Source organism: Bombina bombina, chromosome 10, assembly GCF_027579735.1.
Source record: "Bombina bombina isolate aBomBom1 chromosome 10, aBomBom1.pri, whole genome shotgun sequence".
In the NCBI taxonomy this organism is placed as follows: Eukaryota; Metazoa; Chordata; class Amphibia; order Anura; family Bombinatoridae; genus Bombina; species Bombina bombina.
Genome location: NC_069508.1, coordinates 46929035 through 46999615, shown reverse-complemented (window position 1 = coordinate 46999615; position 70581 = coordinate 46929035). Strand labels below are relative to the sequence as shown.

General features: G+C 36.5%; 1 protein-coding gene across 1 annotated transcript; it reads left to right on the top strand.

The window, feature by feature from the left end:
- The first annotated feature begins 9965 nt into the window (after positions 1-9965).
- GCLM (glutamate-cysteine ligase modifier subunit) lies at positions 9966-44414 on the top strand. Its single transcript, XM_053694038.1, has 7 exons — positions 9966-10664; positions 16208-16273; positions 21470-21554; positions 23538-23594; positions 32361-32563; positions 37487-37601; positions 39207-44414. Exons 1-7 carry the CDS (start codon positions 10539-10541, stop codon positions 39377-39379), a joined length of 825 nt encoding a protein of 274 aa, XP_053550013.1. The 5' UTR covers positions 9966-10538; the 3' UTR covers positions 39380-44414.
- The last annotated feature ends 26167 nt before the right edge of the window (positions 44415-70581 follow it).

Sequence of the window (70581 nt, the reverse complement as noted above, 5' to 3'; positions counted from 1 at the left end):
TTCTGACTTCCATGTCAATTTAATTTTATAATTTTATTTGTTGCTGCCATCTAGTGGTCATTCCAAATATATGCAGTTCATATATGTTTTCTAATAGAGGGTATGTTGTTGTTGTGTTTTTAAAGGGACATGAAACCCAATTTTTTTTTCATGATTTAGATAGAACATGCCATTTTAAACAACATTCTAATTTACTGGTTTTTAACCCTAGAATAACTAGCTCGGGAGGTACCAGTTTTCCCTGCTGGTTGAAATTTCACAATCAAAGGAGCCCCCACTCTACCCAAAAGGAAAAGTAGGAATTAGGTAAACCCCATAGAAGCACTCTCAAAGAATGTATAGGTGAAGGGTTTGGTTCTACTTCCTTATAATGTCTGAGGGATTTCCATATCTGTAAATTATTCAAAACTATCTCAATAGTTATCTCAAGTTCAGACCAGCAATATTTGGTTATCCAAAGGAGACCAATAAGATATAGGCCTTCCTAATCAACTAGCTGCCAACCAGAGGAGCTCCAACAGTTTTGTGAGTCTGGTGAACAGCTTCAAAATACAAAGAAATATTGGGAAGGGCTAAGCCCATCCCCCACCAGTGCTGCAACATTTTTTGTGAAATATTTGCTTTTTTATTTTGCCAGAGGTCATTTGAAGAGAGTGACTGGAATGTATCAAGGCTATCACCAGAGGTATTAAGAGGAAGAGAATGAAGTATAATATTTTCATCAAAATCAACATCCTACCCAGCCATGAAATTTGAATAAGATCTCAGGTTATGAGGAGGTCCCTGACATTCGTCAGGAGCCTATCATAGTCCCCACAGAAAAACAAAAAAATCCCTGGTTGCCAGCAGGGCAAATGATCCCCATTGTTCATGGTTGTGGTGGTAATTAGTACCAGAATATTAAGCCTAAAAAGGGTTGTCCACTTTTTAAAATTATTTTATTATAAGACAAATAATATAGGTATGAAAAAGTAACAATTACCTACAAGCTACAAAAGTATAAAACAAGTCTCAACAAATACCAAAAGCTACAACATCCAGTCCAAATTATACAGGGCAACTTTATCTTAAACAAACCCAGATTAAGCAATACTAACTAAACATAGTGAACCAGAGAATCTATCCCAAGGAAAATGCACAAGAATGCTAATCTACTCAGCCAGTTTAGTCCTCCAGTGCTCTCTCTCTCATCAGTTGCTTCCAGGAGGTGAGGAAGATAAAAAAAAAGTGTGTATACTAATGGGTTTATAATGGGTTCGGAGCTTGATGCCCTGTGTTTCTGGCGAGCCTTCTAAAGACCGCTCCTTCATAACCTGTCTGCCTGCTCTGAGGCGGCGGACAGAAATCAACCAGATTGAATACGATCAGGTTGATTGACACCCTCTGCTAGTGGCCGATTGGCCGCAAATCTGCAGGGGGCGGTATTGCACCAGAGGTTGCAATGATAAATGCCGACAGTGTATGCTGTCTGCATTTATCGATGTGCGGCGGACATGGTTCACTATAGCGGATCATGTCCGTCCGCACAATGATAAATGGACCCCTATTTGTTGACTCCCATTGTATAGTTAATTTACTTAAGGTGTGTCCTACCATACACTGACCAAAGGTCCTTCTTAGACAAAGACTAGTCCTTCTTAGACAAAGACTAGGCCAAAGCCTAGTCTATATTTTAAATCACAGTATAATTTAAGAATTAACTACTTTAAAATTCTAGGGATAAATTATCTGGTTTTATGACACCAAAATGGTGATCTCCAACATACCAGGGGAAAAAGCTACCTCTCATTTGTCAAGCTCCTTCCTTTGGAGGCAAATATCTAAGCAAACACTATTACATATTAGATGCCACTCAACACCATATTACAAATACTGAAATCATTTACTTGTAAACTGCCATATGGCAGACGGGTTATTTCACAGGGCTTTGCCAAATAAAGTTTGTCATACATTGTTGCAATACCGTGCAGCTATTGTCAAGTTGTAACAATTGTCAGTCCAGCTGTGGAACCAGATAGTGATTCAAATACACACGCACTGTGCACACTGGATGAGGCCCAGAACGTGACTTTACAGGAATGAAGCAGGGTCAGACTAGGCAGGTCAGCAACAGTACGGTCCAAAAACAAACTTGAAGGGAGAAGCAAAAGAATATTCAAATTCAGGCCCGGGTCATCAACAGTCAGTGTTCATCAGGACAAAATCAGCAGGCAAAAAGGAAAGTAAAAAATCAGGCAGAGGTCAAATCCAAAAATCTAACAAACAAACAGTTCAAGCACAACCAGGAAACAGTGTCCAACAATCGGGCAAATATGTCTGTGACCTGCTTCAATAAATAGCGCCATATGGCAGGAAAAACTATGTCATAGACACAAGTGACGCAAAAAATGGTGTAAAATAGACACGGCAGAGAATGGCAGCAAAAAATGCCACAAATGGTTACTAAGCAACAACGACAAAGGTAAACAAAAGCCTCCCTTGGTTAACATTACCCCATCCTCAAAATAGGCCACACAGGGTTTGGTAAGATGAGTATGATGAAAAAAGCACAACAGATCAGGGGCATGCAAATCTCACCCAAGAGAAATTGGCAACAAAGTACCCTTTAGTCCACTAAATATTGAACTCCTCTAACACATCAACGGGAGTCAATGATTTGAGAGAAATTGTATACAGATTGGACATTTACAAATACAGAAGAAGGATGATGAGGAGCCAAAAAAAACAACAACTATGTACAATGGTCTTTGCTTTTCAGGAGGGAAATTAAAAAGGTAGTCTGAGGAGTTGAGGTGGAGAATAACGGGTCATTTCTGAAGTGTAGTTTACATTAGGTTTAGAAACCAGCAACAGTATTCAAAACTTCCTTCAAATTTGCCCGGGAGTGGTAACTCTTCAACTGAGAGATAGTAGTTACAGGTGAGGGATCGGAGGCCACAGTAGAATTTTGTAGGGCAACTTGTATAAAGGCGGAAAACATTTCTGTAAGTCGGTCATCATTGTCTATTTCAAGTTTAAATAAACTAATCTTTGTGAAATATATTTACAATATCCTTCCACTGTATTCATTCTCACAGGCATTTAATGTGATCTCTGTTGGTGAAAAGGCAAATATCTCTACATACTCTTCAAGTCTAATAAGTAATAGCTGGTTTATTTTATTTTATTGAGGCCTTGTGGGGTGGTCCACTGTATCTCCAAAGAACATTGGGGACAGGACACCTACTGTATGTCTGGTGGCATCTAAAGCAACAAATGCTCAAACAGACAGAACAATCCTAGACCCTTTATTTATTTATTGGACAGTAATAATGGCTCTAGTGTGCAGCAGGCTTCAGTCATGTGAAGCAGCACAGACCTCAGTGGTTAGTCCACATACAAAAGTAAAGATAATGCCTAAGTTAGGGTACCTAAAAATAGACTCTGACACCCACTTAGCCTCAGGGAAGGCTAAGGAAAGGAGAGGGAACATAGCTGTTCTTTTAGATTTGCTGCACAAACCACCCCACCCATTTCACACTTTCCCCAGTTCCCACCCTGCTCTCATCCCTTCTTTCCTTTTAATCTCCCAGCATTCTGCATATAAAGGGTTGTAATTGCTTGGTGTTTTGCAGAAGTTATTTAAAGGGACACTGAACCCAAATTTATTTTTTTCTTTTGTGATTCAGATAGAGGATGCAATTTTAAGCAACTTTCTAATGTACTCCTATTATCAATTTTTCTTCGTTCTCTTGCTATCTTTCTTTGAAAAAGAAGGCATCTAAGCTTTTTTTTAGGTTCAGGACTCTGGACAGCAATTTTTTATTGGTGGATGAATGTATCCACCAATCAGCAAGGACAACCCAGGATGTTCACTAAAAATGGGCCGGCATCTAAACTTATATTTTTGCATTTCAAATAAAGATACCAAGAGAATGAAGAAAATTTGATAATAGGAGTAAATTAGAAAGATGCTTAAAATTTCATGCTCTATCTGAATTACGAAAGAAAAATTTTGGTTTCAGTGTCCCTTTAACACCATGTTTGTCGGCATATGTTCAAGGAAATTAAACATTAATCGCTTCTGTGTGTGTTCTGAGCAATCAAGAGGTTACATCACTACTGTGAAACACACTCCCAGCTGTGATTTAACCCCATAATTTATTTTTGTTTTCCAGGCAATCAATGGTTAAATCACTAGTGGGTATGAATTATGAGCAATCACAGGGGTTAAATCACCTCTGCATTGTGTTAACTTGTAGACAACCTTTTGAGTTTTGGATGATCAAGCAGTTTACTCACAATGTCATATTTTCTGGCAATCACAGGGGTTAAATCACTACTGCAATTGTGTTATTGTGCAGTGATTTCTCAACCATGGTTGCAAACAACTGGTAAAATAACTGTTATGTTTCTTTTACTCTAAATCAATATCTCCTACCTAGGTATTCTTTTCAACAAAGCATACTAAGAGAACTAAGCAAATTAGATCATAGAAGTAAACTGGAAAGTTAGTAAAAATTACATGCTATATCTGAATTATGAAAGAATTTTTTGGGGGTTTCATGTCCCTTTAAAGTGATGGTAAATCAGAGCATTTAAAAAACACTAGGATTTACCATCAGTTATAATAAACAGAACTTACATTCATCAGTTTGTACAAAAATAAATAAATAATGCTGTACCCTATCTGTGCCGCAACCTCCTCACTTTTTTCAATGAGCGCTCTTTTTCAATGAGGTGACGTTTACACCTCTAAACCAATAGCAGTGCTAGTCATATGACAGTGTTCTGTATGCTAGCACAGCTATTGGTTTAGAGGCGGAAACGTCATTGAGAAACGAGCACTGTGCTGAGGATGGCTGGGGCCCAGAAAAGGTAAGTTTAGCACCTTTTTACAAACTGATGACTGAAAGTCCTGTTTATTTTTAGTAATGGTAAATCCTGGTGTTTTTTAAACACTTGCATTTACCATTACTTTAATTAGTCTGCACAGTGAGGACCTAATATCCGTAACCTCATCAGTTTTGCTAGTCTTTTATAGGTTTGACATCGATCCCAAGTGTGGTTCAATTATAATCAAGCTCATTTACACATCCTTTCTAATGACTCTCCTTTAGGCTATGGAAAGTCCAAATGTGACCTTTGCAGAGTTAGGAAGGATAATAACAGCTTTTACTATGCATATTATTCTACCAAATTACCTCCTCATAGCAATTATATGCAATTGTATGTTCTCATCTAAAAATATGCTTAGTTAGCAGACATCCCAACCTGCAAAAACCCATTTCAGGTAGGTGGCTTCTCCCGCTACTGCGCCGCCACCCCCCTCCCCTCTCAGTTATATATTGGACACCTTGAAACCCTAAATAAGATAGAGACATATCATTAAAGTAGCTTCCCACTAAAGTCACATTAAAAAAAGTAGCTTTATTGCACCACCATATACGACAAACCTAATTTCCAGTGATCGTACGCTTGTTGAATACTTAACTATTTTAAAATACGAAGTTTAATTATGTGCAGTAAATAAGGTAGTATTTGTGTTTTATTTTATTAAAATCAGTGGGGGCTTTTTGGTTACTGATGCAGGCTTTGAGGGTTCTATAACGTCCCAGCAACTAAAGGCATTCCTTAAAGAAGCACTTTTCTGGATTTTTGGGCCACATTGGATCTTGGGACTTGGAGTTTCAGGGAGATTGCATTCAATTTGCTGGCATCAGGGAGTTGCTATAACAATCAGGGAGACTCCCTGAACTTCAGGGAGAGTTAGGATGTCGTTAGGGTCCATAGACGGCCCATTTTACTTTTGGAACCGATATCACACAACACCTTTATCCTGCTAGCAGTGTCAGGGGTTCAAAAGTAACCTAATTAATCTTGCAGAAGGATCTCTATTTCAAGGGGAGAGATAATGGTTTTCTTTTTTTTTCATATTTGCTAATAATATTTTGACAGGTTTTTTTTTATATAATATATTGTTTTTCAGTGAAAGGGACACTGAACCCCAAAAATTTATTTTGTGATTCAGATAGAGCATGCAATTTTAAGCAACTTTCTAATTTACTCCTATTATCAATTTTTCTTCGTTCTCTTGCTATCTTTATATGAAAAAGAAGGCATCTAAACTTTTTTTATTGGTTCAGTACTCTGGACAGCAGTTTTTGATTGGTGGATGAATATATCCACCAATCAGCAAGGACAACCTAGGTTGTTCACCAAAAATGGGCCGGCATCTAAACTTACACTCTTGCATTTCAAATAAAGATAACAAGAGAATAAAGAACCTTTGATAATAGGAATAAATTAGAAAGTTGCTTAAAATGTCATGCTCTATCTGAATCACAAAATAAAAAAAATGTGGGTTCAGTGTCCCTTTAATATGGCTTTGCTAGTCTACTGATTAGGATGCCCTTTATTGATATATTTGACTTACCATTCTGTATTGTTATAAGAACTTGCTCTTCTCTCTTATATGTGTTCTATTTGCAAAAAAAAACCCAATAAAATCTTATTTTAAAAAATAACTCTTTTGTGTTACTATATTTCCAAAAATAATGTGTGTTTTGCTATATTATTTCTCTAGTCACAGCAGCGAGTTATCGAAAGGATACGCTGTAGGGGGCGCTCTTATCAATTCTATCTCGCATAAATTATACATTTATTATACAAAAAAAATTACAAACAGGTAAATAATATAGAAAAAAAAGTGTAATTTTAAAAAGTGTCCTTAACCCCTTAACGACTGAGGACGTGCAGGGTACGTCCTCAGAAAAAAGGCAGTTAATGCCTGAGAACGTACCCTGCACGTCCTCAGTGTGGAAAGCAGCTGGAAGCGATCCTGCTCGCTTCCAGCTGCTTTCCGGTTATTGCAGTGATGCCTCGATATGGAGGCATCCTGCAATAACCCTGCATGGCCATCCGATGCAGAGAGAGCCACTCTGTGGCCCTCTCTGCACCGGACATCGGTGGCCGGTAACGTTGGTGGGTGGGAGCTGACTTGGGAGGCGGGTGGGCGGCCATCGATGGGCCGTATAAGGTGGAGGGGGGCGGGATCGGGGCCGGAGCTGCGGGGGGCGCGCACGGGCGCGCGCGCGTGCACAGAGGGTGGCGGGCGGGCGCGTGCACGGGGCGGGAGCGGGTGGGAACCGCTATACTACAGAAAATTAGATTGTAACTGTGGGGGAAAAGGGACACATTAAAAAACAAATAAACTTTAGTAAAAGGGATCTTGGAGGGGTGGGGGGAGCTACACTACAGAAAAAGGGATTTTTGTTAAAAAAAAAGCACATTTTTGTTCTAAACTGGGTACTGGCAGACAGCTGCCAGTACCCAAGATGGCGCCCATTAAGGCAGAGGGGGAGGGTTAGAGAGCTGTTTGGTGGGGGATCTGTGAGGTTGGGGGCTAAGGGGGGATCCTACACAGCAGCATATGTAAATATGCTAAAAAACTCAAAAAAGCCCAAATATACCTTTTATTTTAGTACTGGCAGAGTTTCTGCCAGTACTTAAGATGGCGGGGACAATTGTGGGGTGGGGGAGGGAAGAGAGCTATTTGGGAGGCATCAGGGGGTCTGATGTTTCAGGTGGGAGGCTGAGCTCTACACTAAAGCTAAAATTAACCCTGCAAGTTCCCTACAAGCTACATAATTAACCCCTTCACTGCTAGACATAATACACGCGTGATGCGCAGCAGCATTTAGCGGCCTTCTAATTACCAAAAAGCATCGCCAAAGCCATATATGTCTGCTATTTCTGAACAAAGGGGATCCCAGAGAAACATTTACAACCATTTGTGCCATAATTGCATAAGCTGTTTGTAAATGATTTCAGTGAGAAACCTAAAATTGTGAAAAAGTTAACGTTTTTTTTTTTATTTGATTGCATTTGGCGGTGAAATGGTGGCATGAAATATACCAAAATGGGCCTAGATCAATAGTTGGGGTTGTCTACTACACTACACTAAAGCTAAAATTACCCCAAAATGCTCCCTACATGCTCCCTAATTAACCCCTTCATTGCTGGGCATAATACACGTGTGGTGCGCAGTGGCATTTAGCGGCCTTCTAATTACCAAAAAGCAATGCTAAAGCCATATATGTCTGCTATTTCTGAACAAAGGGGATCCCAGAGAAGAATTTACAACCATTTATGCCATAATTGCACAAGCGGTTTGCAAATAATTTCAGTGAGAAACCAAAAGTTTGTAAAAAATTTGTAAAAAAGTGAACGATTTTTTGTATTTGATCGCATTTGGCGGTGAAATGGTGGTATGAAATATACCAAAATGGGCCTAGATCAATACTTTGGGTTGTCTACTAAAAAAAAATATATACATGTCAAGGGATATTCAGAGATTCCTGAAAGATATTAGTGTTCTAATGTAACTAGCACTAATTTTGAAAAAAAATGGTTTGGAAATAGCAAAGTGCTACTTGTATTTATGGCCCTATAAGTTACAAAAAAAGCAAAGAACATGTAAACATTTGGTATTTCTAAACTCAGGATAAAATTTTGAAACTATTTAGCATGGGTGTTTTTTGGTGGTTGTAGATATGTAACAGATTTTGGGGGTCAAAGTTAGAAAAAATGTGTTTTTTTCGATTTTTTCCTCATATTTTATATTTTTTTTTATAGTAAATGATAAGATATGATGAAAATAATGGTATCTTTAGAAAGTCCATTTAATGGCGAGAAAAACGGTATATAATATGTGTGGGTACAGTAAATGAGTAAGAGGGAAATTACAGCTAAACACAAACACAGCAGAAATGTAAAAATAGCCTTGGTCCCAAACAGACAGAAAATGGAAAAGTGCTGTGGTCATTAAGGGGTTAAGGGAACGACTAATAAAAATACACACCGCGCCTGGTATACTTTACGAATAAATACAGGTATACCTCACTTTACAGCGCTTCACTTTACAGGGCTTCGCTAATACAGCGCTTTGTGGAGCTGAAGTTCAACCTCCAAGGATTTTGAAACAGTACTGTAATCATCGTGAGATTGCGAGAAAAGTGACTGGCACCATTTTATTATGCGTAGTTCACTCTGTTTACAGCATTACAGCTCAATCTGTGTCTCAGTGCTATAGTCTGGCAAATTTTACTACAGTGATTGTCACTATTTTACAGGTACAGTATTTATTGAATACTAACTGAATGCTGTGCTAGTGTTAAACTAAACATAGCACTATTGCACCCCTAATATAAGTTAGTTCAAACATGATTTCAAGTCTTTAAACACACTGGCAAGTGAAAAGAAAGCTAAAACCGCCTTGTTTCACTTTAAGGCGGTTTTCACTTTACAGCGAGGCTCCGGTCCCTAACCCGCTGCATAGTTGCCAACAGTCCCTGATTTCCAGGGACAGTCCCTGGATTTTGTTTTTATGTCCCTGGATTTTTTTTGTCCCTGGAAATGTCCCTGAAAATGCTCTCTCTTTTGCCCAACATTTGTTGTTTGTATCTATATATATATATATATATATATATATATATATATATATATATATATATATATATATATATATATATATATATATATATATATATATATATATATATATATATATATATATATATATATATATATATATACAGATAGATAGATGATAAATAGATATAGTGTATTATTTAAATATAATTCATTCCTAATGGAATATTGTTATTATTATTAAATGAGTTCACATATTATTTGTCTTTCTAATTGTGATGGTGTGTTGTAATAATTACCATATGTCCAGAATGTGTTCCAGAGACTGGGTAGGTGTAAGAGCTTGGAGCTGTAATCTGTATAATAAACTATGGATAAGTCTAAATTATACTATTACTTTCAAATGGGTGTGTGTTTTGATTGCAAAACTGAGTGGGCGGAGCAGTTGAACAGTAGGTCGTCAATACTCCAGTAACCCGCTTGCTTGCTCTGCTGCAGTGTCCCTGGAATTTTTTTTTGAAATGTTGGCAACTATGCCGCTGTATGAGCGGGGTATACCTGTAACCGCATATCTGACAGGAAATAGTGCATGTGCTGTTGGGACTGGTTTAAATTAAATAGAGGGTCACACGCTTGGGAGGTCTAGTGCTGTTTTCACATGACGCAATAACTGTGCCTGATTGATAGTACCTGGCAGGAAATCATTGTAGCCAGGTGGAATTTTGTCATTCAGCGACTATTTAATTTTCTTTGGCAGTCAGTGGGTTAAAGACTTAAAGGGACAACTGTGATTTCCATAAACCAGTAAGGACAGTGACATTAACCAAACGCAACATATTGCACAATAACCACCGTGTATTGTATCTGTCACTACTGAGGTCTGGCCCTACACGTGTAACACGGTGCTTAGAGCTTCCGGGCACCAGGGGGCGCTGGTCCAGCCAGGCTCCATAATAAACCGTGAGTCCGTCAGTGCACAGCACATGTTGCGGTGTCCGTGTGCGGAGCCGGTGAGTCACTGTTACACAGCACTTTGGTTTGATTTTCGCCAAGTCATCGTGCGGTGTTTATAGGGAGGCTTCTGCGGCTCGGAGCTCAGTGAGAAGCGAGGAAGCAAGCGCTACGCCATGGGCACTGACAGCACGGCAGCCCGTACACTGCTGGACAGGGCGGACACGCTTAACCTGCAGACCGGTAATCTGCTCAACTGGGGCCGCTTAAAGAGCAAGTGTCCGCTCAACCCCAGCGAGGAGGTAATATATATTTATTGGAGTGGGACTGTGAACTGGGCACATCTCATTAAAGGGACACGTAAGGGCACAAAGCACATTAGAGGGATACAGGACAGTAGAGGGGCATATGGCTTACAGGACAATAGAGGGACACAGGACAGTAGAGGGGCACAACTAGGCTTACAGGACAGTAGAGGGGCACAGGGCATATGGCACAGGTCTTATAGGGCAGTAGTAGGCACAGGGCATATGGCACAGGTCTTACAGGACAGTAGCAGGCACAGGGCATATGGCACAGGTTTTACAGGACAGTAGCAGGCACAGGGTATATGGCACAGGTCTTACAGGACAGTAGAGAGACACGGCTTACAGGACAGTAGCAGGCACAGGGCATATGGCACAGGTTTTACAGGACAGTAGCAGGCACAGGGCATATGGCACAGGTCTTACAGGACAGTAGCAGGCACAGGGCATATGGCACAGGTTTTACAGGACAGTAGCAGGCACAGGGCATATGGCACAGGTTTTACAGGACAGTAGCAGGTACAGGGCATATGGCACAGGTCTTACAGGACAGTAGCAGGCACAGGGTATATGGCACAGGTCTTACAGGACAGTAGAGAGACACGGCTTACAGGACAGTAGCAGGCACAGGGCATATGGCACAGGTCTTACAGGACAGTAGAGGGGCACAAGGCATATACAGTAGATTAGAGGGGCACAGGGCTCATAGCACATTAGAGGGGCACACAGCATGTGTGGAAGTCATGTGATTAAATAATGCAGCACTGTGATCTGTGTTTCACCAAATGACAAACTCTTATCCAGCTATTGTTGGCATGGTCAGCAGTGAAACACTCAGCTAATAGGTGGACAGACACTAGGCTGTGTAGGTGCTCGGGGGCCGGGCACTAGGCTGTGTAGGTGCTCGGGGGCCGGGCACTAGGCTGTGTAGGTGCTCGGGGGCCGGGCACTAGGCTGTGTAGGTGCTCGGGGGCCGGGCACTAGGCTGTGTAGGTGCTCGGGGGCCGGGCACTAGGCTGTGTGGGTGCTCAGGGGCCGGGCACTAGGCTGTGTGGGTGCTCAGGGGCCGAGCATTGGGCTGACTGGGTCATCAGGGGCCGGGCACTCACATATAGCGGAGACACATTGTTTTTGTACTTTTCCATATACTGTACTAGGGAAAGGAAAACGGATTCCTTTAGGACACTAAAAGTGTAAAACTATATTTAAACGTATACCCTTGATAGTGTATTATCCAATTCACACAATTGGTGCACATGCCACTTGTTTTCTGCACACCACACACAGATCATGCATATATGTTCATAGACTACTTAACTCCTGCTGAGATGTGTATGTTAGTGACACTCAAGGCAGAAGTGAAAGCACATTTGCTTTAGTAATCTAAATGAGTCATGCAGTTTTAATATTGTGTAATCTTTGCATATGCAGGAAGGGAATATCATGATGACACATCTAAAATACAGTATATGTAATTATTGCCCTGAGCTTCAATGAGTGGCTTTTTTAGGGGTTTGTTTCAGTTCTGCAATTTGAGAAAGATGCTATATGTTTTGTCTGTATTTGTATTCATTAAAGGGATTGTCAAGTCAAAATAAAACTTAAAGGGACAGTCTATACCAGAATTGTTGTTGTTTAAAAAGTTTATCCGTTCCCCAGTTTTGCATAACTTACACGGTTTTATTAATACACGTCTTACCTCCTGTAATTACCTTGTATCTAAGCCTCTGCAGACTGCCCCCTTATTTCAGTTCTTTTGACACTTGCATTTTAGCCACTCAGTGCTAACTCCTATGTAACTTCACGTTCGCAAGCTCAATGTCATCTATATGACACACATGCACTAACACCCTCTAGTGGGCAAAATGCTTTCAGATTAGAGGTGGCCTTCAAGGTCTAAGAAATTAGCATATGAGCCTACCTAGGTTTATCTTTCAACTAAGAATGCCAAAAGAACAAAGCAAAATTGGTTATCAAAGTAAATTGGAAAGTTGTTCAAAATTACATGCCCTATCTGAATCACAAATGTTTATTTTGGATTTGACTCCCTTTTTAAGCTTGTAGTTTAGTTATTGATGGAACAGATGCATACTCTGCATTAACCGTTACATATCAATACTTTTTATAGGCATCAGGGAACGGGGGTTTTTTAGCGGGAGAATTAATTTTTCTGAAACCTCAATAAAACATAATTTATGTAAGAACTTACCTGATAAATTCAAAGTTTCCCAAACCTCAAATGCCTATAAATACACCTCATACCTCAGTTTAATGTATAACCAAGTTAGTGAGGTGTATAAGGAGTAAAAGCATAAAAAAAGAGGAACAGGATAATGTGCTTTTATACAAAATAAATCATAACCCCCCAAAAATGTGGGGGTCATGTGGACTCTCGCCACCATGAAATAAATGAATTTATCAGGTAAGTTCTTACATAAATTTTCTTTCATATAGGTGGCGAGAGTCCACAAGCTAGTTACTGATGGGATATAATACCCAAGATTTGGAAGTCCACGAGTAACTATAGAGGAAGGGATACAATCAAAACAGCTATTTCCGCTGAGAAATTAAATCCAAAAAATAATTATATTTTCTTAAAAATTCAAAAAACCTAAATCATAGGCACTAGAATCAAACTGAGACAGCTGCATGAAGAACCTTTCTACCAAAAGCTGCTTCCGAAAAACATAAAAATGGTAAAATGTAGTAAATGTATGCAAAGACCAAGTGGCTGCTTTGCAGATTTGATCAACTGAAGCTTCATTCTTGAAAGCTCAAGATGTGGCAACTGATCTTGTAGAATAAGCAGTTTCTCTCTGAGGTGGAGACTACCCCGTCTCCAAATAAGCTTTGTGAATCAGAAGTTTCAAAAAAGATACAAAAGAAATGGCAGAGGCTTTCTGTCCTTTTCTGGAACCAGACAAAAATAACATAAACTAAAAGTCTTTCTAAAATCTTTAGTAGCCTCAACATATTTCAAAGCTCTTACAACATCCAAAGAATGTAAAGACCTTTCAAGAGTATTCTTAGGATTAGGACACAAGGAAGGAACAATAAATTCCCTATTAATGTTGTTAGAATTCACAACTTTATGCAAAAATTTAAACTAAGTCCTCACAGATCTATCTTGATGGAAAATCAGATAAGGAGACTCTCTCGAGAGCAGACAATTCAGAAACTCTTCTAGCAGAAGATATAGCCAAGAGAAATAACACTTTTGAAGACAGTAGTTTAATGTCCAAATAATGCATATGCTCAAAAGGAGGAGCCTGCAAAGTCTTTAATACCAAATTTAGACTCCAAAAAGGAGAGAGAGATTTAATAACAGGTTTGATACAAGTCAACGCCTGTACAAAACAGTGAACATCAGGAAGATTAGCAATCTTTCTGTGAAATAAAACAGAGCAGAGAATATCCTGAATAAACTATAGAATTCTAAAGGAATGCCAAGAATAATCATGAGTGGAACACCATGAAATATAGGTTTTCCAAACCTTGTGATTATATTTTTCTTGAAATAGGGTTATGAGCCTGTATCATAGTGTTAATCACAGAGTCAGAGAAACCTCTGACTTAAGGACCAAGTGTTCAATTTCCATGTCTTCAAATTTAGAGATTTGAGATCCAGATGAAAAAAAACAGGCCTTGAGACAGAAAGTCTGGTGTTAGGAAGTGACCAAGGTTGGCAACTGGACATTCGGACAAGGTCCGCATTCCAGAACCTGTGAGGCCATGCTGGTGCTATAAGAAACGCATAAGAATGTTTCATTATGATCTTTGAGATCACTCTTGGAAGAAGAACCAGAGGTGGAAACATTTTAAGCAGGTTGGTAAAACGATGGAACTGCTAGAACATCTATCAATTCCACCTGAGGTTCCCTGGACCTGGAGAGGTATTTGGAAAATTATTTTTTTTAGATGAGAGGCCATCAGATCTATGCCTGAAAGATTCCACATCTGCACAATCTGATAGAACACATCTGGATAGAGACCACTGCCCCGGATGTAGAGTCTGACGGCTGAGATAATCCGCTTCCCAATTGTCTACACCTGGTATATAAATTGCAGTGATTAGACAAGAGTTGGATTCTGCCCAAGAAATTATTAGAGATACTTTCATTGCTAGGGGACTGTGAGTCCCCCTTGATTGACATATGCCACTGTTGTGACATTGTCTGTTTGAAACCAAAAATACAATTCTCTCTTTAATAGAGGCCAAGCCTGAAGAGCTCCGAAAATAGCAGGGAGTTCTAAGATACTAATTGGTAACCTCGCCTCTCGAGGATTCCAAATTCTCCCCCCCCCCTCCTCCAACAGCTCCCCAACCTGTGAGACTTACGTCTGTTATGATCACAGTCCAGGTAGGACGAACAAAGAAGGCCCCTTGAACAATAAGGTGATGGTTTAAACTAGGGATGCACCAATACTGATACTAGTATCGATATTGGTGCCGATACTGAGCATTTTCACAAGTACTTGCACTCGTTTTACAATGCTCCGAGCCCTGTGGGGGAAGGAGTGACGTGAGGGAGCTTCTGCCGCGCTAATACAAATCAGAGAGAGTGCTACAGTAGAGGGGGTGGGGACTGCACAATTGCAGGGAGATAACACCTAACAAGGTGGAGTCAGACATCGATGGAGATTGCAGACAGGTTAGGTGCCCCACGGCTCTTGGAGATTGCAGACAGGTTAGGTGCATTATTAAAATATTGCAGCCAGCAGCTTTTCCTTAAAGGGACAGTATACACTAATTTTCATATAACTGCATGTAATAGACACTACTATAAAGAATAAGATGCACAGATACCGATGTAAAAATCCAGTATAAAACTGTTTAAAAACGTACTTAGAAGCTCTCAGTTTAGCTCTGTTGAAAAGGTAGCTGGAAAGCCCACTGCAAGTGGGAAATAAGACACTCCCCCCTTCTTTTGCATATGAAAAGACCCTTTATACAAACACGAGCAAGCTGGAGAAGGTAGCTGATGGTATTCTCATAAAACTTTGGGGCTTGGTTAGGAGTTTGGCAATCAGAGCAATGTTATTTAAAAATAAGCAAAACTATAAAAAAAAATAACTTTAAAAAAAATATAAAATCTAGCCTCTCCTCCTCAGAGCCCGTGCAGACCAACTCGCAATCGTATTGCCCCTTATTCATAAGACATGGTGAAATCCATACAAGTTGCTGTAAATCCCTTCGTTCTCCACCCTGGTGTCAGGCAAAGTTTCAGAGCACTGTAATAACATAGTCCCAGGAGTCGGAGGTACTTAAAAAGTCTTTTTAATTATGCAATAAAAACGCCTAAACAGCGTAGCAGACATAGCAATCTCCTCCGATTCGAACAGCGGAGTGTGCCAGTAGTATCACAGGAAGGTAGCAACGAAGTAGCTTGATACGTGTTTTTATATTGTTGTATTGAATATATTCTAATTGACTGATGCTTTTTCTATATGATACCTTTTCTGTTTCCAGTATTATTTATTGCACTTGCCTCTGCTAGAATGGTTTGATCTTTAGTTTAATAACCCGTTTATCTTTGCAGCTGCACGATTGCATCAGAACAACGCTAAATGAATGGAGCTTAAAGATCAGTCCAGAACTTGTACAGGTAACTATTTCTGTAATTAATCCCCTTACTGCCAGGGATACCATATAAATCTGTTGATTAAGAATGAACTTTTGTTTCAAATCCAATAAAACATTCTTTGTAATAATTTAGTTATAATAAAGGGATAGGTCAAAACTGAAATATGCTTTTCAGTTTTAAATAGAAAATCTAATTCTATTAGCAAATATAGTTCTAGTAAAAGTTAACTCCACGGAAGTAAGAACAATGTTATCTATATGACATTAGCATATGAGCCAAGGTAGGTTTAGCTTTCAACAAAGAATACCAAGAGAACAAAGCTAATTTTGATGATAAAAGTAAATTGGAAAGTTGTTTAAAATTGCATTCCCTATCAGATGATAACTCTTTTTTGTTGCTCTTCTTCTTTTTTTGTTATTGTTGTGAGTCAAGTCCGTATTATTGTATAACATTACTTTTTGTTGGTTAATAAAGAATACATTTTTAAAAAAAAATTGCATTTCCTATCTGAATCCTGAAAGTTTAATTGGGACTAGACCGTCCCTTTTTAAAGACCAAGGTTTTTTGTATTTACTCAGTTGGCAGTGATTTTAGAGGGGGGCTGATAAGTTTTTGGCTCTGCCAGAGTCTTAGGACACTACCCAAGGTCACCCACAACTTAGAAGTGGTCAGAGGTTCAACCTGTCCATTTGTTGGTTAATTATTACACAAAACAATTTCATTTTAACAGGGTGGCATTTGAAAGTAGTGAATACATTTCATAACGTTGTCATCCGTTTGTTTTTTCATAACATAAACAGTGACACATTATCCTGTCGGAATTGAATTTGAAAGCTGCAGTTTTCCAGTAATTTTAATGTCTGTATTCCTTTAACTTTATTGATTGACTCCCTATTAATGTTTTCAGCTACTTTTCTGATAGCAGCAGTCAGTAAACCTTTTGAGCAAGCTGCTTATTGTAAACACATAGGTAAGAAAGGGCAGCAGCCAGGCCAACACATTACTATTTTCAGTTGAATTTGGGGACTTGCATGAGGCTTAAAAAATCGAATGCTAAAATAATATGCTCTGTTAAACCATATCATTTTTGTATTTCTGAGCCTGGCTTACGGTGTGTTTAACCTCTGCAGATCATGGCTGGTTAGCCAATCAGCAGTCACTCATAGCTACCAATCACACTTTCCCGCTTGGCAGCTGCAGGTCTTATTAGGGATAGACCGATACCGATTATTGGGCGCCTTTAAGGCCGATAACAGGGGCCGATATTATGTACATTTAAAGTTTTGAAAAATCAACACAATTTCTTCACAATCTGGTTATAAACTAGAGACATGTTTTATTAAATTTTTAAACATTAAAAGTAAACTGGAAAAAAAAGTGCTTGAAAATTAACCCTTTGACAGGGTTAATTTGTCTACATCAGAACAACGTTCCGATGAAAACAAATTGAAATCGTGCACGTGATCGCGAGATTTCAATGATGGGATCAGGTCAGGGGGGAGTGTCCCCTATGACGCTAGGCACACCCTCCAGGACTGTGATCGCATCACTGAAGCGTTGTTGGCTTTAAGACCGCCAAGCGATTATGACGTTCTATTTTGTCCTAATGGCGCTAAAAAATTTTTTTTTCCTTTCATATATTGCTGCCACTTCACTAAAAACATGCTCACTTGGTACACTTTACAGATAAGGGTTAAAATTGCATAGTTTCGCTGAAGTACACAGAACTAAATTACTTTTGAGTTTGCTCCATATCGGCAAGTTTCTGACTGATATCGATTTATTTCAGAAATTCCAAATATCATCCATAATCGGACCGTTCCGATAATCGGTCGCACCCCCTAGGTCTTATGACTCCTGAGAGGGTTTAACCCTTTACTTACAGGTTAAACACATACTAAGCTAACTTAATGTAAGAAAATAAATATCATTTTAACAGACCATGTTTTCCATTAGATTTTCTCTTTAGTATTCTGCTAATTCTAAAATTGCAGGAAAAACCTGTTTGTGTACAACGAATCTCTAACGACAGACCCGCTTACTGGCTGATATGGACAGATACCCAACAAACCTAAAGATTCTTTATTTATTTTTTATCCAAGTACAAGAACAAACTGCAATACATTTTAAAATGCCCACTTTTGAAAGAAAAAGGGGGGGAGAAGTGTCATTTAAAGGGACAGAAACACCTTGTAATTACAAGACATTTCTGCTGTGTTGCTCTAGAATAACATATCAACCAAGTCTTAACGTTTTTAAAACAAATTAACATCCTTACACCTGCATTTATTTTTCTATGGTCAAACTCCACCCACATTTGCCTTATTTGGAGGAAACCAATCTCAGGGCTTTAGTCCACAGACAACAAGGCTAGCCACTCTGTTTACTCTGTTTTGCCATTGTTTCAGGTAAAACCAATTGGTGAAATGTTATAGAGTATGGTTAAGCCTTGAAAGTCAGCATGGTGCTTTTCTTGTTCTGAGAAGTAGAAGTTGCTCAATTTTCAGAACCAAATTACACAAAAGTGGGCAAAATAAATAATGAAAATGATATTGCAGAAAGGGTGTTTTGTTACACATAACTTAAACATTATTTATCAATATCTCAATGTGTTTTTACTGTCACTTTTTTTAAATAGGTGTCAGATACTGATAGGAGCTAAAAATAATGACCTAAAAAAAACTGACTTTAAAGTAAATTATATTTTATACTTCCCTCCTTATGCTATCCAGTTATTAGGCTACACCACTATAACATGTATTTTGTGACAAAACGTTTAATTATATACAGTAAAATAACTTTACTCTAAATTTTCATTATTTTACCTGCATTAATTGAGTTCTAATTTTTTTTTAGTTTTTCTAGTGCCCCCAAAGAAGCTATAGTACATCCCTTTTTAAATTCAAAACTCTGACCCTCCTAAATGCTGCAGAAGGATTGGTTGGTCGGAGTGCTTAATTTGCTTTGTTCTTTTGGTACCCTTTGTTAAAAACATACCTAGGTTGGCTCAGGTACAGCAGTGCATTACTAGAAGCTAGCTGCTATCATTGGCTCACACGATGTGTCATTAGCTAGACCACAGTAATACATTGCTGCTTCTTCAAAGGATGCAAAAAGAATGAAGCAAATTTTCTAATAGAAGTCAACTGGAAGGTTGTTTAAAATTGTATGCTCATTACATTCATGCATATGTGTAAAAAATAGTGCTCTATATGTATGTATGGTGTCTGTCCTTGCCTACTAAGTGCACAGATACAGTATTTGCCAGCCTTTGTTATGCACGGTTGCCTGTAAGTCCTTGTTCCGACTCACTCATTTAAGCTGGGCTTTGTTCACAACCAGACAGTTATTTTTAGAGACATCCCCTGTCACATGGTGTTAGACTGACAAGATTCTCATCTCTGAAGTTGGCAGGCTGTTATTTGTGGAATTTTCATAATTTTTCAAGCTAGAGAATGTTCTATTAGAAGTCTGGGAAAGCGTCTCCAGTCAGCTATTTGCATTTGGCTTGAGAGAGAGTTCTAGTTTAACCCACTGGTTTACAAACCTCTCTTCAGACCTCCCTGTCAGGCCAGATTGTAAGGATATCTGAACTGGAGCACAGTTGAAATAACCAGCTGATTAGTAACCATGGTTATTTTACCTGCTCTCATCTAAGGTGATCTTGACAATCTGGCCTGTTGGGGGACCTAAGCACAGGTTTTGAAAATGAGTGTTTTAAACCTAAACCCTACTAGTAATTAGCTTGCCTAGTGGGTATGTGAGGTTTATGCCCTAAATAGAAACTTTTACAAGTTAAAGGCACATAGAAGTCAAATTTTTAAACGTTCATTATTCAGAAACCGTTTTAAAAATAGTTTCCAGTTTAGTTCTGTTAACATCTTGCCAACATAATTATGTAATAGTTTTAAATATTTCATAATGTTCATAGTTAATTAATGGCACATTCATTTGTTTTCAGTGAAGTGCATAGTAATATTGTCCAAATTCTGGCCTGTTAAAGGGACGTTGCATACTTACATTTTCTGTGCATGAACCTTTTGGGAATAATCGGTTCTTTTGGGTGCCGTTTGGTAGCAAAGATTACATTTTAATTAAATAATATTGTGATTATTTCTACCCCTAACCAAACCCTAAACTTGCAAGAGCATATGTTCCTTACCAGCCTGTATACAGCGTGATGCTATCTGCTCTCCTCTTGTGCTGGGATTCCCAATGACATCACAGCCAGTATTGAAACTGTGCCAGGCTCAATATAAGATCACCCTTTCATGTATTTCCTTCAAAATGTGTCCGCTTTCCTTTACGTGATGTTTTCTCTCTAAAGAGTTTGCTTGCGCTGTCGGCCTGTAAGTACATACCGTGCACACCTGTTCTTAGCGTTCAAGAGCGTTCTATTAGCAATTTAGAAAAGCGTGCAATGCATTTGCTACTTTAGGTACAGCACAATTGGCCTTTTGCTGGAGTTGGAGCATCAGTATTACAGTTTTGAGATATTAAAATGTTAATGTTATATTTAAGGAAGTGCTTAAACAAAATTGCTCTCATCTCATGGTGCCCGGGAGCCCAGTGTTGAGGGAGGTCATATTTTTGTGTTTTCCCCCTCATTTCTCTTACCTTAAAGGGACAATAAACCCAATTTTCTTCTTTCTTGATTCAGATAGAGCATGCAATTTTACGCAACTTTCTAATTTACTCCTATTATAAATTTTCTTCATTCTCTTGCTATCTTTATTTAAAGAGCAGGAATGTGATGCATAGGAGGCGGACCATTTTTGGTTGAGAACCTGGGTTATGCTTGCTTATTGGTGGGTAAATGTCAGCCTCCAATAAGCAAGCGCTATCCATGGTGCTGAACCTAAAATGGGCTGAATGCTAAGAATTGCATTCCTGCTTTTAAAATAAAGATAGCAAGAGAACCGAGAAAAATTTGATATTCGGAGTAAATTAGAAGGTTGCTTAAAATTTCATGCTCTATCTGAATCGTGAAAGGAAAAAAAAATGGGTTTAGTGTCTCTTTTAAATATCTTGCATATCACATTCATTTAATTGCTTCCTGTCTACTGATATAAATGTATGAATCCTTAAAGAAAAATCCTATATGAATGTTTTTATGGCCTTTTCACCTTCTCATCATTCTTATTGATTTTACATTTTAGCTATTTGGGGCGTCTTCTGTTACTATCTAACATCTTATTTCTTTTTATATTTTTTCAGGAATCTCCACAAACTCTAGAATGTTCACTTTCACAGGCAATTGAGACTATAAACCCAGATGAGAGAGAAGAAATGAGAGTATCTGGTAAATAAATTAAGAAAAAAAAGTATATTAACTTTTAGGAAGATATTGGCAAAATTATGTATTATGTTGTAGTAATTTTAAAGCTTAAAGGGACATAATACCCATATGCTAAATCACTTGAAAGTAATGCAGCATAACTGTAAAAAGCTGACAGGAAAATATCACCTCAGCATCTCTATGTAAAAAAGGAAGATATTTTACCTCAGAATGTCTTATGCTCACCAGAGTAAGTGCTCTGTAAACTGATAGAGCTGCTCTAAAGCGCATGTTGAGGGAAAAAAAAAAATAGCCATTTGGTATCAGCAGTGCTGAGATCTTGCTTTGCTGTGAACAGGGGGGATTACTCGGTGGAGAAAATGCTGAGCAAGACACTTAGCACCTTAAAAGCCCCAAAACCTCTCTATTGGGAAACAATGTTACAGTCAAAAAATGTATTAAGGTTTGCCTATATACCCTAAGACTGGGATGTATAGTCCTAAAGATATGTGTTTACTCTATCTGAAAACGGTGGTAATGAATATAACGCTAATTAGCCCAATCGATTATATGATATACTATAATATATGTTCAGTCAGACAAATACAAACAGAGGAAACTGTATTGAAAAATCAATCGCTAATCAATCCTTTATTTATAATAAATAATACAATTCCTTTCTCTAAGCTGCTATTGGATACACATATAGAGTCAGCTGAGTGAATAAATTGGTAAAAACTAATTAAAAAAACAGTAACAAACCGCTTAAATATTATCGGATTCTATAGGGTTAGACAGATAGTATAAAATACATTTCTGGCTAGAAAATAACTAAGTCAAGCATTAAGAGCAATAAGTCCAGAAATATGCCCAGGGACTTTGGTGTTTCCAAGCTGTGACGGTGAATCAACACTAAACAGTGCACCAAAAGTACTTTCTAACCGGTAACTGCCTGAAGTTTCTAAAAGCTTCTTTCTCAGCTACAGCCCGCTGTGTCCTTAAAGGGACAGTCAACACCAGAATTTTTGTTGTTTTAAAAGATAGATAATCCCTTAATTACCCATTCCCCAGTTTTGCATAACCAACACGGTTATATTAATATACACGTTTTTACCTCTGTAATTACCTTGTATCTAAGCCCTGCAGACTGCCCCCTTATTTCAGTTATTTGACAGACTTGCAGGTTAGGCCAATTAGAGCTGTCTCCATGGTAAATTCACGTGCATGAGCTCAATGTTATCTATATAAAAACACGTGGAACTAATGCCCTCTAGTGGTGAAAAAACTATCAAAATGCATTAGGATTTAGAGGCAGCCTTCAAGGTCTAAGAAATTAGCATATGAACCTCCTAGGTTTAGCTTTCAACTAAGAATACCAAGAGAACAAAGCAAAATTTGTGATAAAAGTAAATTGGAAAGTTGTTTAAAATCACATGCCCTATTTGAAACATGAGAGGTTTTTTTTTTTTTTTTTGGACTTCTGTCCCTTTAAATGGCACCACTCCTTGAGCTCGGATCTTAGGTTTTCCCTTTGTCTGGGTATCCTGGGCATTTGTAGAGCCGGCTTGCTGCTTCGCCGTATCTTGCCCTGACCACTTGACTTTTTTCGGGGTGTGTGATCAGTTAGATCTTGTCTGGCTCCTGTGCCCTCAGCGATCAAACTTTCCAGCTCCTAGCTAAAGGTAGTACTCCTCTGTAGTTTGCTAGGCGTTTCGGCTGAACACACAGCCTTTTTCAAGCATGATAGTCATATCCGTTAATGTCGATTATTTAAATCCCCATCGTTCAATTTAATCGGTTAATACATATGGGAAACCATTATAGTTCATTTGTTTTCTAGTCAGCTGTTTACAGCTATGCTGCATCACTTTCAAATGCTTCAACATTTGAGTATCATGTCCCTTTAAGTGTAGACCTTTTTTTGGGGGGGGGGGGGGTCCAGACTGGTGAATATAAGCTACAAATTTGTTATGGCTCAATGTAATCCATTTTTATTTTTCCTTACAGCCAAGTTGTTTGTTTTGGGGTCTGGCATTTCCTCAATTAGACGTGCTGTAGACATGGGTAAGTGGAACTTCCAAGTGCTTGTAAGAATGGCTCAGTTTGTTCTACACTAAATTACACACATATATATATATATATATATATATTATATATATATATATATATATATAATATATATATATATATATATTATATATATATATAAATATATATATATATATATATATATTATATATATATATATATATATATAATACAAAGAAAAGTCCGGACCTCAAATGCAGATAAAACATAAATCCTTTATTTGATAATGCAGGTAAAAGCATAGAGTATCGGCAGATAAAGTTATTTAAACCAAGACTGACATTTTAACATAGACAGCTGGGCAATCTGCAGCAGACATGTTTCGTGCCTACAGGCACTTGTTCACTGCTCACAGGTGTCCCAGCTCATTATCCTTAAATAGGTATTTCTTAAAGGTATAGAGACTCAAATGAGTAAATGGGTAATCTAATTATTGTCTATGTTAATAACTATTATAAATATACAAATCACAGATACATATATACATATGAAAGTCACTAAGCTCAGATAAACACTTCAGTTCATACACTTAAAAATACTAATATGAACTATTGAAGATTAAATATGAATAAATACACATAAACTCTGTTCATAATCTTATAACCTAATGCATATAGTGAACAATCATAATATAGAGGGGCAATATACAAAGACATGTGTATTACATAGAGTATGGAAGTCTAAGGATTAGATTTATACTTTCCCCTGTTTGATGTATAAATATACAAAATTCCTCTCTTATTTATGTTAAATATACAAATCTATGTCCCTTCTAAAATTTAATCCTTGCGGAATGATAGTATTGAGGGAAAAAATCCAGAATACCTCCCTAGTATTTAGCTTTGTTTCTCTGTCACCTCCCCTCTTCCATAGGGGTACATGGTCTAATGCTTGGACCATTAATAGGCTGGCATCAGAGTTGTGATGCTCTCGAAAATGCCTAGCTATTGGGGTGTCAGACTCAATATCATCTATTGACCTGAGGTGTGCCAAGAATCTGTCCTTTAAGGATCTCTTAGTTTTTCCTACATACTGTTTATAGCACCCCCTACAGGTCAATAGATATATTACATGTGTGGTGTTACAGTTTTAAATAAAAATTAATTTTGTACGTTTTTGAAGATGGGTTGAAACAAATGTTTCGCCCCTCTGATACATGATCACAGGTCTTACAAACATTCCTTCTGCATTTGAAAAAGCCTTTCCGCTTTTTCAACCAACACGTTGCAGAACCACTGCCAGAGCTGTCAGAAGGAGAAACATAGTTTCCTATAGTTTTCCCCTTCTTAGAGATAAAGTCACATCCTTTTTGAATTATTTTCTTTAATGCCAAATCTGTATATAAGATTGGAATACATTCTTTTATGATGTTACACACTTCCCCATATTCCAGACTGTAAGTTGTTATAAATTTGGGTCTATTATCTTCCTGCTTATCCTTATTGTATCCCTGTCTTTTACGATATCTTAACAGTTCATTCCTTGGTATGACGTTTACATCATTCCTAGCTTTTTCTAACACTCTAGGGGAATAACCCCTATCCAATAATCTTTCAGTAATCAAATTAGCTTGAATTTCATAACTTTCATTAGTAGTACAATTTCTCTTGGCCCTTATGTATTGACCCTTGGGAATACCATTTAGGGTATGCCTTGGGATGACATGAGTTATATTCTAGAATAGTATTACCTGCTGAGGCCTTTCTAAATAGATCTGTTTCTATCATCTCCTGTGTGCACTACCCTTTAATGTTATATCCAGGAAGCAGATGAGCTCTTATGCTGTTCCCCTATCAGCTTAATGCCACAGTTATTATGATTCAAATAATCACAAAATCCTTCTATTTCACTTTCCTCACCATCAATTATAAAAATCAGATCATCTATGAATCTTGCATAGAAAATGATCTTATTACGGAGGGGGTTGCCATCTCCAAAGACGTGGAACCGCTCCCACCATCCATAAAGAGATTGCGTAACAGGGGCAACACATAGCAATTATGATGTGACCACCAAAACAATTTATTCTGACATCAATTGAATACCTATTGACCCACAATTATTTTATGTTCGAGGGAGGTTTTCTATCTCCAGAGGCGTGGAACCGCTATGGGGGCCAAGTTTGCCCCCTGTTACGCCAATCTCTTTATGGGATGGTGGGAGCGGTTCCACGTCTTTGGAGATGGCAACCCCCCTCCGTAATAAGATCATTTTCTATGCAAGATTCATAGATGATCTGATTTTTATAATTGATGGTGAGGAAAGTGAAATAGAAGGATTTTGTGATTATTTGAATCATAATAACTGTGGCATTAAGCTGATAGGGGAACAGCATAAGAGCTCAATCTGCTTCCTGGATATAACATTAAAGGGTAGTGCCACACAGGAGATGATAGAAACAGATCTATTTAGAAAGGCCTCAGCAGGTAATACTATTCTAGAATATAACTCATGTCATCCAAGGCATACCCTAAATGGTATTCCCAAGGGTCAATACATAAGGGCCAAGAGAAATTGTACTACTAATGAAAGTTATGAAATTCAAGCTAATTTGATTACTGAAAGATTATTGGATAGGGGTTATTCCCCTAGAGTGTTAGAAAAAGCTAGGAATGATGTAAACGTCATACCAAGGAATGAACTGTTAAGATATCGTAAAAGACAGGGATACAATAAGGATAAGCAGGAAGATAATAGACCCAAATTTATAACAACTTACCGTCTGGAATATGGGGAAGTGTGTAACATCATAAAAGAATGTATTCCAATCTTATATACAGATTTGGCATTAAAGAAAATAATTCAAAAAGGATGTGACTTTATCTCTAAGAAGGGGAAAACTATAGGAAACTATGTTTCTCCTTCTGACAGCTCTGGCAGTGGTTCTGCAACGTGGTTGGTTGAAAAAGCGGAAAGGCTTTTCAACTGCAGAAGGAATGTTTGTAAGACCTGTGATCATGTATCAGAGGGGGAAACATTTGTTTCAACCCATCTTCAAAAAACGTACAAAATTAATTTTTATTTAAACTGTAACACCACACATGTAATATATCTATTGACCTGTAGGGGGTGCTATAAACAGTATGTAGGAAAAAACTAAGAGATCCTTAAAGGACAGATTCTTGGCACACCTCAGGTCAATAGATGATATGAGTCTGACACCCCAATAGCTAGGCATTTTCGAGAGCATCACAACTCTGATGCCAGCCTATTAATGGTCCAAGCAATAGACCATGTACCCCTATGGAAGAGGGGAGGTGACAGAGAAACAAAGCTAAATACTAGGGAGGTATTCTGGATTTTTTCCCTCAATACTATCATTCCGCAAGGATTAAATTTTAGAAGGGACATAGATTTGTATATTTAACATAAATAAGAGAGGAATTTTGTATATTTATACATCAAACAGGGGAAAGTATATTCTAATCCTTAGACTTCCATACTCTATGTATACACATGTCTTTGTATAGTTGCCCCTCTATATTATGATTGTTCACTATATGCATTAGGTTATAAGATTATGAACAGAGTTTATGTGTATTTATTTCATATTTAATCTTCAATAGTTCATATTAGTATTTTTAAGTGTATGAACTGAAGTGTTTATCTGAGCTTAGTGACTTTCATTATGTATATATGTATCTGTGATTTGTATATATTATAATAGTTATTAACATAGACAATAATTAGATTACCATTTACTCATTTGAGTCTCTATACCTTTAAGAAATACCTATTTAAGGATAATGAGCTGGGACACCTGTGAGCAGTGAACAAGTGCCTGTAGGCACGAAACATGTCTGCTGCAGATTGCCCAGCTGTCTATGTTAAAATGTCAGTCCTTGGTTTAAATAACTGTATCTGCCGATACTCTATGGGGCTTTTACCTGCATTATCAAATAAAGGATTTATGTTTTATCTGCATTTGAGGATCCGGACTTTTCTTTGTATCCTATACACTTTTTCAGCGCTCTTTGGATGAAGTGAGCGCTGCAGCTTGGATCCCCTGCGCAGAACGTCTATGAGTGACGTCTCCCACGCTCCAGTGTGCCGTAGCCAGGAAGGAGGAAGCATTAGACGGGTAGTGTGAGCGCAAGGCGAGTGTTTGTTACATATATATATATATATATATATATATATATATATATAGTATATATATATATATATATATATATATATATATATATATATATATATATATATATATATATATAATATATATATATATATATAATAATTTTTTTAACACAAAATGGTTTTTAATGCTCATCTATGGAATTTTTTTTTTTGTTTTTAAAGAAAAAATTTTTTTTATTAAAAATGACAACCAGTAAGTCGCAATCTTCTCTGCCTGAGCCTTTTATTTGGGTCTTTGTGTTCTAGAATGCAAATTATATTCTATATGCATTTTAAACCAATATTTCCGTTCTTATAGTACTGTACTATGTATATAAAAAGTTTTATAAAACTACCTTAAAGGGACACAGAACACAAATTTTTTCTTTTGTGATTTAAAGCATGAAATTTAAAGCAACTTTCTAATTTACTCCTATTATCAAATGTTCTTTATTCTCTTGGTATCTTTATTTGAAATGCAAGAATGTAAGTTTAGATGCCGGCCCATTTTTGGTGAACAACCTGGGTTGTCCTTGCTGATTGGTGGATAAATTCATCCACCAATAAAAAGTGCTGTCCAGAGTGCTGAACTAAGAAAAAAGCTTAGATGCCTTTTTCAATTAAAGATGGCAAAAGAACGAAGAAAAAATAGGAGTATATTAGAAAGTTGCTTAAAATTGCATGTTCTATCTGAAACACAAAAGAAACAATTTGGGTTTGGTGTCCCTTTAAGGTTGCATGTATAAGCTGTATTATGACACATAACTTACATAATATATTGGTCACATCCCTTCTCTGAGCTGTCCCATTTTACAGATTCAAATATACAAATATTCTGAAATCCAAACCTATACCCGTACCAATCAGTTTTGATAAAGGATTGTGTACCTGTACAGGTTTGGGTGTGCTGTGTTTTAGAGACATTAAACACAAAATAAGTGCTAGATAGAATGATGCTATTAAAGAAAAGATTAGTCTGAGAATAACCTGTAGATGTATTTTTAAAAGTTTCATTAGCCATTTAAATATTGACAAAATAAGTGTAAAGCTTTAGTGCCTATAAAACAATGGGAGCTGCCATGTTGTAACTTAGGTTACCTTCTCTGCTGTAGCCAATTAGGGACAGTTTTATAAATAGGTCACTAGAGTGTGCAGCCAATGGCTGTGTTCTGCACTTTCATTTTTAACAGCAACTGAAAAGCTCACAATTTCAGAATGGAATTATAGGAAAAAGGGACTAAATAACTATATAAATAAATAAATTAGTTACCATCACATTTTTAATTTAAGGACCATTCATTACAGTAGAATTACATAATCAATAAATACGTAATAACAAGATATGTGAAATTCAAATTGCATAGAGTAGTAGACTTTTTTTTGTTTCTGACACGTTTCAGTTATTTCCAATTTCACTGCCATTTTTATCATTTGACAGCCAACAGCCAATCACAAACACACAATATACTGTGAACTCTTGCACATGCTCAGTTAGAAAGCTGCATACTCTATCTGAATCATGAAAGTTTAATTTAGTTTCCCTTTTTAAAAAAATGTGAAATTTACTATTAATTTAATCATATACACTACTTTGCAACATTTGATACAAATTTTATATGCTAAATTACCTACTGAGAACTGCTTTTGCTATATTATTATTATTACTGGTGTCTGTTTTCTGCTCAGTGGTGCTAAGAGCCACAAAAAAACATTGAGGGTAAATGTGGCCCTGTAGTTTTTTTTTTTTTTTAAGAAAAACAAACCAAAAAAAAAAAACAATTATTAGAGAACAGGTGTCTCTTTTCCACAAGCTTAGGCTATTTATTTTGCCATAGTCGTCATATTCTTAAATTTGTATAAATTACATAGTTTGGTGATCCAATGGACACATTTTGAAAGGTTGGGGTAGAGCTAACCTATCCCAGGACTCCTCAGTACCTGTTTCATGTCTAATGGAACTTCTTCTTTAAGAATTTGTTCCATGACTGATTCATCTTGAAAATATTATGGTTAGTTTTTAGGGGGACATAGCTGGGTTTTTTAGTTTTTTAAACAATCTGTTGGGTAAAGAAAAAAAATCTTCATATATTTAGTAATGCTTTTTGAAGTATTAATTTTATGAAGTGACAGCTGTATTAACCATCTGCTAAAAACATATTTACTAATAAAGAGAACCTAGAATGTGTTTTTTTCCAGTTCCCAAAAAAGTTATTTCTTATCTCTCCTGTTAGGATCCCTAGTTGCCACAGCAGATGATACTTTAACTGTAAATGTGCCAGTTTTGTGTTTTTAAAGTAAGGTTGGCATCAATTCATAGTATATTTTACATAACTCTGAACAAAGTTTTTATTTAAATGCCAAGTGACCTGATACGCCCAGATACTTGTATTTAAAGGGCGTGTTATGCAGAGATATGGAGGTGATGAAATTTATGTTCTTGCATAAACATTTATTTAGCAAATCCTTTGGCTGCCAGCGCCAAAAATTAGACAACAGATTAGTGAACATAGATTGTCCAATTGTAGAAGCTTGAATATTAAATGGTCGTTCCAGGGCAAACTGTTCTAATACTCTCTAGTCACAGAAAGCAACAAAACACATTGGGGACTCCAAAGCCATTTTTCTTCTGCCTAAAAGAAAGGGGATTAAAAAAGTCTTCATTCCATTGAGGTTTGTCACTGTTTACCAATATGAAACAGAGGGAGATCTACTCATTAGCCAGTGAGCAATCCGTAACTAAATGCACGCTAAATCCTGTGACAATGTTGTTGTTTTTTTATTCTTCAGCTTTATTATAACGGTCCCTAATCGGACTCTGCAGAGGAGATAAGACAACAGGCTTTTAAACCTAGGCTCAAACATTCCTTTTTTATTTCTATTATCAAACATCCTTTGGTCTCTTGGTATCATTTGTTCCAACTTCACTCATTTCCGTGTGAATATTGATGAGTAGGCTCAGGATTGTGCACGTGTCTTGGGCACTATATGTATAACATTGTTGCCATGTCGTGCTCATGAAATGTCCTGAGATTGCTTCAGTATGATCTCATGACAAGGGGCTACGTATCAACAAAGGATAACATGAGAATTAAGTACATCTGACAATAGTATTAAAGGCATACAAACAATATTAAAACTTGTTAGTGGTGTGTGGTTTTTTTTTTTTCCAAGTGAAAGCTATTTATTAACATTTACAGGAAATACATGATCACAACTGATCCCTATGGAGATATTCCTCACTGACTAAGGAAAACTCTCACAGCTGTATTGGGGATAGTGACACACCCACAAGCATAAAAACAAGTTGTTGTGGGGGGTTTTAGCACAAGAGTAACATAAAATCTAACACAATCTTTTAAATCAGTGGTTTTTAACCTTGTTTTTTGCCGTGGCACACTTTTTTACATTAAAAAATCCTGTGGCACACCACCATCCCAAAATTTTAAAAAAAATCACACATTGTAGCTTAATATAGCATATTTATATACACACACACACACACACACACACACACACACACACACACACACTGTATGTATTGTGCTGTTATGCCATGCCTCCTACAAACTACCCCTGCACTGGGAGTAAAAAACAAGCAAAGCTTAAAAAATATGTCACACTGTTGTCAGTCTGCCGTGGCACACCTGAGGATCTCTCACGGCACACTAGTGTGCCACGGCACACTGGTTGAAAAACACTGTTCTAAATGATCCTCTTTAGATATTACAAAGAAAAAAATGACATTGTAATGTCCCCTTTTATTAGCATGTTGCGGGGTTTGTTTAAGAATCCCCTTGGATGACTTCCAACCTTTCTGGGGGCAATGACAAAAAACACAATATTCAGAATAAACGTTTATTTTGCATTATTTTACTATACTAGGCTAACTGGAGAGTAAACGCCTTGTAATTAAAATGCTTCTGCAGTCGTGCAATAAACTTAACATACTGAATACATTTTGATAATGTTGGGAATGCATTAACATTTTGCTGCAATTTTGCTTTGTCCTGCCATGTAGGTATCTTCATCAAATAATACCATAGGAACAAAGCTTATTTGATAACACAAGGAAACTGGAAACTTTTTATTTTTATAATTGTATGCTCTGTCTGAATAGAAACATAGTTTTTTGGGGCTTTATATCCCTTTAACAAAGCAAACTTGTTCAGCTGACAGCTACATTTGTGAGATATTTGTGTTACGTGCATATGTGAGATGCACTCGCTGAGCGAGTTTCCTTTTGTGTTTACCTTTTTCTGTCACAGACCCAGAGGGCAATGTCCCCTCCTCCGTGTCCTTATCTGACTTTGACACGTCAGAGAAACATTTTTGTGTGTTGATTCTAAATTCTTTCGTTTCTGTAAAGCTTTCATGTTTTAATTGGAAACACATTTCAGTGAATACAATTTTTCTCTTTGGCAGTGACTTATATCAAAATAATTATTTCCTTGTTTCACCACCCATAAACATTCTTTTATAGTTTTAAAGCTCCCTTTTCTGTAGTATAAATAAAAATCTACATTTCTGTTTAGAGAATACAGTTTTGGCAAAATATAAATACATAGTAACGAGTTATAACATTTTGCATAGATATTTACTTTTTTTTTGTATCTTTATTTTCCACAGCGTGTTCCACCCTTGGAGTCACCCAGTTAGATTCTGTGATCATCGCACCACCCCCACTGGAAGACGGCACCAGCCTTTCCTTAGAGCACTTACAACCCTATTGGAGAGAGCTAGAAAGTCTAGTTCAAGACAAGAAAGTTGTTGCTATAGGAACGTCGGATTTAGATAAACCTGTTTTGGAGCAGCTATACCTGTGGGCGCAGGTGAGGCTTTTACTAAACTGCCCTGTCTCTTTTTTTACAGGAAGAAAAAAACCGAAACTATCATCTGACAGCCGTCAGCCAATCACAGACTTGTATAGGTATATGAGCTGTAAATAAATTGAAAAGTATATATAATCATGAGAGAAATTTTTGGGTTTCATGACCTTTTAAGATTAACCACGCAACATCCTATCTTTCTTGCAAATGGTGCTTTTATGATCTACAGTTTTTCGGTTTGATTTAAAGGTTATTCTCGTTTTGTTTTTTTAATAGGTTTTCTGTAAAAAAAAAAAACAACAATAAAAAAACATTTTATGCTTACCAGATAAATTCCTTTCCTTCCTGGAAGGGAGAGTCCACGACTTAATTCCTTACTGTTGGGAAATACAACACCTGGCCACCAGGAGGAGGCAAAGACACCCCAGCCAAAGGCTTAAATATTTCTCCCCTATCCCCCAGTCATTCTTAGCCTTTCGTTACTATGGGATGTGTCAGATTTGGATAGTCTTGTAATCGGTATGTTCCCTTTGAGAAAGGACTGAAGTTTTAAAGGGACAGTCTAGTATAAATTAAACTTTCATTATTCAGATAGGACTTTTAATTTTAATCAACTTTCCAATTTACTTTTATCACCAAATTAGCTTTTTTCTCTTGGTATTCATAGTTTAAACTAAACATATTTAGGCTCATATGCTAATTTCTAAGCCTTTTGAGGGCTGCCTCTTATCACATGCTTTTTAAATCGCTTTTCAACACAGAGACAGAAAGTACACGTGGGCCATATAGATAGCACTGTGTTCAGGCACAGGGGGTTATTTAAGATTTAGCACAACACAATGCTAACTGCAAGACAATAGATAATAAACAGTCACAGTCATGTGATCAGGGGGCTGGAAGAAGGTTCCTAGATACAAGGTAATCACAGAGGTAAAAAGTATATTAATATAACTGTGATGGTTATGCAAAACTGGGGAATGGGTAATAAAGGGATTATCTATCTTTTAAAACAATAACAATTCTATGGTAGACTGTCCCTTTAAGTAATCATGTCAACCTCTCAGTGAGAGTATTGATGAGTCTGGAGCTGCAGGGAAATGTTCTCCGAACCCATCCAGACTGTTGCTATCAGCTCCTAAGCAATCAGTGTTGACGAGTTTCACTGCTTGCTGCTACACACTGGGGATTTATATCTGCCTAATGTAATTTTTTTTTAATTTTTGTTTTGTTTTTTAGGCTCATAGACAGTTTTTTGGCTTGGAACAAACATGTTTCACTTTCGTTTTTGAAGTGTTGCGCAATTCATAATAGCTTGGCACCCTTTTTCATAGCAGGGGAAGTCATGTCTTACGTACCACGTGACCGGGCGCAGTCTCTTTCATTTCCTAAGATCCTGCTGCAGACATCACTCCTGAGGAGAGTGTTTTCACTGTTAGCTTGTCTGGGTCTAGGAGGTGAGTGCCCCAGCAATTGGGAGTATTAAGGTAGATGACGAATATCAACGAATGGGAAAGAGTAGGAACTTATTTTTCCCCCTCGTCTACTTTTAAAAAATTATTCCCGGTCCCTGACTCAATTAGAATTGTGGGGCTCCATCCCTAAGGTAGATGGCGCTATCTCTACACTGGCTAAGCATACTACTATCCCTCTGGAGGATAGTTCTTCTTTTTGAGAGCCTATGGATAAGAAAATGGAAACTTTTCTGAGAAAGCTGTTTCAACATACAGGGTTTTTATTTCAACAGGTGGCAGCTGTAACCACGGTTGCTGGAGCAGCTACCTACTGGTGTGACACTCTCAGAGCTCATTTAGGTGGAGACTCCCATTGAGGATATTCAGAAGGGAATTAAAGCACTGAGAATAGCGAACTCCTTCATCTGTGACGCGAATATGCAGATTACTCTCATAAATGCAAAGGAATCGGATCGAGTAGGGGCAGACTGTCTCTTTTTTTAGACGTTTGGTTCCTGGAGGTTGACTCTCAAGGATACAGAATAGGATTCAAGTCTCATCCGCCCAGGGGCAGATTCCTACTCTCTAGTCTGTCTACAAGACCGGAAACGAGTGCTGCCTTCTTAGGTTGCGTATGGGATCTCTTCTCTCTGGGAGTAATTGTCCTAGTACCTACAGTAGAAAGGGGTTTGGGGTTTTATTCAAACCTTTTTGTGGTTCCAAAGAAGGAGGGAGCTTTTTTGTCCAATTCTGAACCTAAAGTGCCTAAACAAGTTTAAGTGTTCCCTCTTTCAAGATGGAGACAATACGGTCAATCCTTCCTCTGGTTCGGAAAGGACAGTTTATGATCACAATAGACCTGAAGAATGCATACCTTCACGTCCCGATACACAGGGAACATTTTCAGTTCCTGAGGTTTGCTTTTCTGGACCAGCACTTCCAGTTCATAGCTCTTCTGTTTGGCATAGCTACTGTTCCAAGGTTATTTTCGAAGGTTCTGGGAGCTCTTCTAGCCATTGCCAGAACACGAGGTATTGCAGTAGCACCTTACCTGGACAATATCTTGGTACAGGTACCATCTTTTCGTCTAGCGGAAGAACATTTGGAGTCCCTTCTCAATCTTCTTCGATCACTACCTGGTCCTAACACCCTTTTTCTAAATTTTACAAGTTTGAGGTGTTCTGCTTCGGCTGAAGCAGCTTTCGGGAGAAAAGTTTTGCCGGGTGTGGTGCCCTCAGCATAGGGTCCGCCTCCTTCTTCTTCTCTATTTTTTTTTTTTCTGTTCCCTCCGGTTATTGTGTCCTCTGGAGCTTGGGTATAATTTACCCAACAGTATGGAATGAAGTTGTGGACTCTCCCTGCCTTATGGAAGGAAAACATAATTTAGGCCTACCAGATAAAATCCTTTCCTTCCTGGCAGGGAGAGTCCACGACCCCGCCCGTAATTTTGTTTTGATGGGCGGCTCCCTTTTTATATTTCTTCTGGCACCTTTATACCCTGATGTTTCTCCTACTTTTCCTTGTTCCCTCGGCAGAATGATTGGGGGGATAAGGGAAGTGGGAGGGATATTTAAACTTTTGGCTTGGGTGTCTTTGCCGCCTCCTGGTGGCCAGGTGCTGTATTTCCCAACAGTAAGGAATGAAGTCGTGGACTCTCCCTGCCAGGAAGGAAAGGAATTTATCTGGTAAGCCTAAATTATGTTTTTTATTAAGTTTTGTTTTAAATCAAACCGAAAAACTGTAGATCATAAAAGCACCTCTCGCAAGAAAGAGAGGATGTTGCGTGGTTAATCTTAAAGGGTCATGAAACCCAAAAATGTCTTTCATTATTCAGATGGAGAATATAATTTCATATATACTTCTATTATTTAATTAGCTTCATTCTTCAGATCTCCTTTTGTTGAAGAAATAGCAGTGCACGTGGGTAAGCCAATCACATGAGGCATCTATGTGCAGCCACCAATCAGCAGCTAGATACAGCAGACATCCTCAAACATGGCCCTCCAGAGGTTTTGGAACTACATTTCCCATGATGCTCAGTCAGCATGTCAGCTGGCTGAGCATCATGGGAAATGTAGTTCCAAAACCTCTGGAGGGCCAAGTTTGAGGATGTCTGAGAGCATGTAATTTTAAGAGACTTTTCAATTTACTTTGATGTTTAACTCTTATTTCATTATCTTGGTATCTAGTCTTGAAAACCCATAACTAGGTAAGCTCAGAAGCAGCAATGCACTACTGGGAGCTAGCTGGTGATTGGTAAATAGACTCATGTAATAATGTAATATCCCTTTTAAAGGGACATGAAACCTATTTTTTGTTTAATGATTCAAATAAAGCATGTGATTTTTTTTTGATTTTTTTTTTTAAACAAGTTTCAAATTTACTTTGGTTATCTAGTTTTTGTTCTCTTGGAATCATTTGTTGTAAAGGATACCTAGGAAGGCTCAGGAGCTGCTGATTGGTAGTTCACATGCATGCCTCATTTTATTGGCTCATCTGATATGTACAGCTAACTCCCAGTAGTGCATTATTTCTTCAACAAAGGATACCAAGAGATTGAAGCAAATTAGATTAATAGAAATAAATTGAAAAAATTTTAAAATTGAATTCTCTTTCCGAATCATGAAAGAAATAAAATAAATATAAATAAATATATTCTATCTGAGCTTTTTGAACACTCATAGCCATGTTACTCATCAACACGTTGTAGAACATTTATTAGACTTCCAATCTTATTTTATATCTTGATCCTGTTGTAATTTTTTATTTTTTCACATTTGCCAATCTTTTCCTGGCAGGGTTCACGTGTTGGTTGAGTAATTTTGGCCTTTGTTCTCCCGGAGCACTGCTTGTTAAAAGATAAACCTCTGTTTAGTACGTTTTTTTTTCTGGATTACTAATCGCTAAATTGTTTGTGTGAAATAATCACAGAAAATAAAAACATAACTTTATTATAAAAAATTTCCCTAAACAAAAAAAATCTAATTTCAGAAAGTGGGGGAAAAAAGTTTTCTCTGTGAACGCCCTTTATGTTTTTGCTTTATTGGGTAATAATTGTTTCCTCTTTCTATGGTGCCAGGCTGTCTAAATTGTTCATTTGACTGAAACGTGTGTCAGTAATGCACTAAATACCATTTGCCGGATACTAATTGTCCATATTAAGGGTTAGCTGAACCACTCACTGTTGTTGAAAGTCAGAAACACAATGTTAACCTTATTGATTTTTTTTTATTATTATTATTTCCAATGACTAAAAATCATACACCTGTGTGTGTGTGTGTATGTATATATATATGTGTGTATATATATATATATATATATATATATATATTTTTTTTTTACATGTCTGTCTGGTCAGCTTAACCTGGATAAGTGTGGTGTTTTTTTTTTTTTTTAAGTTCTGAAAACAAAGGAACCATCTTTAGAAAAGAATTGTTGTCTGAGATGTGTCTAATAGAACATTATTCCTTTGCAGGTGAAACCGAACAGCAACCAGGTTAATCTTGCGTCATGCTGCATAATGCCACCTGATCTGACTGCATTTGCAAAAGAGTTTGACATTCAGTTATTGACGCACAATGATCCCAAGGGTAAGTTAACCCTAGATGAAAACACAATAGCATTCTGTTTACTGGTTCCCTGACAGTGTCCCGTATAGTGACGAAACGCGTCAGTGTGCAGGGATTCATTTAAGACTGATGTATGAAATACTTGTTTTAATTAAAGGGATATGAAGTCCATTTTTTTTTCTTATATTCACAAAAAACATACAGTTTTAAACAACTTTCCAATTTACATTGGTTATCAAATTTACTTAATTTCTTTGGTATTCTTTGTTGAAGGAGCAGCGTTGAATTACAGGAAGCTAGCTGAACTCCGAGTCAATGACAGGAGGCATATATGCGCAGCCACCAATCGGCAGCTAGCTCCCAGTAGTGCATTGCTGTTCCTGAGCCTACCTTGTTGTTGTTTTAAACAAAGGATACCAAGAGAACAAAACAAATTAGATAATAGAAAAACTGGAGAGTTGTTTAAAAGTGGTATGCTCTATCTGAATCATGAATGACATATTATTATTTTTTTAATTTCCTTTTAATACTATCTTTGAGTGAATCCTATGATTTGGTAACCACTAGTCGGCTAATGCTGTCACTTATAGATAAAAGAATTCATGAATAGCTACATTTTAAAGGACCAGTGAATACAGTAGATTTGCATCAACAAATACATGATAAAGACAATTGCACTTAATCTCAACTTCAAATTAATAGATTTTTTTTTTTTCTAACATTTCAACGTTATGTCTATTTTCACTCCCCCTGTACCATGTGACAGCCATTAGCCAATCACAAATGCATATACGTACATTCTGTGAATTCTTGCACATGCTCAGTAGGAGCTGGTGACTCAAAAGTGTAAATATAAAAAGACTGCACATCTTTGTTAATTGAACCAAATTGGAAAGTTGTTTAAAATTGCTGCTCTATCTGAATCATGAAAGTTTAAAGGGACACTGTACCCAAATATTTTCTTTTGCGATTCAGAAAGAGCATGACATTTTAAGCAACTTTCTAATTTACTCCTATTATCAAATTATCTTCATTCTCTTGGTATCTTTATTTGAACTGCAAGAATTTAAGTTTAGATGCCGGCCCATTTTTGGTGAACAACCTGGGTTGTCCTTGCTGATTTGGTGGATAAATTCATCCACCAATAAAGTGCTGTCCAGAGTACTGAAACAAACAAAAAACTTAGATGCCTTCTTTTTCAAATAAAGATAGCAAGAGAACAAATAAAAATTGCTAATAGGAGTAAATTAGAAAGTTGCTTAAAATTGCATGCTCTATCTGAATCGCAAAAGAAAAAAATTGGGATCAGTGTCCCTTTAATTTTGACTTGTGTCCCTTTTAATATTACTGACTGAGAAGGATTCATTTTAAGTTTGCATTCTCAAGCATAAGAGACATTAGTCAAACATCAGAATACAGGATGCAAACTCTTTAAATTGAGATGTGTGTGTTACGTTCTTACCCCAGTATGTTTTGGTTTGTCTTTGTTTTTTTGTGGTTATTAATAAAGCTTTTTGATGTTTTTAAAGTGCAACAAAATATGTTTACATTACATTTTATTTTTTTTTTAATCCTGAATTGGTGCAATAGCCTTAACATCTTTTTTCTTTCTTTATACTTAAACAGAGCTCCTGTCAGAAGAGAGTTTCCAAGAGGCTCTTACTGAAGGTATCCAGGAATGTCAAGCAGTTGAGTGGTCTCCAGCATGGTTCCTGCGATACTCAGTCATCGTTAAAACACGTGGGATTATAAAATCAAAAGGTTATATTTTGCAAGCTAAAAGGAACGTGTCACCTTAGCAGCACAAGAGTTCTTTTAATACCCAAAGACCACTGGCTGTGATTTTCAGACCCACCTATGACAGTCATTGCATGAAAGATGTTTCTGAAGACCAAATTAGTTAGTTGATACGGTATGTGTGCAGCCTGCATGCTGAGTACACAGCAGAAGTCACATGCGTCTAGTGAATGGACTATTCCTTAATTAGACAATATGTATATATTGTAAGAAATGTGTGAGCAACGATTGTGTTTTTCATGTCATTTAGCTCCATATTGGGCTATGAAATGTTTTCATGACAAAGGTTAAGAAAAGTAACCTCCGACATAGGTTTCAAAACTACTCTATGTATTTCCGTTTTTAGTCAAAACTAGATATGAAGCCCATTGCATTTAGTATATATGTTCATAGTTCTCTTAAGAGGTGTAGAAGGCAAGAAAAAAAACACCTCGGAAAAAAGCTGTTAAATATTAAAATAGATCTGTTAATGAACATGAACAAAGCTCTACATGAGCAGAATAAATAGGTTTACTTGGCACATTACACATGGATTAAAAAAAAAATTGGAATAAGTTTTAAATGACCCTCTTCGATTAAACTAATATATGCCTACCGTGTCCCTTTTAGGCTCTGTGTGGGTATCAGAACTGTTTAAGGATAACTGTCTAATATTAGGGCTTGAAAATGTGTTTTAATACACTGAATAATCTCATTTAAAACAGAATATTTTACTCCAGTTCTTAAAAAAGAAAAAAAGATGCACGTACAAATGCTTTGTAAGATACAGAATGGGCTTTAAGGTGGCGTACAAGTGCAGTAGGAAAATGTGTTAATGTGCTAGAGTATTTTACTGTTTCACTTCTGTGTGTTTGACACAGTCTGCTCTGGAACAGCAATGCGCTACTGCTCCTGTGCTGGGCGTGGTTGGTGATCGGCAGTTATGCACTTATGCTGTTTGGTTTACTGTCCATATCCAGTATACAGACATGCACTGCTGCTCCAGATTGAACTTTAAAGGGACATATTACCAGTATGCTGCCTGATTTGAAACTGATGGAGGATATTAGAAAAGCAAAATAACTAAAAAAAAATTGCATGAAGTTCTTTCCTCCCATTGTAATACTTTTAAGCATCCAATCGGAATGCTTGTCCTGAGAAATCCAGGTATGCTTTATTAAACTGTTTTGTTTCTCACTATTCTTCTGGGGTAAATGAGAATTCACATTAAGTAACGTGTCCCTTTATGTATTTAACCCCTTTACTCTAGCACATTAGAGCATTTTAATAGTTCTTTTGTTTATGTCCCTTTTTAAAAGCAATGTAGAGCTGCGCATATTCCTTACAGTTTCTGATTTGTAAAATATTCTATGACAATGTGGCAAAATTTTCAAGGGACATTTAACTCAGAAAATATTCTACCATCCACATAAAGCAGAATTTAAACAGGTTGTGTTTTTTTGGCTGAAGTAATATTAAGTATAAACTATTAAATTGAAACTAATAGTGTAGTCATCCGTGCCCTTTCTTCTAATGCCCATTGGCTGATAGTGATCACTAATGAGCAGTGACAGGATATGCACAACTGACACTGCTGTTAGTTTTAGTCTGCCCTCATCATGTTTATATGTGTCTATCATAGGAATATTTTGAGTACAGTGTCCCTTTTAAATATCAAGTTACGGTTTAATATTCTATATCCATGATGGCTAACCTTAGCAACCCCAGATGTTTTTTTGAAACTACATTTCCCATGATGCTTAGGCACTTTGCACTCTAGTTTAGCATCATGCAGTTCCAAGACATCACTGTTTTATGTTTTTGTTTTTGGTCGTACTGAGGAGTCTTAGCCTTAAAACATTATGTACATTTGATATACGCACAGCTTGTAACTTCTGTTAAGGCAGGGGAAAGATTGTTCCTTTACAGTTAATTATATTTTCTATAGTAAAAAGAAAAAACACAGAGGTTTGCAGTATAAACCTGGGTGTCATTTCCTCATTCATTAAAGTCGTTTTGCTGCTTATTAAACCATGAGAGCACTGAAGGTTAGGAAAATGTTACTGCCGTTATCATTCTGCTGTAACTTTGACTCGCAGATATTACTCAAGTGGCTGAACTGGCACAAATTCGACTGATTATTAACCTTGTTAATCTCCTCTGGCTCAGAACCACAATTTTTCCAGTATAATATATCTACTCATGAAAGCAAAAAAAATCACTTTTATTACTCCTATCCAATACTGACTGTTACACTGATTATATACTCATTAACAGATCCTATTTAAAGGTACATAACCCCCTATTCAATGTGCATTTTAAAAGCAACTTTATTTTTAAGCTTGCAGGCACCTTCTTAATTCTTCTACCCGCTTGCAGCTGAAACGGTAGCAAGCATTTGGACAGCAGTGGAAAGTATGAGGTACCTTCTGCTGCTTTTAAAAAGACTCAAAAATGAATATCTTAGATCAGACATTCTCAAACTTGGCCCTCCAGAGGTTTTGGAACTACATTTCCCTGGCTGAGCATCATGGGGAATGTAGTTCCAAAACCTCTGGAGGGCCAAGTTTGAGGATGTCTGATCTAAGGGGTAGTAATTTTTCTTTCTTTTTTAAGCTTAAAAATGTATGTTCTTAAATGCCTATTAGAATTAATGAATGAACCTGTATTTACTTTTTTTTTTTTGTCCCTTAAAGGGAAATTAAATACTTTGAGATGGTAACATAAAATTATAAATCGTGCGTATATATAAAAAAACAAACAAACAAAAAAAAAACTCTTAAGTATACTTTCATTATTTTGTCCCCTTTTCATGTAAATCTATTCTGAAATTGTGAGCTTTCCAGTTTCTGTTAGAAATGGAAGTGCAGAACACTGTTATATTACACACAGCCATTGGCTACACGCTCTAGTGACCTATTTATAACTGTCCCTAATTGGCCATAGAAGAGAAAGTAACCTAAGTTACAACATAGCCATTCCTATTGTTTTATAGATACCAATAATTTACATTTTTGTCAATATTTAAACAGCAAATGAATCTTTAAAAAACACCTACATATTATTCTCAGACTAATCTTTTCTTTGAATGCATCCTACTATTATTTATTTAGTGTTTAATGTCCCTTTTTAAGTGAGGGTTAGGGAACTAAAAGTCCATGAATGGTTTTATAAAACATTTTATCTGTTGCATTATTGGGATACTGTAATGTAAAATAAAACAATAAGTCATCAATACAAAAAACATTATTTAAAGGGACATTAAACCCAGAATTTTTCTTTCATAATTCAGACAGAGAATACGATTTTAAACAACCTTCCAATTTACTTCTATTATCTAATTTGCTTCATTCCTTAGATATCCTTTGTTAAAGAAATAGCAATGCACATGGGTGAGCGAATCACATAAGGCGAATATGTGCAGCCACCAATCAGAAGCTACTGAGCCTATCTAGATATGCTTTTCAGGGAAGAATATCAAGAGAATGAAGCAAATTAAAGAATAGAAGTAAATTAGAAAGTTGTTTAAAATGGTATTCTCTATCTGAATCATGAAGAAAAAAAAATTGGGTTTAATGTCCCTTTAAATATCTTATTCTTGCAAGTACACAACTGATTCTGGTTTATTGGTTTAAGTATGAAGCTTTTATTTAATATTTTCTAAGCAAAAAAATGCTTACGTCTTTTTAAATGCTTTTTTTCTATTTGGATAACAAATTCTTGATGAAGTACAGTATCCATCTAAAGGGGGAAATGCATACGGCCGGGTTCTTCTGAGTAAGCAACTAAAGTCTAATAAATAAGAAAGAAAACTGACGAGATTAGAAATGCTTTTAGTAAAAGCTGCTGTAATTGTAGGATAATATATTTAGCAGTGATGTTTTATAATTGCACCGGTTTCCTCTTTGCCTTATATGAAATGTTGATGTTCTATTCGGATCAATGTCTGGTATGGAGGTCTGAGACTATTTTTACAGGTTTTTTTCTGCTGTTAAATATCATTGTTAGATTTTGATGTGACGCAATATATTTATTTTTTACAAAAGTAAGTTCCTTATGCAACATCAGTATGCAGAGCACTGTGTTGTAGACCACCCTGGAGGTTAAAGGGTTAAGTGGTATAACTGATAATTGTTTAATTAAGAAGAAAATACTCAACATGTTTGTTACTGTGCATGAACTTTATTCTAGCTTTGGAGTGTAGGTTTTTGCACTTTTTTTTTTTTTTTTAAGTACGTTTTTCTTTTGTTGCTAGAACTAAATCTTTTTCAGCAACTTTGTTACATGTTCCCATTTTATAACCTTAAAGGGATAGTCTAATCCAAATTAAACTGTCACGTTCAGATAGAGCAGGCAATTTTAAGCAACTTTCTAATTTACTCTTAATTTTTTTTGTTCTCTTGCTATCTTTATTTGAAAAAGCTGGAATGTAAGTTTAGGAGCCCCATCTTTGGTTCAGGACCTGGGTAGCACTTTCTGATTGGTTTCTGAATCATAAAGGCAAAATAATGTTTTATATCCCTTTTAATGAATGCCTATTGCATTGTTTTTGTGTTAAAATATTTTAATGGTCAATTAAATTTTGATATTTGTCAATGAAATGTTACCATAACTTTCACCTTTTAGTCTAGTCATTTGCAGACCACTTGCAAATCTGAGATTTTTCTCATAGTTACTTATAACAATCGGGTAGTTCACATTTTAATAAAACTATAAATTGACTTCCCCTAAAGAGTTTTACTTTGATTTGGGAACTTCTAGACCACCTGTACTTTAATTCTGCATAAATCTAATCCGAAACTGATCAGTCTTGAATGACTGGTTGTGTTTATTGTATAAGGTCAAAATATCGGTAATTGTTTTGTATGGTTTTTTTTTTTTTTCAGCATAACTGTCTAATATTTTTCCAAAGCTGTATCTATCTTTTTTTATGCTGCTATTGTGACCGTTGCACTATTTATATGAACTTTAATTCTAGATTTATGACTATTGTTGTTGTAACCTAATTAAAACCATTATATTGATTAAGTATTCAATAAAATTGTAATATTAAGTTAATCATCTTTTTTTTTTTGCTTTATAATTGTTTGTTTGGAATTTTAGTACAATAGCCTTCACATGTAACAAGCTTTTTAAATCCGAAAGATTCATTCAGTAGTAGTCTTGGTAATCGTTAAAGGGGCATTATGTTCAGAGATTCTCTATCATCCATATGCAAGTAGAAATGTGAAATGTTAACTATTTTTACATAAGAAAACAAGTTTCAATATCAATTTAAACAAACTAAATGTAACTACAAGTGTGTGTTCTTTTTTTAGGCATAATAATATTGCACAACAGCCAACCTTACTTTAGGGTTGATGTTGTAATCCGTACCTTGAGATTTAAGTCTGATCTAAAGTTATTTCCTTAATAACCCCTGTAATAAAATTGTTTGTTTTATTAGATTTATTGAAATCCTTATTTAATTATAAAGAAAGAAACCCTATCTGAATTGCTTAAAGGGGCGTTCTCCAATTTGTCTATTTTGCATATGAAAGGAACAGACTTTTAAGCATGTTGCACTACTAATACAGTAGTATTGGTTGTGTACTACATACTAATGCTAATTGGCTGATGAGGACAACTCCTACAGTTGTGTTGGTGGAAAGATGCATGCCTGTGCAAACTTAACAAGATAAATTGAAACCTCTTTAGATTAAACAAAAATTTGACTTCAATATCGATTTGTGTATTTGATCATAAATACAGTAGCTATTCTAGAATATGAACAAAGTTTAGCACTAAACTGCCCAATTATCACTTGAAGGACCTGCAGATAACTAAATTTAGTGATTGAGATGTTTTTACTTTTTATTTTTTTTCTTTCTAAAAATGTTAAATTTTCTTTAAAATTGTACATTTGTTGTTGCATTTGTTCTCTATGTAACTTTTTCAATGTGTACAAATTCTTATGATTTACAGAAGGCTTAGCTATATTTTGGGGGAGTGGGTATGTCCTGTGCCTTCCTCTCTTCGAACTGTATTTATTACTGTAAAAGGATTTATTCTGATTATGTTTAACATTCTAGTGTGCATTTTATATTAATCTGTTGCTTTAAATAAATTGTATATCAGATTTATATTGTGGGGACGGCATACATATTCAAGTTTTGTGTTTACATGTAGTTTTTCTGTATTGAATGTTTAATTTATTATAGAGCTGGGGATTACAATCTATACATTTGCTGGGGGAGAATATTATTGTTTTGGCACATTAAAATTCTATTTAAAAAATGCTGCTTTGTGTTATTGTTAATATAAATAATAGGAGACAGGGTATTTTGAAACATTTTATCCAAATAAAACGATACAAAGAACTACAAAAAAGGAATAGTGTATGTTCTATAAATACTCTCTTCTAAGCATAATAAAAGTAGCTTTAGTGCAGGTATAATCTAGATTCTACTGCATTGAGTGGTCCTTTTTAATGTCTTTTAAAAGCACACAAATATACGACATAGAAAGAAATAACATACATTCAAAACCAAAATGAATGAACTGATCAGAAACAATGAACCAATGAGAGGAGTTTCTGGAAAAAGCTAGAAACCTAGAACCAATCCGCTTTATTAGAAGTTCCTCATGGTGACCAATGACCTCCTAATAAGTCATCTTCCAGATTTGATGTCAGTCTAAAAGTGTGAAGTTAGATGCAAACTGGAGGAACTGCGACAGACTGATAACAAGGATGGATGAAAAGTATTTCAATGAATAGGAAGGGAAAACTTGTAGTATATAGGTCTGAAGATGGCTGGACAACGTAGACCAGACATCCTTAAACTTAGCCCTCCAGAGGATTTGTAGTTCCAAAACCTCTGGAGGGCCAATTTTGAGGATGTCTGTCATAGACTGATCGATAGATGAACAACTTAGGTTTTGAAAGACAGAGCTTGGATAGTTCTATAGAGGATGAAGTGCCAAGACAATATTTAGTTGGTAGGCCTTAAAAACCAAAGAACAGCATTAAAATGAATTATACATTAATTTACTTAATACATTAGGGAGGGAAATTAGGGTTGAAAATTGACTCCATGTCAAGTACCTGCACTAAAGATAGACTAATCCTATTTTGCTGGTTATCGAAATATAGAAGAAGCAACATGGGAAGATTATTTTAAAATAAAATTGTCTAAACATAGAATTGGAGGACCAGTCTCCGCGTTAAGTATGTTTGGAAGAGAAGCATTAGAGACTGACAGAATTGGCTGAAAAAAACTTTTTCAATGCTTGCCTCTTTTATGATCCATTAACCCAACGTGCAAAGGAATTGTTTAAAAGATTTGAAATGTAGTCCCTTGTTCAGGGCAGTTGGCAACATTAAAGATGAGAAGAGTGGAAGATATTGAATTAGTTCTGTGAGATAAATAAAATATTAGACCTTCAGGGCTGAACGTTTTGGTGGACAGTATATACCAAGTTTCATATAATTGCATGTAATAGACACTACTATAGAGAAGAATATGCAGATACTGATCTAAAAATCCACTATAAAACATTTTAAAAACTTACTTAGAAGCCTCCAGCTTAGCACTGTTGATGAGGTTGGGCTGGGACACCCAATGAAAGGCACTGGGAAAACAGGAACTGCAGACACTACCACCCCCCCCCCCTCCCCTACATATGAAAAGACAGGTTATATAAAAAGGAGCTACAGGAATCTGTAGACATCGGTATGCATCTAAAATGTTGGAACTTGGTTAGGTGCCTGAAAATCAGAATGTTAATTTAAAAATAAGCAAAAATATACAAGTTTACAAAAACACTCCCAGATAGGCTATATTAATTGATTATCTACAAAACATGTATGCTAAGAAAAAACTAGTGTACAATGTCCCTTTTTAAAGTCTATGTCTCTAATCTCATTATGCCTCATTTATTTATGTAGACTTCTAAGATGGCAAGTTTTGCTCACAATTGCATTAGCTAGCCAGGACCTAAAAAAAGGAAAAGGACTAAGTCTACATCTCAAAATTGTGAGTGATAATGAGTTGGAGGACGTTTTTACTCTGATGGCTTTAGGTATTTTACTTGCCTGAGGGTGGCATCTGATACGTTATTGATTAAAGAGTGACAGGCAGAGATGGTAGAATGGATATCAATAGTTTTGCAAGATATTCCATATTCAAAAAGATAGGAGAGAAAATGCAATATTTGTGTTAACGGTGCTGAAAAGGGTTCAAAGTTCATTTCCTAGCACCAACTGTGCCATTTTAACAAAGCAAAGAAGTAGGATTTGAGAGTTCCAGGGGCAAGGGAGTGTTACAGAGATTTGAGCTCCTGTTGAAATTACTTCAAGAGAGCACGGTCTCCCCAATTGTCTCGGCTATCAGCTGAAGATTCCCTTGAATTAATGAGTGAGGACTGAGATCTTCGTTGTGAAGGAGGTTTAGAATCAAAAGAAGAATTTGAAGGTTGACTTTCCTTGGTTGGGCTGGCCAAAACAGTAAGATCAATAGCAGGGAAAGGGACGTCTGACAAACAATTAAAACACTTCTCGGAATCATTGCAAAGAGGGGTAAAGGTGCCAAGTTTGAAGAAAGATGTCAATGGCTAAAGCTTCAGGGTCTGGGTGCCAGCTTAAAAAAAGGTTAGATTTGAAAGTTTAGGCAAAAGATGAAAAGGTCTAAAATTAGAGGACCTTGCAGTAGTGGAGACGTTGGAAAATTGACTAATTCAGTTATCTGTCATGGAATTAGACAACCCAGGAAGGAATTCCACCTTTTACAGAAATGTTGCAATCTGGTCACTGATTAATGAAATTTGTAGTGAAATCGAAAGTTGTTTGGACTTTATGCCTCCTAAATGACTTAAATATGACTTAAATATTGTATGGCTGGAATGCTGTTCATCCATAAAAGGATGGTAACAGGAGAACTGGATTTTACAAAACGGTTGATGGAGTACAAACCCACTAGAAGTTTGAGACAGTTGATATATCTTCTGTAAAGGCCACTTATTATGGTAGGACTGCACGTGTACCCAAGCTGGAATGACTGTTGTCTGATTTGATATTTGGTGTTTTATAAAAGATTGCACTCTCATTCCATGCTTCTATATCATTAAGCCACCAAGTTCTTGTTGGGCCTCTGAAGAACGTTATGTTATGATAGAAGAAAATATATAATGGCCTGGTATTGAAGGGAAGTAGGAAATATAGCTTGGATAGAAGATGATGATAGCTCACTATTCAAGCTACATTTCAGAGGGAAACTTTTTTTGCAACGGGTACAGGACATTTCTTTCTTGATATTGTGAATTTTGTCTAAAGGAAGAGTCTGAGATGCGGAGCGGTATCTATTTGGAAACCTAAAAAGGTTAAAGGGACACTGAACCCAAACTTACATTCTTGCATTTCAAATAAAGATATCAAGAGAATTAAAAAAAATTGATAATATGAGTAAATTAGAAAGTTGCTTAAAATGTCATGCTCTATCTGAATCATGAAAGAAAAAAAATTGGGTTCAGTGTCCCTTTAAAGAGTTAAGACAGGTTTGTCTTTGTTGATGATGAAACCTAGGTGGTTTAGGAAGTGAGAAGTTAAATGTAGATGGTGGTATAAACTATCCTGGTCTTGACTCATTAGAAGGTTGTTGGCCAGGTAAATGAGGTGGATACCTCTGACATGAAGCCAGGAGAGAATGGATTTAATCAGCTTGGTAAGGATTCATGTGGCTGATGAAAGTCAGTTACACAAGTAAACTGTTATATTTGATCTTCCCAGTGAAATTGTAGGAATTTTTGTGAACTCTAAACAATTGGTACTGTAAAATATATGTTGATGAGATTGAGGCGTAAAAAAACAGTCGTCTTGTAAGCAATCTTATAGTAGGGGAATACCTGCCATTTTAAAATAGATTAAATAGAAATTTAGTGATCTCAATTTTTTACAACAGGAGGAAATTGACCATTTTACTTTTTAACCAGGAAAATATTTCTTAGGAAACTGTCTTGGGTGTGATTGCAAGGTTCTAGTGCTTGTTTTTGAGAGGTTTATTTCTATCTGTACTAAATTTGTGTCGTCTTGTGAGGTTATGGGATGCAGAAGTTGAATTTGGACTGAAAGATAGAATTCTATGTTTACCCCGTTAGTGCTTAAGATCCATGGATCTGTAGTACTTATATGCCAGTTTTGAATGAAAAAAGTTCTTCCACCAACCCTTGTAAGGTAAAAGTTCTGATGTGTGATAGGGAAATTTACCTGCAGGGGTCTTAAAGTCTCAAACCTGACTGTCCTTGACTCCCAAGGTCTTTACCGGAAAAATTGTGTGTTAAAGTTTGTTTTCTTGAATTAGCTTTAGGAAATGTAATGTTGAAATTGAGCCCTGTAAATGTTGCAAGAGATACTGGAAAAGCAGCCCCCTCCTTTTATGGAAAACCATAACATAATGTCAGGGTACCTGTAAATAACATTAAAAAAAAAAAAAGCTACAGATATTTGATATTTCATTTTGTAGCTAAAAATTCAGTATGAGATGATTTTCACTGTGTAATTTAACCCCATTTTCTTCTTTTGATTACACAGGATGAATCATAAAGGTCACTTCAAAAGAAACATTTTCTTGCTAAGGTGTGAATCTGAAATCCCTATCAGATTATGACTGACCCTTTCTGCTGGCCCTAAAACATTTGGTCATCAGTCATTTCAAAGAAAGAGAAATTAGTTTAAAAACAAATATCAGACATAAGATACGCTTCTCCTAATTAAGATAACATTTAAGTTATTTCAAAGCGAAAGCATCTGTTTCATTACCTAAGTTACAGGATCCCCTGAGCTAATATAGACGCAATGTCTGGGATCTTTCTTTTAGGCTTAATGAGATTCGTAGGGAAAACCAGTTTTAGCTGAAGAAATTATGTCACATAAGTGTGAATTGCCCCTGCGGAGTTTCCCATGTGCAGATCCCAGACGATTGGCATTTGAAGTCTCTGTATAACATAAAGAGAATAAAAAAAAAAAATCTTGCAAAAGAAATTATCTATATAATCTTCATATAAGGGAATACTCAAATATTCAGACAAAAAATTCAAAATGTCCTAACCTCTGTATTTTTTTATTATTATTAAAAACACATGAATATGGGAGATTGTGGACCTAAGAAGCAGAGACAAATAACGTTCATATTAGATAAATATTTGCTGAGATTGATAAAGATTGCAAATAGATATATGAATGTTTAACATTTCTAACAATTATTTCTTTCATTTCAGGCATCTAGTAAGTACACATATAATTGGTATTTCAAATAATATCCTATGTGTTTTATATACTTAAAAAAGAAACATACAGATATGAAATATTAATCTGTATGGGATAATAATCCAATGTAGATATAATTGTGTGAAAACCACATATATTTGCTTATCTCAAAGCATGTATGTGATGTTGAGCGGATGGCTGAAGAAGGAAATTGAATCCAGGATGAAGATATTATAATCCTTACATTGTTTCATAGAAAATATGGTTTAAATGCATTTTATACATTATAAGTGAAATACATTCACATGTGGTTTCAAAATGATACTGTGTGTCCCATGTATATTTGAACATGTAACTTATTAATATAAATAAATTATGGCATTTTAAATGAACATTTTTAAAGAAATGTTTTTACTGTATAGAAACAATTAAAATGAACTGTTTGTCTGTCTGCTGCCCCCGGTGTTGCGATGCGAGAATTACAGCCAAAAGATTTGACTGGTAAAGATGTGTTTCCCTAAGCAGCCATGCATTTCTAGGGGTCAAATGAGATGTTCAGCTTCAAAGGGCCTACCAAACCAATTCACCAATGATGGTACATAACAAAAAGGGGTGGGGTTATATCAGATGATTTAACCCCAAGCATAGAGAGAGAAGGAGGCTAACTTTGGCTGGAAAATGTTTTGCTGAAACCCTGGACGGATAACTGCTACAGTTACAAAAAGGCATTATAGCTACCCTTACTTCTCCACTTTGCAAAACTCCCCTTTTGTATTCTGAGGTGAAATTGGGCCTGTTGAGAAATACTGGAAGCTGAATATCGATTTGGGGAAAGTATAAAAGGTTGCTAAATATAGGTAATATTTAAAACAAAATATATACATAGTCGCTGCAGTTAAATTACAACTGATAGATTTAAGGAGCATATTTATATTTTAGATTCATATTTATAGTCCTGGATAGTTTTAAGCTTGCCTTTTGTATGCTAAATATTTAAACAAACATCCATTGTTGCTGTAGGTAGCAGACTTAAAGGAATAAATTGTATTTTAACCTTGTATTTCATAGCCTGTGTATTTTAAAACAAATCCTTAGTGCTAAGTAATTTTATCTTTGCAAATATAGATATATATCTTAGAATTTGTCTTAATTGTAAGTAACTAAGAATTTATTTCAGCTTAGATAAATTGGCATAGGAGTTTGGTTGTTGGCACAAATAATATATACAATTTCTGGGAATTATATAGGATAAATTGTGGCTAAATAGCTGATTGCACTGTCTGGAGATTAGTGGCTCAAATACTGGTCTCATTGTAGTATTTTAAATGCAACTCTGATTTGGGAGACTGTTGTGAATACGGCAACTTTTATGATCTTTGCATAGCATATTTTAATAATTTAAACGTGTATAGTATTGATTCATATCTGGTTTTCTACAAATATATTTCAATGCGTCTATAAATATTAACTAATAAAAAGAAATTAGGAATTTTATATAAATTTTATGGTTTTGTATATGCATTTTATTGAGGTTTAGTTTAAAGGATAATTATTAAACATATTGTATTATAACCCGGCCATATACTGACAATAACTGTTTAGATCCTTAAAGGGGCACAAACCCACCTTTTTTCTTTCATGATTAAGATAGAGCATGCAATTTTAAGCAACTTTCTAATTTTACTCTGATTATGATTTTTTCTTCATTCTCTTGCTGTCTTTATTTGAAAAAAGCAGGATTGTAAGCATAGGAGCCTGCCCATTTTTGGTTCAGCACCTGGGTAGCGCTTGCTGATTGGTGGCTAAATGTAGGGAATGTGTCGTTAGTAAATGTGAAAGTTAGAGTTGAAATAGGAGAAGGAAGTGAGCGAGAGACGAAAAGGGTGGGAATATATACAAAGGCTTGAAATATTTAGATGGCAAAAGAACAGCGGGAATAAGGCTGCACTACTTATCTGACTGAGCAGCAAAAGAGAGGACTAATTGAGGGTTATTGGTCACTATATGGGACTAATAATAAAGCTGATTGGTTATTTGTTTCTATCTTTTTCCAGAAACTCCTCTCATTGGTTCTTTCTATGTCCTTGAATATTGTTTTGCTTTTAAAGGCTGAAATTAAGCAGTAAAGGAAAGTTAAATCAAAACAGGAGTCTTTGGTCCTGTAATAAAATTGTATTATTTGATGCAATGAATAAATTAAAGCCATGAAACCGTATTTACATCTTAAAATTGAATTATCCAGATATAGTTATAACGGCAGCAAAAGACAATATAGAAAAGCTATTGCAATGTTGTTGAATAGCACAAAGCAGCGTACAAAACTTCAAGCCATCCGGGATGTGGTATACACAAATCCGGAAGAAATATATGCAATTGGGCGTCAGATACTGTGGATGAAAACTTGTATCCAAACCGAATTCCCCATAAAATATTTAATTATGCAGAATAAAAAAAACGTTGCAGTGCACCATCATTTATCTTTCCTGCTTTTCCTGTAATTTTAGTCTGAAAATAGTGGGGAGTTTTTTTCCACACCACCCAGAGAGACTGAAATGCATTCTGTGGAATACATAACCATGACACCCCTACATGCTGCACAGGTATTGCTTAATATGTGCAGAAGCTTGACAATATATCTCTATAATTGGCCTCAGAAACATTCAAGAGGATTTTCAAGGGTCAGGCCCAGGCCTGCAGAACAATTTATATTTTTCAACAAAATTACAGTTTTAAATGTTTTTAATACATTTATTTTATCTACACATTTTTTGCAATGCAGTGAATAATTTACGATGGAAACACAATTATTTTGGCATTAAAAGTAATAGCGCAACAATAACAGGCTGCTATTTCCAGTCTCCATCTGACTATAATGCTCTTCTATAACTGTTGATTACACACAGTGGAGACAAACAGGGCAAGCAAAGTAAAAGTATTCATTTAGTAAAAACATGCAATGCGTTTCTCAGCCTGTAGTAGTTGGTTGAGAAACGCGTTGTATGTTTTGAATAGATTGATACTTTTGCTTCCATTTTTGTCTCCTGGAAATGTTAATTATAGGTATTGGATTCAATGAGCAAAACCAGTTATTTCAGATACACAAATCTCTCCCTCACTCCGCACTAGGAGGTTGACCTGTGCTGCTGCATTTTGTTTGCATAGCTTTCCCATATAGAGTAGTGTAGTCTTCATGTTTTCTGTGTAGGTTTCTGTTTGACTATTTCAAATGACAAAATAAAGGCAAAGGAGCAATTGTAAACTATTTAATACACACCAGTAGGTAAATTGATCATTGGGACACATTAAAAAGGAGAACGTTTTTACAGTACAGTGTCCTTTAAAGGGACTATAAGTGTAGAAAGAAAATGCTCTATGTTCTAAGGGCGATAAACATGGAAATCCCAGACAGTGGCGAGCTGCGTTTCATAGAAAGGGATGAAGCTCTCTGGAATGGAGAATATCACTGGCAAGAGTGAACGTAAAAAGGGACTTCTGCCACTGATTATAATTATTTTTTCTTTTTGAAGCAAATACAAATAGAATTTGCACTGTTTTTCATATAGGTTTCTAGTTTATCTGTCATGTCAATAAATTCATTGCATATTTTGAGACAAATTTGCCAGATTACATTAGGTGAGATAAAACTGTGTGATCTAACACCTGCCAAGGATCTAGGGCAGTGTTTCTCAACAGCCGGGCCGCAGCCCGACCCGACCCGACCCGACATTGCCTTCAGACACTCGCTCTGACAGACCTGCCTTTACACATCTCCTAAATTTTGGACAGGCCTGTCAGAGTGCCACTGCACAAGTCAGTTTGCGCACTGTGAGCATGTAGCGGCGGGCGGGAGCACTGTGACCGGGTAGAAGTGGCGTGCGGCGTGCAGAGCGTGAAGCATCGGCTCACAGGTAAGTAACCCCAGGTAAGTAACCCCACTGACACCAATGACATAATTTCGGCCACTGACACCAATGTGTATATTTAGGGCGGCCACTGGACACCAATGTGTATTTGTAAACTGTGTGTGTATATATATATATATATATATATATATATATATATATATATATATATATATATATAGATCTATATATATATAGATCCCACTGACACCAATGAATTATCATATAATTAACACACTGTAATATATATATATATATATATATATATATATATATATATTATAATTATAATTATATGATAATTCAGTGGTGTGGGATCCATATATAATATATATAAATGGTTTATAGTGGGTTATTTTTTATAATTCATTGGTGTCAGTGGGTGAGGGAGGAGAGAGAGAGAGATAGAAAGAGAGAGATAGAAAGAGAGGGAGGAGAGAGAGAGAGAGAGAGAGAGAGAGAGAGAGAGATAGGGAGGAGAGAGAGAGAGGGAGGAGAGAGAGAGAGGGAGGAGAGAGAGAGAGGGAGGAGAGAGAGAGAGGGGGAGAGAGAGAGAGAGAGAGAGAGAGAGAGAGAGAGAGGGGAGAGAGAGAGGGGGAGAGAGAGAGAAAGAATGAGAGGGGAGGAGAGAGAGAGAGAATGAGAGGGGAGGAGAGAGAGAAAGAGAATGAGAGGGGAGGAGAGAGAGGAGAGAGAGAAAGAGAATGAGAGGGGAGGAGAGAGAGAAAGAGAATGATAGGGGAGGAGAGAGAGAAAGAGAGAGAGGAGAGAAAGAGAGAGAAAGAGAGAGAGGAGAGAGAGAAAGAGAGAGAGGAGAGAGAGAAAGAGAGGGAGGAGAGAGAGAGAGAAAGAGAGGGGAGGAGAGAGAAAGAGAAAGAGAGGGGAGGAGAGAGAGAGAGAGTGAGAGAGAGAAAGAGAGGGGAGGAGAGAGAGAGAGAAAGAAAGAGAGAGGGGAGGAGAGAAAGAGACTGTGTATATATATATACTATATTTCTTCCAAACCTACTGCAACCCACTCCCGATGCTTACCGGGCCCTGGACCGGTCCGGCTAAACCTTACCGGGCCTTGAGGTCACTTAGGTTGAGAACCACTGATCTAGGGGATAAGAATTGCCCAAAGTAAAGGGATATATATACAAGTGCAAAAAGAACATGCTCTAATATGCACTATTACTTGAATATAACTATGTGTTTACTTCTGTAAAGGTATTAAACAGCACAAAATAGCAATGCACTACTGTTGGCCAGCTGAACACATCTAGTGAGCCAATTTACAGGAAAGAAATGTGTGTAGCCACCAATCACCGGCTAGCTCCCAGTAGTGTAGAATATGTACACATAATATTAACAAAGGATATAAAGAGAACAAAGTTTATTTTAAAATAGGAGTGAATTTAATGTGTCTTAAAGTTACAAACTGAATCGTGCTAGTTTAATGTTGACTTGTCTAGTACAATTAGACGGTTCTAGGAAAAATTTACCTTAGCCTGGATTTAAAGGGACATAATACTCATATGCTAAATCACTTGAAACTGATGCAGTATAACTGTAAAAAGCTGACAATAAAATATCACCTGAACATCTCTATGTAAAAAAGGAAGATATTTTACCTCACAATTTCCTCAGCTCAGCAGAGTAAGTTCTGTGTAAAAAGTTATACTCAACTGTTGCTCAGCTGCAGGTAAAAAATAAATGAAGAAATGAACAGCAGCCAATCAGCATCAGCAGTGCTGAGGTCATGAACTCTCTTACTGTGATCTCATGAGATTTTACTTAACTCTAGTGAGATTTCATAGTAAACTTCCTTAAACTGAATAGGGAAATAAGATGAGTGTGCACGTAAGCTCACTCCCTTAGCTGTCCTGGGACAGACATACTGATTTGCTGCTTAGAAGTCCTTTACAATGGGATGTGGCTACTGAGGAACTTTTGAGGTAAAATATCTTTCTTTTTTACATAGAGATGTTCAGGTGATATTTTCTAGTCCGCTTTTTACAGCTATGCTGCATCACTTTCAAGTGTTTAAACATTTGGGTATTATGGCCCTTTAAAGTTTATTTTACAATTTGTGAATTAGAGAAATAATGAAGCGATGGGTACAATGTTCGCCCCCAGTTACGCCAATCTCTTTATGGGTTACTTTGAAAAAATATTCATTGAAGGTGGCTACTGGGGAGCGAACTTTGTGCATTACTGTCGCTACATAGACAATATATTCATTGTCTGGAAAGGGGAATCTGAGTTATCAGAACTATTCATAGAAGACATGAATACCAACACACACATGAATCTAGTGCAAACATCATTCACTATTTAGATATAGAAATTGAGATAAAAGAAACTATTGATACTAGAACTTTTTTCAAAACTACAGCCGCCAATAACTACATCCACGACAGTTGCCATTTGAATAAATGGAAAACTAATATCCCCAAAGGGCAATTTCTTCTAATAAAAAAAAACTGCTCAGATATAAACAATTTTATAGAACAATCAGAAATACTAACACAAAGATTTGAGGAGAAAGAGGTCCAAATATTAGATAGAGAATCAATCCTAAAACCCAAAATTAGACATAGCCAAAATGTAGAAGAAAATCTCTTTATACCGTTTGTGACACAATATAGCTCCCAACACTATGAAATTAAAAAGATTTTAACTAAACACTATATTAAAAAAAGATCAAATTTTAGGACAAAAAAATCAAAAACCATCCAGACATTATTTTTATAAAAGCAAAAAATGTAAAAAATATCTTATCTCTTAGCGAATACAAAGACACAAAAAAGAAAAATCTCACTGAAAGTAAACTTAGAGGAGAAAAAATTGAAGTTTTTTTCCCATGCATCTCCTGCAAAGCACGTAAACACAGCACCAAAATAAAAACAATCAAATCCAACAATAATGAGCAATATATAAAAATAAGAGATGTTATATGATGCTCCAATAAAAATGTAATATACTGTATTCAATGTTTATGTGACCATCAGTATTTCACCCAAACAAGCCGAATGCTAAGAGATAGAATGAGGGAGCACCTACACCAGATTGAACACAAAGCGAACAACACAGTATTATGTAAATACTTTACCGTAGTACATCATGGTAATACTGAAGATATGAAATTTTGGGGTGTTAAAAAAGGTCAGCTAGGCCAAAGAGGAGGAAATATAGAAAACAACCTCCTGAGAAAGGAGGCAGAATATATTTATAATTTCAAAACTCTACACCCCTATGGGTTAAATATGGAATTTGACTTAAATATCCTCATTTAATTCCCCTACTTTATTTATAGTGTAACATCTGTGCACTATAGGATCACTCCTTAGAACACTCTCTCTATATATTTGTTATTTATCCTTTAAAGGGACACTCAATCAAAATGAAACTTTTATTATTCAGATAGAGCATGCTATTTTAAACAACTTTTCAATTTACTTCCATTAACAAAATGTGCACAATCTTTTTATATTTAAACTTTTTGATTCACCAGCTCCTACTGAGCATGTGCAAGAATAAGTGTGTATGCATTTGTGAATGGCTGATGGCTGTCACATGGTACATGTATGCATTTGTGATTGGCTGATGGCTGTCACATGGTACAGGGGGAGTGGAAAAAGACATAACTTAAAATTGTCAGAAAAAAATCTGCTACTCATTTGAAGTTCAGACTAAGTGCTATTGCATTGTCTTGTTATGTTGCATTAGTTGATTATGCAAATCTACTGTGTTGACTGGTCCTTTAAGCTCATTGACTTGACTTCTTTTCACACATCACATTTAATAGTGCAACATAAGTAATATATATGAGATAGGTCTCATCAATAGATTATATTGTACACTTTAAGAACATTCCCCAACATATTCTCTCTATATATATGTGTTATATATGTGTTATATATCTTTATACTCAGGATTGATATGACTTCTCTCGCACATACTTAACTCCTTTATTTTTAAAGGATCACTGAACCCAATTTTTTTCTTTTGTGATTCAGATAGAGCATGAAATTTTAAGCAATTTTCTAATTTACTCCTATTATCAAATGTTCTTTATTCTCTTGGTATCTTTATTTGAAATGCAAGAATGTAAGTTTAGATGCCGGCCCATTTTTGGTGAACAACCTGGGTTGTTCTTGCTGGTTGGTGGATAAATTCATCCACCAATAAAAAAAAGTGCTGTCCAGAGTTCTGAACTAATAAAAAAGCTTAGATGCCTTCTTTTTCAAATAAAGATAGCAAGAGAACGAATAAAAATTGATAATAGGAGTAAATTAGAAAGTTGCTTAAAATTGCAAGCTCTATCTGAATCATGAAAGAGAAAAAATTTGGGTTCAGTGTCCCTTTAAGTAGATATATACATATATGTGGACCTAGATATAGATGTATGGTTAATCTACATACAGTATATATATATATATATATATATATATATATATGTATATAAACATATTTTTCATTTTAACACTATTACACTCATTACACGCCAAGTTACTCTAATGCCGGTCCTGATTGCAGCTGGGTGCCCTCCCTGGCGCGAAGAATCCACCCCTATGTAAGTACCTCTGTTTCTTGCATTCATTGCCCAAGTATAGGTGTTAGTGTGTGTGCTCCTAGGTGCTTTATTACTTGAATTGCTGGATTGCCTTATCGTTACTGAACTCTGCCTGTCTGACCACTCTGCCTGTTTAACCCTTGAATTGCTGGATTTCCTTATCATTGCTGAACTCTGCCTGTCTGACCACTCTGCCTGTTTAACCCTTGAATTGCTGGATTTCCTTATCAATGCTGAACTCTGCCTGTCTGACCACTCTGCCTTTTTAACCCTTGAATTGCTGGATTGCCTTATCGTTACTGAACTCTGCCTGTCTGACAACTCTGCCTGTTTAACCCTTGAATTGCTGGATTGCCTTATTGCTGAACTCTGCCTGTCTGACTACTCTGCCTGTTTTACCTTTGAATTGCTAGATTGCCTAATCATTGCTGAACTCTGCATGTCTGACTACTCTGCCTGTGTAACCCTTGAATTGCTGGACTGCCTTATCATTGCGGAACTCTGCATGTCTGACTACTGTGCCTGTGTAACCTTTGAATTGCTAGATTGCCTTATCATTGCTGAACTCTGCCTGTCTGACTACTCTGCTTATGTAACCCTTGAATTGCTGGACTGCCTTATCATTGCTGAACTCTGCCTGTCTGACTACTCTGCCTGGTTTACCCCTGAACTGCTAAACTGCTGGATTACATTTTCTTGCTGACCTCTGCCTGTTCCTGAGCATTCTATTGGTTTACCACTAAACTGCTAAACTGCTGAATTACATTTTGTCGCTGACCTCTGCCTGTTCCTGACCATTCTATTGGTTTACTCCTGAACTGCTATACTGCTGGATTGCCTTTCTGTTCCCGAACTCTGTCTGTCTCTGACCATTCTCTACCTTAAACTTATTGCCGTGAAGGACTACCCTGTCTACCGCGAATACTGCTTACCTAATTTCTTAGACTCACTTTGTTCTGGGATATTTCCTTATCCTTCGGCTTGACGGCGGGAAGTGGAACTGGCCAAGTTTGGTCTGATAGGGAAATATCCCAAGAGCATTACACCAGCAATGCGAACGTGAGCTTGTGTTCCCATTGCACTGAACTGCGCTGCTATTGCTCAGTGAAGTGCAAATATCACTTTTGCAAAAACTATATTTAGCACTCTACTTGTAATTTAGCCCTTTATATGCACGGTGCACCTTAAAGGGACACTAAACCCAATGTTTTTCTTAAATGATTTAGATAGAACATGAAATTTTAAGCAGCTTTCTAATTTACTCCTATTATTACATTTTACTCATTCTCTTGCTATCTTTATTTAAAAAGCAGGAATATAAAGCTTAAGAGACGGTCCATTTTTTGTTCAGAACCTGGGTTATGCTTGCTGATTGGTGGCTTAATGTTGCCACCAATAAGCAAGCGCTATCCAGTGTGCTGAACCTAAAAAGGGCTGACTCCTCAGCTTTAAATTCCTGCTTTTTAAATAAAGATAGCAAGAGAACGAAGAAAAATTGATAGTAGGGGTTAATTATAAAGTTGCTTAAAATTTCATGAAAAAAAAAATAGGTTTAGTATCCTTTTAAGTCTTTTTTTTTCTTCACCTTTTTCCTCTTCATGCCTCATGGGTCCGCTCCCAGTCATAACGTATTAATGTAACAAAATAGAATAGACTTTATTCTTTATTAGTTTTTTTTAATAGCAATCGTTAGTATGCTGCAAATGATGTTTGTATTGGTATTCATTCTCACTGTTTTGTTTTGCTATAATATTTTGTGCATATTATTGTAAAAATGTAATTAAAGAGCTAGTAAAAATCAGTTAATAAATGCTACAGGAAAAAAAAATGTATATAGGGGATTTATGGGATAGTCTGGTCTCCTATTAAATGTTGACAGCCCTTCAAAAAGATAGAGATTTGTGGGGCTCGGAGGAGCAACGGGATTTACCCTTAAAGGGACACTGAACCCAAATTTTTTCTTTCATGATTTAGATAGACCAGGCAATTCTAATCAACTTTCTAATGTACTCCTATTATCAATTTTTCTTTATTTGAAAAGCAAGAATGTAAGTTTAGAAGCCGGACCATTTTTGGTGAACAACCTGGGTTGTTCTTGCTGATTGGTGGATAAATTCACACACCAATAAACAAGTGATGTCTAGAGTTCTGAACTAAAAATTGGCTGGCTCCTTAACTGAGATGCCTTCTTTTTCAAATAAAGATAGCAAGAGAACGAAGAAAAATTGATAATAGGAGTAAATTAGAAAGTTGCTTAAATTGCATGCTCTATCTGAATCACGAAATAAAAAAATTGGGTTCAGTGTCCCTTTAAAGGTTCAGTGTAGTCAGGCAAGTAGCTGGTAAGAGTTAAATGTATTCAAAGTAGCTGGTGGAACACCCTTTTTTATTAGGTGGGCTCTGTCATCCACGCCCATTAGGAAGTTTATTTCTGCTGCTGCCTCTTGTTTCTAAAGTAAATTCTCCAGTATTAACATTTTCAGTACAGATGGTGGTCTCAACAGTTTTATAAACTACAGCACTAAAATGAACCATTTGAGAACACTTTAAAAGGCTGAACATTTTACAATTACAACGTCCTATTTTTTTTAAAAAAGTAACTATCCCTGCAAAATACAGATTGTCATGTTGCAATAACCTGCAATTCTTCTGGAAAACGTTCTATTAAATCTACAATACAGATATTGGATTCCAAAGTCTCTTTAATAAATAATAAGTATATATATCTCAGCTTGTGAATTTAAATAAATAAAAACCTTGATAAATGTATCCTTGTAATTTGGCATCTACTAATAACTTTTGTTTTGTCTGTGATATTCGGCTGCCAAATTTATCTCGAATCCTGTACACCGAACTTCAAATGCCTTAAATATCATGCTGATATTTTAAAGGTCATAAGTCAAACAAGAAACTTTAATAATAAACAAATGAATATTATTCAGTCACAAAAACGAAAATGCGGGTCAAAAGAATTGATATTATATTTGTTGAATATTGATTGTTTCTGCAAATATAGATAATTGCCACTAGAGGGCATTATAATACAGCGTTTTATGGCATTCAGCCGCCACCTTTAGATTAGTAGAATCAGTCTGTACATACTTAAAGGAACACTGAACCCAAATTTTTTCTTTTGTGATTCAGATAGAGCATGACATTTTAAGCAACTTTCTAATGTACTCCTATTATCAAATGTTCTTTATTCTCTTGGTATCTTTATTTGAAATGCAAGAATGCAAGTTTAGATGCTGGCCCATTTTTGGTGAACAACCTAGGTTGTCCTTGCTGATTGGTGGATAAATTCATCCACCAATCAAAAATTGTTGTCCAGAGTTCTGAACCAAGAAAAAAGCTTAGATGCCTTCTTTTTTATATAGAAATAACAAGAGAACGAAACATTGATAATAGGAGTATATTAGAAAGTTGCTTACAATTGCATGCTCTATCTGAATCACAAAATAATTTTTTTGGGTTCAGTGTCCCTTTTTTCAGTTGCCTCTCCTACTAGAGAACCCAAAGAAGAAGACAACATACCCTTTGAACGCTGAAATAAATACACTACACGCTTCTTTTTTTGTGAGAGAAAATACCCTCCCCCCAACATGGAGGCAAGGGTTAACTTTATTAATAACTTAAAGCAAATTAAATATCCAGATGACTCAAATATAAAAAATTGATGACCGGCACGACAACATGGACTACAACCACACTAGAAGGGGTGTAGCAGAATGTCCTAGGGAGGAGGACGCCCCTTCCTGCCTACAAAATGCAGTAGGGGAGTACTTGCAATGGGCCACCTACATTAGCCCCTGTGACTGATGTCCTATTGCACCACTGTCCCTCCTCTTTAGGGTCAGTGAGTCAAAATAACACTGAAATCGCTGTACCCCTTACTGCCTAAAAGGAAAGCTAACCCACACCGCCGTGGGAAGCTACCAAGTTGGTAGGGGACCTCCTTCACTACTAACTCAACGGTCCCTCAGCCACAAGACTGTTAGTTCCGGAGGGAGGACCCATACTAACAATTACAGCGCCCCAGACTTACAAATGAGTATTCAGCTCCCAGACAGAACGAAAACTAAATGAAAAGGCCAAGCTCTGAAAATCGTCCCTTCAGATCCTTCCAGCCAGTCGCCATCTGAAACAGAAAAAACCTGGGGAGGGAAGGGAGGGAAAAACAGGTAAGAGGTCCACTTCCTGCAAGGAGAGACTAACAACCCCACTACACTCCGCCCACTCCTGCTGACCTCATCTCAGCAGCACCAATTACACAATACCAAAAAGCCTAGCTTTCCAGGCCCCAAAAAATTAACCCTTCATTTGTTACGAACCTATCTGGTTCCCCACTTTCCTTCTGTCAAGACTGTAAACTAACATAAAATATGTAGTAAGCTATATTTCTTTGCTATACACAATTTATTACATTGAAAGGGTTTACTTGAAGATGTACATTTAATTGTCTTTTATTGCTATTGTCATTTATGCTTTATGTCAGCCATTCTTAAACTGTGGGTCGTGTAACCCTAATGTGAGGGAAACTAAAAATTCAGGGAGGCCTCCTGATTTCATATTTCATCCCGCAAACTTAAGGCCGGTCTTAGGTTTGTGCGACCTGTGCCATCGCACTCCTTCCTCCCAGCACTCCTTCCCTCCTCCGCGGCAGCGCTGGGAAGAAGTGATCATATGTCACTTCCAGCGCACTGTGCTGCTCATGAGAGAAGAGGGAGCCCTGCATAGAAGGTCCTTGCCCAGCAGGTATGGTAGGAGGACTATCTTTGTAGGAGTTATAAGTGAGAGTACTGGTAGCTACTCTTAGAAATCAGTGTCAAACTCCCATGAAGGTTTTTTTGGGGTTTTTTCCCCTATCACCACCATGACTCAAATATTAACCTGGTCCCTGGGTAAGCAAAATTGCTTTCAGGTGTTATCAGATCTACTTTATTAAGCCTTCTACAGTTTTTGTTTCCCAATCTTGGGTTTCAAGAGATCCTGTGAAGACGATGGGGCCTATTTATGATGCTGCGAGCGGACATGATCCGATATTGCGGATCATGTCCGCTGCACATCGATAAATGCCAACAGCATACGCTCTTGACATTTATCATTGCACCAGCAGTTCTGGTGAACTGCTGGTGCAATGCCGCCCCCTGCAGATTCGCGGCCAGTCGGCCACTAGCAGGGGGTGTCAATCAATCCGATCGTATTCGATTGGGTTGATTTCTGTCCGGCGCCTCGGAGCAGACAGACAGGTTATAGAGCAGCGGTCTTTAGACCGCTGCTTCATAACTTCTGAAGGCTCTCCGGGAAACACGGGGCATAAATTAACCCCTTAATGCCTGTTAGACCATTAAATATGTATTTAAAATCTCCCAGACCAGGACTATTCAGTTTTTCTTTCCTTGCATGCAGGAAACAAACCAGATTTTATGAATATCCATATACAAGCACAGATGAGTCAATTAGTAACTTATGGGGGAGTATGAGTATGCAAGGGAGTATGAGTATGGAAGGGGGAGTATGGAAGGAGCAGGGGAGTGAGCATGGAAGGGGCAGTGAGCATGGAAAGGGGGAGTATGAGTATGGAAGGGGGTATGAATATGAAAGAGGAGTATGGAAGGGGCAGGTGAGTAAGCATGGAAGGGCAGTGAGCATTGAAGGGGGAGCATGAGTTTGAAGGGTGAGTATGAATATGAAGGGGGAGCATGAGTTTGAAGGGTGAGTATGAATATGAAGGGGGAGCATGAGTTTGAAGGGTGAGTATGAATATGAAGGGGGAGCATGAGTTTGAAGGGGGAGCATGAGTTTGAAGGGTGAGTATGAATATGAAGGGGGAGCATGAGTTTGAAGGGTGAGTATGAATATGAAGGGGAGTATGGAAGGGGCAGTGAGCATTGAAGGGGGAGCATGAGTTTGAAGGGGGAGTATGGAAGGGGCAGTGGAGTGAGCATGGAAGGGTAGAGTAGGAGTATGATTTATTATTAGTAAATGTTTGCTTTGTATACAATTTTAGATACCCGGGGTCACGTAAAAATTTATTGCGCGAAAAGGGGTCGCGAGTGGAAAAAGTTTAAGAAGCCGTGCTTTATGTGAATATGGTTAGATAAGTCAAGTGTCTCAATACCATATATTTTTGTTATGTCAGTGGTTCACCTTTTTTCATTTGAGGAGATCCTTGTCATAGTTTTACATTTGTGTAAAATGCTTAATATACTGTGATGGACAATCCAAACGCTCCCATATAATGCATTGCTATGAATTATTAAAGGGGCAGTCAACACCAGAATTTTTGTTGTTTAAAAAGAAAGATAATCGCTTTATTACCCGTTCCCTATTTTTGCATAACCAACACAGTTATAATAATACAATTTTTACCTCTGTGATTACTTTGTATCTAAGCCTCTGCAGACTGCCCCCTTATTTCAGTTCTTTTGACAGACATGCATTTTAGCCAATCAGTGCTCACTCCAGGGTAACTTCACGTACATGAGCTCAATGTTATCTATATGAAACACATGAACTAATGCCCTCTAGTGGTCAAAATGCATTCAGATTAGAGGCAGTCTTCAAGGACTAAGAAATTAGCCTATGAAACTCCTAGAATTTGCTTTCAACAAAGAATAACAAAAGAACAAAGCAAAATTAGTGATAAAAGTCAATTGGAAAGTTGTTTATAATTATATTCCCTAATTAAATCCTGAAAGTTTTTTTTGGACTTGACTGTCCCTTTAAACAATGTTCTCAAAGTCAGGTTAAACAACAGTTTTCAAAGTTAAATTGAAAAAAAATTCTGTAACCTTTAAAATATAAATAGTAAATGTTATTTACCGGGCATATTGCTTTTAAATAAATCTCTTATGTATTTTGTGTTCCACATTGATACCAATATCTTTATAATTTAAAGCATTTGGAGCATTTTTCTTATGCAACTATATGTCTCTTTAAAAGGACAACAAAGTTAAAATTAAACCTCAATGATTCAGATCAAACTTTATTAGAAATTTAAACGACTTTCCAATTTACTTCTAGTATCTAATTTGCTTTGTTTCCTCTGTATCCTTTGTTGAATAGCAAATCTAGGTAGGCTCAGGAAAAGCAATGCACCACTGGCTGATTGGTGGCTGCACATATATGCCTCTTGTCATTGGCTCACCCACTGTAGTCAGCTAGCTCCCAGTAATGCATTGCTGCTCCTTAATGAATCAAGTAAAAATGTCCCTTTAAAAATGACTTGCTCTGAAAGTGGAACATCCAACTAACATGAAGAATGCTTGGAATGTTGTGCTTCTATTCAGAAGAGGATCGTTATTTAAATAGTTTTCTTTTGTTAAACAAATGTTGCAGGAATGTCATTTATTCACTTTCTTTATAAATGGAAGACAAATAGAGACCCAAATGTATTCACATAAGAACTGTACTATAGCATTTGTGCACTGTACTTAAAGGGACAGTTTACTCAAAAAATTTCTCCCCTTTAATTTGTTCCCTATGATCCACTTTACCTGCTGGAGTGTATTAAATTGTTTACAAGTAGCTTCTTTACCCTTATATTGGCATTTGAAATTGTTAATTTAGCATGTGGTATCCCCACCTATTCTGAAAGTTTGTGGCCGCGCGTACCAGCTATAGATAAGCTTTGTAAACACAGCCAGCAGAAGAAATTACACTCCCAGTGTGATAAAGCAGAGATAAGGTAATAAAATGTTGATTTTCCATTGTTCTCTCAAAGTATTGGTGATTGTTTTAAGGACAGATATAAGATGAAGAAGCAGGTATATGTGCACAATGTGATACAGTAATGAGATCTGATTATACCTACAAGCTCAACCTATTTTATTAGGCTGTGGCTTCAAAACACAAAATCAGAGCTTTAATATACAGAAATAAACCTTAAAAAGCTAATTTTCATACATTTTTTACTCTGCAGTTGGTAAAAAAAGCAATTGTAAACACATTAAGGGAAAAACTATTTTACAGTATACTGTCCCTTTAATAAATAAACATGCATGTCTGTCTATGTTTTTTAGTTTACACTGTATGTATTACAGTAATCCTATATTTTACCTGTGTACACTAGAAGAGGCTATGCAGCTACACAGAAAAGAGATCAGTTAAAATATTTTTGGTATCTGAAATTTAATATAAGGTGTGCATGTGATGTTGGTGCATGTATACAGAGTTTAGCTTAGCACACTCATTAAAGGGACAGTTTACTCCAAAAGTGTATCCCCTTTAATTTTTTCCCAATGATCCACTTTACCTGCTGGAGTGTATTAAATTGTTTACAAGTACTGTATTTCCATTTCCCTTATATTGGCATTTGAAATAGTTTATTTAGCCTGTGGTATCCCCACCCATCCTGAAAGTTTTTGGCCTCAAGGCCAAGCTGTGTTTACACAGCCAGTAGAAGAAATTACACTCCCAGTGGGTTCTAGAAGAGATAATGTAATACAATTTTATTTTTCCATTGTTCTCTCCAATTATTTGTGATTGGTTTATGGACAGATATAAGATAAAGAAGCAGGTATATGTACACAATGTGATAAAGTAATGAGATCTGATTATACCTACAGAGATAAGATAAAGAAGCAGGTATATGTACACAATGTGATAAAGTAATGAGATCTGATTATACCTACAGATATAAGATAAAGAAGCAGGTATATGTACACAATGTGATAAAGTAATGAGATCTGATTATACCTACAGATATAAGATAAAGAAGCAGGTATATGTACACAATGTGATAAAGTAATGAGAGCTGATTATACCTACAGATATAAGATAAAGCAGCAGGTATATGTACACAATGTGATAAAGTAATGAGATCTGATTATACCTACAAGCTCAACCCATTTTATTAGGTTGTGGCTTCAAAACACAAAATCAGCTAATTCATATACACAAATAAGCCTTAGAAAAGAAATCTCATACATTTTATACTCTGCAGCTGGTAAAAAAAGTAATTGGAAACACATTAAGGGAAAAACAATTTTATAGTATACTGTCCCTTTAAGTAGTGTTCATACATATTGCTAATATTAATTAAAACTGTATTGTTTCTAATAATTGCCTAAATCAACAAATGAACAATAACAAGACAATGAATACAGTCTGAATTTTAAATGAGCAGTAGACTTTTTTCTAACAAATTTCAAATTTGTTTACATTTCCTACCTCATTTATCATGTGACAGCCATCAATCAATCATAATGCATAAATGTATACAGTATGAACTCTTGCACATGCTCAGTGCGAGCTGCTTTCTCAGAAAATGTATATATATACAGTGTATATATATATATTTTGGAAAGTTTTTTAAAATTGTGCACTATCTAAATCATGAAAGTAAATTTTTTACTTTTTCATTAGAAAACAGCAAACTCTCATTTTGCTTTTTTTTCCTCTAGGAAACTGTAAAATAAAAAAAATTCTGCTAAATCTGGATTTAAGAATAACAATAACAAGCAAAAGGAAAAAAAAGGCAGGAAAAACAAATATAAAATCTCATTACAAAGGTATAGATATCTAACAACGAAGAAATGAAAATCCCAATGAGCGTGTCGTACAAAATACATGAACTTAGTCAACAGCCATTAGGGGAGGTAAATCTTATCAAACCAACTTTGTTAAAATTGCTAAAGTGGATCACTAGTCCTGATTAGAAAAAGTATAAACTTAGTTCTAGGTAAAAAAAAAAAAAAAAGGTATAAAATGGCAGAAAGTTGTTTTACTTTCTGCTAGAATATTATAATGTTGCTATGAAAAACAAACATTACTATAACAATGTTGCAACTGAAAGAAAAGGCTTGATGGTATCGAGATTAATCAAAATCAGTCTGAAGGTGAGCTGATTCCACCCCATGGAAGGAGAGAAAGGACACAAAGGGGAAATGAAAGGAATACAGTCTACTTCATAGAAAAATGTTTATAAACGGTAGTACTACCCTCAGGTCAATGAAAGGTGTTGGATTTCCACAAGTACTTTCTCTAAAAGCCCCACTGCAATGTCCCCTATAAAACAATGTTCCAAGAAGAACATCTCTGCTCAGGAAGTTATCTGCTCCTCTAGGTCTGCTCTCCCAGAAGAATTCAACCTGAGAGAAAAAGTCTCCTGCTATTATAACAATATATCAGAAGTTCCAAGAAGAGCATAAATTCCACCAGGCTATACCAGGTGGACAGGATGGGGGAAGTCTGCTGTTTCCATAGGCGGAGTATTAATCACTTTTACCACAATTTACTATTATTTTAAACAAAGTAAGGTTATACTTACACTTAATGCCTGTTGGACCTTTAAGCAACAATATTAATGATTGATAGATATACCTAGTATTTCCTCTATCATGCTAATAACTTCTCTCCAATAATTATTAAAATGCTTGCAATCCCACCAGATGTGGAGAAAGGTACCTTTCTATCCACAATTATTCCAGCTGCGATCTGAGGGAGAGGGATATATAATCTGTGAGGTTATGAGGTACATACACATAAGCAATTTAATATTAGTTTTTTATGTAAGAGTGGCGATTGATGCTTTAGCTAAAAAAGAATACAATTTCCCCTAGTCATCCTGCGAGATGCATAAGCCTAACTCCTCTTCCCATTTTCTGGTTAAGGTAGGGGTACATTTATATAATTAATCTTAAATGATTTTGTGTGATATCAACATATTGCCCTTCTTAGTTAAGTTGAAGCTGCAAATGTGCTCAAATGGTGTCAAAGATCTGGTGATAGCGGTTCTCTGGGGATGGACCTGTATCGTGTGTCTTCCTTAAAAATTTGTGAGCCGTAAATTAAAGGGCTTGCAAATGGTGTCTTTCAGTTCATTAAAGGGTTTCATTGTTCCCTTCTCAAGTAAAAGCAAGAGAGGGATGGTGGAAGGGGTTACCTCTTTCATAGCCAATGGCCCAGCAGCACAAAATGGGTAGGAAGTGTTATGAAGTAATGATGTCAGTGGGATGGGATGGTAGATACAGCTGAAGATTTATGCGGAATCCTGTCCCAGACTCTAAGGGTTTGAGCTATATATGGTTTGTTGACAATACATGATGATCTGCTCTGTTTGCAAATCCAACATTAATCTCTTATGCACGGGACTTAATGAAGTCTCTTTCTATAGTCACCCAAATATTGTTCTTCAGGTCTACTCCAATTTACTATCCATAAGAGATGTGATGCCTGATGATAAGCTACTTTATGATGAATCCCCAGACCCCCACTTCTCTAGGTAAGTATGCCATCTGTCTGGATATCCTTGGACGCTTTCTGTCCCCCTGTGCAAGCTGATTAGCGCTTGCAAACTCTTTAAGTAATGTTCAAGTAAGGGTAATGGCAGAGCTTGAAACAGATGTAAAATATAAGATGCTTATTGTCAATCTCCATGAATAGAGATCTTTTTGTATAGAGGAACGTAAAGAATCATAATTGTGTTTAAACATTTATGACAGTGAAGGTGCCAAATATACCCCTAAGTATTTTATACTCCAACCAGCTACCTTGACGTTTGTGAGTAAACAAATATGATCTATT

Excerpts from the sequence above, each read along its gene's own strand:
- GCLM (XM_053694038.1), top strand. The coding sequence starts at position 10,539 with ATGGGCACTGACAGCACGGCAGCCCGTACACTGCTGGACAGGGCGGAC. Across the intron at positions 16,274-21,469 it reads TCAGTCCAGAACTTGTACAG|GAATCTCCACAAACTCTAGA; the intron begins GTAACTATTTCT and ends ATATTTTTTCAG. Across the intron at positions 23,595-32,360 it reads TAGACGTGCTGTAGACATGG|CGTGTTCCACCCTTGGAGTC; the intron begins GTAAGTGGAACT and ends TATTTTCCACAG.